This window comes from Homalodisca vitripennis, unplaced genomic scaffold (genome assembly GCF_021130785.1).
Source record: "Homalodisca vitripennis isolate AUS2020 unplaced genomic scaffold, UT_GWSS_2.1 ScUCBcl_1216;HRSCAF=4563, whole genome shotgun sequence".
Taxonomy (NCBI): Eukaryota; Metazoa; Arthropoda; class Insecta; order Hemiptera; family Cicadellidae; genus Homalodisca; species Homalodisca vitripennis.
The window spans coordinates 1-63,561 of NW_025777324.1; the positions used below are offsets into that span (position 1 = coordinate 1).

The following is a 63,561-nucleotide window of genomic DNA, read 5'->3' on the forward strand; positions in this document are numbered from 1 at the left end:
AAAAAACAGCCCTCGTATATAAACCTACCTTGAAAATTTCACCAAGATTGGGTGCCAAATAAGTGAATGAGAATTTTTTTTTCTATCCTAATACACGTTTTACTGGGCACTATCCAAGGCTCGGAAATTGAGAAACGAACCAAACTTTAAAGTGCCATAACTAAAAAAGTATGTGAGATAAAAATTTAAAATTTGGTGGTGTTATTAATCTCTATATATAGAACAAATGTACCAAGTTTCATAAAAATCTGAGGTGTTTGGTGAAAAAATTATTTTTTTCTGGTTGAATTGATGTGGAATGACCCTAATCCTTTTCGTTGGAGGAGGGATTAGGAACAAAATATGTCTTTTTGGTAGTTATTTCTAGCTGTTTCCACAATCCTACATTTCCACCTCCCATGTCACTTACACAAGCTTTTACGGTATAGCCTGTTTCTTTTAATTTCATAATTATTGTCGATAGAATCTCTTTAGTAACTTGTGTGTCGAACTTAACGTAAAGGGGTTGCTTCCAGTTTGCAAAAAGTCCTCGAGCTGAAACAACTTGCATTTGACTGTGCGGACCCACAATTTGGTCGTTCTTGGAGTCGTACTCCATAACTTTTTTGACTTTTATTTCGTCAAATTGCAAAATAATCACACGCTCGTGCTCTTTAAATGAAGAGCTAGCTACTTCGAGATATTTGAACACTGAAACAAACAGCCCCTGATCAATTACAATACGTGAAGCCCAACGTTAAAGCGTTGAAAGTCCTCGGAGGGGAATTTTCATCTTTCTTTTTATAAACTAATAACATCTCTTACTAAGGTACCTTAGAGTAAAAGCCAACGAGATTTCATCACTTGTCCAAGCTACTTGTTTTTTCATACTAAGCAATAAATCAATTTGATTTTATGTTAAAATTGATTTGAGCACCTTATGGGCTTTATTGGTTCCTGCTGTAAGCTTATTGTTTTTTCTTTTTAGATTATGGTTGTCTTTTTTAAATTTTTTTATTTCACGACAATCTAAATCAATTTTACTTTGCAACAAAGCGATTTTTTCTTTAAGTTCCCTGTTTTCTTTTAACAGGGTTTCATTCATATCCGGAGCTTCTAAACTGGCTTCATTTTCAGTAGATTCATTATTTAAAATACATTCTACAATCTGTTTGGAATCCCTGCTCTTAATGCGTTTGTCTCGTTCGCTAGAAATAATTTTATTTTGTTGAATGCTTGCACATGTAGCAGTTTCAGAGCATGAAAACAGTGTAGGTACAGCATTTGGCTTTAATAATTTCTTAGGGGCTAAATTTAAAAGTTCTGCTTTTAAATCACGTTCATAACACTCAATTGTAAAATTATTAAAACAAATAACAGAAGTAAGAGGATTAAAATATTTATCCACCCGTTTACAAAAATGTGCCCACTGTTTTGACAATGACTGATCTTTAGGAAATCTGTGATAAAATACCATATTACTTTCTTCTGACAACTTACGTGTTTTAACGCGGCTGTTGTTACAAACGGCTACTGCACACCGTTCCCCAGGCATCTCACACACTTAAATCATCCAAACTTTTACAAAACATGGTCACTAATAATGATAATAAATACATTAAACTGGTAAATCGTAGAGCGTCTGAGCGAACGCGTGTTAGTGGCACTTGACAGTGGCTAGTGTAGGTGGGGGAGGTCTGAGTGTGACGTGATGCGCCAAGTGTGTGCGCACGCGACTGAGGCAACCTTCTGTATAGTAACCTTGCGCTACAACTACCTCTTGACCATTTCGTTTCTGGTTCAGAGTGGCGCCTAACCCTATCTGAGATGCATATACTCGAACAACAAATTGTTCACTGAAATCGGGACATGCTAGAATAGGGGTGTTGGTTAGACGACGTTTCAGCTCGAGGAAAGACTTCTCGTGTCCCTTGGCCCATTCCCACCTAACCGCTATTCTCAGCAGTTTAGTAAGTGGTGACGTCAGAGTAGCAAAACCCGCTATGAATCTGTGATACCAACTCGCAAAACCTAAAAAATTCGTTGGTTTCTTATATTCTTCGGCGTTGGAAACTCGAATTATTTATTTCATCGTAAACAATTAATTTATCGCGATTTATTTTTCAGATCCACTTTTTTCAGCAGATCGCAAATTTACGAAAACCTATATTTACTTTTGACAGGACCGATTTTCACAGCAGTCCAAGAGCCTAACAATAAAGAAAGGTTTATTTAATCGAAAAACAATTAAATTTATTCGCGATTTATATTTATGATAGAATTAATATTTAAATATTCGGCAAAACGTCACTATTGGTGAAGATGGTTACATTTTTAACAAAATACTGAATATTAAATTCGTGCAAATTTAGTCAAAATACGCATGAGAAATCTTGCACATGCAGTATAAAAAACAAACTAATTACAATTTACCCAAGATTTAGGAAGGTAAGCAAAGCTAACAGGCAAAATTTAATTTCTAATTTTATTCTACTAGCGGTGACATTTTTTTATGTAAACTGGAAAAATGTATTACCTATTGAAAGTCTACTGAGTAGTCGATCGTATTGTAGGGAAGTTTATAGCATGACCGGTGGGATGCGCGTTAGGAGTGGAGGAGGTGAGCGCGTGGGGGCACAACTAGAGTAGGGGAGTGAATACGGTGCTACTACCCCTACTGAGAGTTTTCGGCTCCCGGCTCATAGTGGTGGCGGGAGCCGAATATTGTAGTGTTTGCCAACATTTCTAGACCCTTATTTTCTCTTACCACGGTGGTCTTTTATGATGAGCAATTTAGTATATGAGACCTTGAGAATATTTGAACATTTCTAGACTCTTTTGTAGTTACGGCGACGGACTTTTATGATTGGGAATTCAATACTGGAAATATTGGGACCGGATGTACGTGATCTTAACAATGACTATGTTCTGCCGAAATTGTGTTCATAGCTCACCCTTCTTAATGAGTTCGCAGTAGAGATACCTGGTGGTAAGAAAGGGTTCTCATAAATTGGGAAGGAGTAGGAATTTATATTATTCTTGATCTCCAACGACGACAACAGTTCAGAATTGTAATTGTTACGGTTTGTTAGCCGTTAAAATTCAATTTATCATATACTAACCACGTAAGCTTCAGGATTTACGATAGTAGATACAATTATACACTACAAAATTTACAACTGACATAGCCTACCTGCTAAATTAAAAATTAATATAAAACTGGTTAAACTAATTTGTCAATATACACAGTAGAATAAGATAAAACTCAGTTTTATCTACCAACTTGTATCAAGTTAATTTAATGATGTATACTTAAAATAACAATAACGCCAACGATCCACACGCAATAGTTAACATAACAAAACCCCATTGTCGATGAAAATTATTTATTGTTCTTCGAACTACACCCAAATCAAAATTGTTCAGATCACTTTTAGTATGTTTGAGTTTTCTTACTTTGTAGGGCGTACTAAAAGAATTGCCAATTGGACTTATTTTTTCCTCCTTAAAAATCTCAGCGTACTTTCAGAAATTCCAGTTGCCTCTACGACACGCTGTTGAACTTTCTTCAAATTTATAAGTGTGTTGGTTTCTGCTTCCTGTTTCATAAAATGGTAAACATTTGCAATCACTGCTCTTGTTTGGCCGTGTATAACCTTTCTACCTCCAATTTTACTTTTTACATTACGATCCATCACAAACTCTTTACTTAAAACGTAATGAGCACAACGAAATTAATTCACAAATTGTATACAACTCGTGAATTGGCACAAGCCAATGTTTTTTGGGCGGCACGTATAGAACCGAAGTTCACAAGGCTAAATACGGCAACAGCCTGAGCCGCTCCACCCCCGACCACTTTAGTTCCGTCTTTGCCTATGGCGCATCTCGAAGTCACCGGTCTGATTTTTGGCAATAGCCTATAGATTATGTGGGAAAAATTTCAGTACTGTATCTTGAATACTTCCTGAGAAAAATGTACCTTTATGAGAAAAAGGCTAACTTTCCGGAAATCGCATTTATTGTGAAAACAAGACAAAATGAGGCTCTAGGCCTACCTTAGAAAAGTCCTGGGCCATACTGGGGTCCATCTGCTTCATCATCCTTTTCATTTTGAACCATTCTTCTTTTTCTTCTTTCTTGTCTGGCTTCTTTCGTTATTCCTTCCACAGCTTTCTCACTTTTCCTCTGTCGCAATTCATCAATTCCGCGCAAAGCACTCACTGACCTATCACATAAACTTAGTCCAAGCTTCTGGAAAACTTCAAGTTTGCCACTATTTCCATCATTGAACGAAATAACAGCATCATATACGCCAAGTTTCAACGTATCCAGCCTTACGAAGACCCGTTTTGGAATTTTGGCCCATACCACAATGTTGAAGCTCTCGTTTGGATTCTGCGTATGTCCGTGTAAACATTTTTTTAACAACTCAGAATTTGTTAGTGCCCTGTAGATGTATTTTATTTCTAACATTATCTTTTGAGGTAGGCTATCTTTGTGGTCATAAACTGTACCTTGAGCCTTAGCCTTCTCATAACCACACCACACCGTCCTGGGTATGACGTTAAACTGCCTCTTCCCACCTAACCATTTCCTAATTCCTACCAAATCCCCCTCCAGGGTCTTTTAAGTACCCGTCCTCAGACCGTTCCAGTGCATGGCTCGCTGGGAGTGCTTAAGGGGACCCGGCCGAACGGTTTTCTCCATATAACTCAATAGTAACATAAGGAACATTTTCTCAGTCATCTTTAAAGTTACATTGTTATAATTTTTACCACAGTTTCTATGCTTACTTACACACCTTTTAACATGGGCTTTTTTATTAATTTTAATTTGAAGTGGAATTATAAATTTTTTTGTATATTTTTAAATAAAATTCCATTTTTTTACATTTAAGCTATAACAACTAAAAATATATTGGTCATATTGAAAATTCCCTGTGTCTAAATGTGTATTGGGACCTAATAAACAAGTTCTGAAAGTTTCATAAGGATATCTCAAGTAGATCCTGAGAAAATGTTCCTTATATGTAAAAAAATGCAAGTTTCGGTAAATCGGAAAAAACTATAATAAACTTACATTTGTGATGTTAAGACTTACTTCTAAAACATTCCAGCTTCATATTGCTGCTTATCTTCATACTCGTCTTCTAATTTCTTAGTCTGCAACCTCTTCATCCTCCTAGCTTTCCTTTCATAGTCGGTTATAGCTTTATCAGCCGCATAAACTCTCGCCGCATCCAAGGCCTTCATCGTTGAGATCATATGACAACCAGGTCTTATCTTCATACAGTCCAAAACTTGACACTTTGTTACTAGTCCTAGGTTGAATGAGGCTATGGCATCATAAACCCCAAGTTCCAATGTGTCAATACCTACAAAACTTTTTTTGGAATACGGCTCCAGATCACGTTGTTTAGGCTCTCGTTTACGTTCTGCGTATTTCCGTGAGTACACTTTTTAAACAAATTCTCATCTGAGAGATCTCTAAAAATTTCTGTCATAATTGCAGATGGTAAGCTATTTGTATGATCATATTTTTCATTTGTAATGAGGGATCTATTATATTTGCAGCAGGTTGTCTCTTCTTTTGGACATAGCCCATGCTGAGGCGTCTCATTAGTTGATAGTTTATGGACAAAAATTGCCCATATGGCTTTCTTCATCTCTGTGACAGATGATACATTCTTTCTAATGGCCTGGCCATAATAGGATTGTAACACATCAATAACTGAGTCTGTTAGTCTATTTTTACCACCAATTGGTTTTCCGTCTGATAATTTTTGTTTGCCCAGTTTACTTTTCAGTTTTCGCAGTCTGGACCCTATCCGCTTTTGAATGTGGCCTACACATTCAAGTTTGGTAATCTCTATACCATTGTATGGGTCTAATCTAACCACTGAACCAAAAGCTGCACTATCTCCATCGCCAAGAAATTTAGTGTATTGAATATTGTACTTTTTTTTGGAGCGGCCAAAAAGAGTTTGTACTCCTGCGACTTCCATTCCCCCACTGCTTCCACTGTAGTTAGCCTTACAGTTGACGTTGTGGCTGTTTTTATCTAAGCATAAGCAATGTTTTGACAAAATCGCAACGTCTAACACCTTACCCGTGTTAACAGAAGTGCAAGTGACAACGCCATTGAGTGACTGATGACCTCTCTTCTGCCACGTTCCATCAAATGCTGCGGTCAAATCGCGATTTTCATTTTCCAATTCTGCACTGTTTTCCTCTACAGCTTCTGCTACGGCTAACTTCATGCTTTTTTCAGCTATTTCTTTCACTGCAGTTTTTAGTATTTTTATAGTTTTGCTATTTTTTTACTGAAGGATTGGGTAAGTTCATGACCCCACATAACATACGCGCAGATGCAGGCCCTTTACCAATAGAGCGTAGGCCATAGGCTAACCTCAAGTTTATTTCAAATGCCTGCTCTTGTTCCCCAGCAAAATCAACAGTACACTTATTTGAATTATAAAAAAAGCTTCGTACTCACATCTGTTACACATAAGTGACATTTTAGAAGCGAGGCCAAATTGTCTACCAACTTTCCGTATACTCATAGATCCTTGAGTACAATGTTTACACAATGTATTTTCCAATAATGCTGAAGATAGCAATGATAGATCTACTACTTCATTTCCATAATCAGAACTGTCTTCAAATATAGTAAAATCAGAGTCTGACAGTTTCTTTTTTGATGCACTAATCTTAGGACTAGGCCTAGAACTACAACTTGGGGTTTCACTTACTTTTTTGCTTTTTACCATTCTGAACATCATTACTGTCACTAGCTGAATCAACTGCCTTTCGTTTACCAACAGGCCCTCTCTTTTTAAATACTTTATTAGAAAACCTCGGCATTTTCAATACAAACACTATTTACTAATCACAATTTCACTTCACAAAACTCAAGCAAACATAACCAACAACACTAAACAGTAACATAAACAAAACACAAGTCACAATAAAATGCATTTAGCAGAATGCAGCATCTGTAAAAGCTGCCACAGCCATTACAATAATAAGCTTCAGATCACAATAGGTGTACTATAACAAAGACAATAAGTTTACAATAACAAACTTCAAGCAGTAGCCTGCGAGTCAAAGGAAAATATACTAAAAGTTGCTTGTCGAGAATTTTTTAAAAAATTGTCACAAATAAACTAATAGAGGTATCATATAACATGTATATATTTTTGAAATCAGAATTAACTGAAGATTAATAAAATAATATTATTAAAAAAACCGATTTTTTGATATTTTTTTGGACACTGTCCAACTAATACTTCGCTGTTAATAGCCGTGTGGCACATAATTTTATTCAGAATTAAATTTTCTGCAAGTTTCTTTGTAAAAATGTGGGTCTTCAATGCCTATTTAACAAAATAATTGTCCGTTAAACCTTAAAAAGTGTTTTCAAAATTATTTTATTTCTGTTTTTTGTAGTATAACAAAAAAACTAAATAAGATACAGCTATGAGATGAACTTTATTCAATTTCTCATCTAAAAATTCCGTTAGAAAAAGTTGCATTCGCCTATAAATATCTCTTCATAAACACGCGGCAAATCATCATTTGACCTCCTGCACACAATTTTTGGTGAAATCTTCAATTAGCCATAACCCAGTAAGGAAGCATTTCCTGACCCATGTTTATATGAACTTTTTTCTTTATTTTTTATAGTACAATCAGCTCAGAAAGTACCGGTAACCCTAACCGAATCACCCTGTATATTTCCTAGGAGTTAAGAGGTTTTCCTACAGTTTGCATTGGAGATAGGAGGTTTTCATACTGTAACATATTTTACTAAACTATTGGACTAGAGGATTATATTAGGAAACAAAAGTTACACTTTATACACAAACATTGTTTATTTATATACAATTAACTCCTTTGAACAGGAATTATAGACGTATATATATATATATATATATATACAGCTGATTTTACTTGTCAATGAAAGGAAGGTCATCATAAAATCGATGGTAATCAGAGGGTACGATGGCTTTCAAGTCCTGAACATCGTTGTACTTTCGTTTTTTAATTTTGAGTCTGGTTTTGTGGAGACTTGGTAATTTTTCAAAATCCATCGGCAACACTGCGAGATTTTTTCGCTGCGGAAGCTCAGTCCAATCCTCAGAAAAGTTGAGTTTGATTTTAATAATTCCCTCTGGCAGGTACAGGAACGCTCTTATATCAGTAACACAGGATGATCCTATGCCCACTCCCGGTCGGACACTTTTATAGAACAAATGTTCATCAAAGGACTTGAAAAATCCATGTTCAATGTACTCTACGGAGTACGGTTGAGCTATTCGAGCCTCCTTGACCACTGCAATATACTCCGCTGGCACGTTGATGTTAGTAGAACGGGCGCCACTTTGGCCGTAACATGGGCTCTTATGGAGTTATTCTGGACCAATGAGAAAGCAGCAATGGCGGCTAGGCCACGCCCCCTGCCCCCCTCCCCTCCCCCCTCCCACACCCCCCGCCCCCTCCTAGACCCCCTGCGACGACCCCCCAGCCAATGGGAGAGCAGCAAGCCCCCCACCTTACGAGAGCGATGGCGGACGAGCGATGGCGGACGGTGTCATGGCGGATGAACAAAAATTTGTGTCTCCGGCGGCCGGTATCCGAACCCGGGCCCCTACGAATGCGAGACTGTCGCGCTGACCACTGGACCACGGAGACGAGTTGTGCGTGGCGGCGCGATATGGCTGTACGTGCGGCGCGGGGCGCCCGGCGATCAACGGGTTTTTTCCATATCAGCTGTAGTTTCTTAGCTTTGCGACTGCGGTGCTGCTATCTGGTAGAGACGGCTTACAACATGCTGGTAGCGGCAAGTGAGGACGCAAAAAGTATGCCTACTGTAACACTATTTTTCTTAACGTACGTGTGCGACTGCGGTGCTGCTATCTGGTAGAGACGGCTTACAACATTCTGGTAGCGACAAGTGAGGACGCAAAAAGTATACCAAGCCGCCCAGGATTTGAACCCTGGTCCCGCGGAACGTAAGACGAGCGCTTAGACCACTCGGTTGGCATACCTTTAAGAGCGATGACTGCTCTCTCTCGTGTAGGCGAGCATAATCTCATTACAGCACATGGTGACAGAGCGGATACAGCTGTGCATTCCAATGACTACAACTGCACATGTGTGTACCAGGCCATCTGTACGCCTTACTCTGTCAATTACTGACCCAAAACGCAAGCGTGAAGGTGAATATGGTACTTTACCGTACGGTTATTGTAAAAAAAAATCTAAAACCAGCTAGAGTCGGAATCTTCAGCTATTGGTATTTGGTGAACTAGAGACGGAAACATTATCACGGTGAAATGTAGTGATCTGTTAATGATAACCGGAGACAACAATAAAAATAACTCACCTTTTTTTTTGGAAGTCTAGTAGCCTAGTACTCTCTCCAGCCGTTCCAACCACCACCACGCAAATCGTCTTCTTCTTCTTCTTCTTGTGTTGAATATCCACTCTCGGATTCTGATTCTGAGTCCCAAAAAAACTCCCAACCGCTACTAACACTACCCCAGGAGACTGTTGAAGAGGTGAATGAGGAAGATCTCGAAAGGGGACACGGTGGTGGTGATGGAGACGACAACAGGTCAATAACACGTAAATACAAAGAATAAGCAGCAATAATTACTGATATCATCTTAACCGAGTCGGCGCGAACACAGTACTGAGTGAGAAGACCCACAATTATGAACACCAGCAACTGCATGTGGTCACCACATGTGACGGTACATCTCCTGCATAGATGCACTATCTAAAAATAGCAGGGAGGCGGGGGCGTTGCAGAAATAACACACGTGTTGACGACCGTACTACATTTATTAAAAGCGTTCTGATTACATACATTTCCAAATCTTAACATCTACCAAAAGTCCGTTAACACCCGTACATCTAACTTTATACCTTTTAGACGACGTCATTTCTTGTAGATCACTGTCATCTAAAGTCTTTTCAAATCTCACCGGTAGAAATGTGACGGCTGTTTTGGTGCTGTCCACTTCTACGAGTAACATCACTGCCTTCCGGTCAAATTTAGTGTCCACCTTCTTTGCCTCCAGGATCCTGTAGCCAGCTTTCCGTGTCAACTCTTTTATCGCCATCTTTGGTGTGGGTTCACCATGCTTCTCCAGGGACGAAAGCTTTGTAGAAAGTTCCATTTTTCAATCTGTAAAGGAAAACCGACAATCTGTATAGCGAATAATCTTAACAACGAGTTCATCGTAAAACTGTTAACTTGGCTAGCGGATTGAGAATAACTATGCGTGAGCAACACACCGCAAATAGAGAGCGCAGTCGAATATCTTAAAGAAAACAGTTAAATGTGTAGTGTAGTCACTTACCTGTAATGAGAGCGTCGACACGTAGACGAAGAGTGACTGTGACGATCAGCTCGCCACAGGTAGTATATATACCTTGGAATGAAAGTGGAGGTAGTCGCGGCTGTGGTCGTGGCAAACTGCCAAGCTGAATATAGACAGGAATGCAGCGTAGTTGACCCACGTTTCCATCACCACGGTAGGCTTTGAGCCAGGCCGTAGGGGTCTCGGCGCGTTTTTTATTATAGTGAGTTTCCCCAGGAGGCCTAATCTCACTTAACAAAGAACACTGAACACGTTCAAGTTCTCAACTCAATGCCGAACCTCTCCGTGTCACCTCTCTTTGCGAGTGGGCCCCAACCATCGCCCACTCTGTCGTGATGGCCACTCCATAACAAATTTGCCACCTCCGAAAAAATAAACTTTTTTTTTGTGTCCTTGCGAGACCGTTTAGCGAGTCCGTTAAAGTTCTCAACTAAATGCCGAACCTTTCCGTCTCACTGTCAAGTACTCGCAAAAACTTTTATATTTTGCAAGTGTTTTTTCTGCCCCACGTGAGCTTTGAAGTTTTCAACTTAATGCCAAACTCCTTAGCTCTCGCAAAGACATTTTTTCCAGGAGTAGTTCTCAACTCAATGCCGAACTCCTCCTCCTCCTTCCGAGAAGGACATTTTTGTACTAATCTACATTATACTACTAGGTGGACGCGACAAGTCACTTTACTTGGTGAAGCCTTTCAATATGACTTGCCTCATCCAGGTGAAGCTGAAGCATCTCTCAGTCGGTTTCATACAAGCCACTTTACTTGGAGAAGCCTTTCAATGTGACTCGTTGTAACTTACAGAGGATGAGCGAGATCCGATTCTCAGCAAGATTCCTACAAGTCACTTTACTCAGAGAGGCCTTTCAATGTGACTCGTGAAACACAAGCAGAGAATCGGTTGTTGACCACTTTACTCGGTGAAGCCTTTCAATGTGGCCTATCGTAAAACTGGAGTTTTTCTACGGGACACATTACGCTTCATCACTATAATAATTACAATGGTCCTGAAGAAACTTTCCACTAAGGTTTTGGTACAATAGTATGTAATCCCAGTCCAGCTGTTCAGCAAAATCGTGTATAAACTGCTCCGATAGAACCTGGTGACGACTTATTACTATCCAACAGTAAGTGTCAAAGTTCGGCATCATTTCACGTAAAATGAATTCAGGAAGGCGAGCATTTTCCAAAATCGTGGTCCAAATTACTTTATGCTGAAATATTCTCAACATGTCAAACGAAAAAGTATAATTTGCCGATAAAAGCTTCCAATTCAGAAAGCGACTAAATTTCAAAATGAACGCATCAGTGAGCACACCGACAGGCACTTTGGGCTCTCGAGAAATGAGGTCCCATACAGCAGCGGTAGCAGCAGCAGCTGTACTCGCCATGCTGACACGATGTAATCTCAACAGTGACCGTGAACAGAATGACTACTAAGTGGACTGGTGAGTCTGTTTATTCAGGATTTCAAAACGACATCTAGCAGCGTGCATTGCACACCGTACATCTTCATCACGGCCGCTGTGTTGCGGTAGGGAGCAGGAAAACCGATGCGATCCTTTACAACTGCATAATGTACTACTGTCATAACATGCCAGGTTGTCTAGCTCACAAACGTTAGAGTGAAACCGTCTTAAAAATTTCGCTTTCTCATGACCACGTGTATAAATTATGGTAAACGGCTTGCACAGGTTGCGAATGACACTTCCACTGTAAGGGAAATCGCCTTCTTCCCACAAGATCTTGTGGTAGTTCTTCTCTAACCACAGAGCTGTTGTACGCATTTTCTTGTTTAATCTCTCCCTAGGAAACGGAGGTTTGAAAACAATTTGACATTGAAATGAATTAGCCACAATGGCAAACTCTTTGATTATAAACGGTTTTTTGTTACCTTGAAAAGCTTGAAATTCAACTACTGCCACATTCATCGCCGCTGGAATGTGGCCAACGTTTGTAGCACTGGACGTCATCAAAAAGTCTGTCGCAAAGGTGACGTGGTAAAGCCTCAGGCGGATCAACGTAACCCTCGTCCGGACTTCCGTTGTTAGGCAATGCTAACACATCACCGACGTAAGATCTCAATAGATCCTCCGTTAAAAACAACTCGTTGATTTGACGTGTTACGCAGGGCAGACAGTTGGTGAACTGAGTCCACTCGTCTACGGACAGAGTTAATGTATTCTTTCCGTCGTACAGTACAACGTACTGCTGACCAAATACTCTACGTACCACCATATTCTCTCCACTTTCGCTTTTAGAACTACTGAATCTATGCACGCCTGTCGATTCCAAGAGTCCGGTGATTTGGTTCGCGCACCCTAATAGAATGTTGAACATTTCAGGTTTCCAAAACGCAAACGTTCCCCTTTTACCTTTCATCAAGATACCGACACCATTGTCGTGATCAACAAACAATCCTACAATCAAGTATTTGGAACAATCAGGATTCAAAAAGTAAAGAGACTTTAGAAACACACCGGTAACTAGATTCGGGAGATTTCGTTTTGAGCTTTTACGGACTGATTTAACCTTGTCTATTTCCATTGGTTGACTCACCAGCTGGTCCTCCTCCTCCTCCTTGAACACAGCATCAGCGACTGTAGCCAGTATGTCTTCACTCTTTCGCTCCATGATCACGAATGACTCTGTACACCTTGAGCAAACCATTAAGTACCTGACGTATTAGTCACTGGCTTATACAATTACATACCTCCTCCTCCTCCTCCTCCTCCCCTTCTTCCATAGAGGATATCGTATAGTCACTATCATCTTCTATGACATCGTCGTCGTCGTTTTGCACAGTGTTATCGTAAATTTCATTTAACAGTCTGAATATTTCATCTTTCCGCCTGTCAATCATTACACATACACAAGTGTCTGGTACATCTTGACAATCCGGTGCGGTATACGCACATTCGCAATAATGCATGTAGCCATCACTCGTCCGTTTCATTGTTGTTAACTGGTGATTGCGGATTAATCTACGGATTTCACCGACCAAATCAAGGACAATATTTATCTTCCGTGAACCTTCCATCGTGGCGTCCAATTTGAAACTGAAAGATTCTGTCATTTGCATCGTGTTTTATTCACGTTACATCATCTTCTTTACCGTGCCCTTGAGCATTGTGTAAACGAAATACGAGTCATGAAGCAGTAGACAGTAGGCTGTGGTGTTGGCCTTGAACGCTTCTGTAGCCTCAAATTCTAGCCGCACATCGACAGGTCCAGACTTGACCGAATCATTTTGGCGTGAACAATCAATCACATACAGAGGTGTTTTATTTTTAAACGTGTCCAGACTGACGTCAGGCCACCGACGACCGCCTAAATCGCCATAATAGGAGTTTTGAAATCTTACAAACATTTCATAGAATATAGCGGTGTCTCCGTGAATGTTGTCATAAGGGAAATATTGTGTATTTAAATACAGGCGGATGTTCGATAACTTACAACTGTCAAAACATGACATGTCTTTCTTTAAGTTGTTTTTCCTTTCTGTCTGGAAAGCTACAATCACGTATCGTGGTTTCTCCAATTGAGAAGAAGTTTTTATAGTCCATGATTGACGTTCAGTTTGCGGCAGTACAGGGTATTCGTGCAACTCCCACGATCTAAACGGTATATGTATTGGAGTATCTTTTTCAACTAGACGTAGGATTTTAGCACGAAACAAGTCGGATACAGAGATGTGAGGCACCCGCCAGTACAGATTGGTGATCTTCAACGTGTGGGTCGCTGCGTCATCGCTAATAATAGCGTTGGCATCTGTCGCCGACCGCAGCAGTATCAACTCTTGTTTTACATTCACAATTATTCGCTTGTAATCCTCTGCGAATCCCAACAACAACCTTAAAGGCACAGAAAATGAGAATTTGTTCATTTCTTTCTTTCCACCGGGGCCGAACCAGCATGCATTTTCCAGATTATTTTCGTCTTCCGCACGAGCTGATAATATATTTTTTAACGAACTGGCTATACCTACATTCTTTGTGCGATCAATTTCCACACCGCCAATCTCGTATCGGATATCATCAAAGAGAAAAGCAATCGCGTTGTTAACCAGAGACACTTTAGCATCTGTTGTACCGTCAGCTTTCTTACCGCTTACTGTACCCACAACGTGTAGTGTGCTTTCAAAAGGAGCTGTTATTAAATCCTGATAACTGATTGGTATCCGTATTTCATCGTTATTATTAAACGTGGTTGAAGCATACGGATTATGTGTGTGATATTCCAGTCCGGTAATGATTTCATTGTACTCAGCGGGACTCTCTATATCGAGCATTTTCACGAATTGCGCCGGTGTTAACTTTAAAGCCAAGAGAGCGCAAGAAATTTGCGTTAGCAGAAGTTACCACTATCAGGCGCGACGGTCTAATGACCTGAATTATGTTCACACCCTCCTTAAATACTAGACCCATGAGCACCCACTTTCTTTATATGCAACCTCAAAGATAACGTTTCACCTCTGAGATTCACAGGATTGTTGTCTTGATCTTTAAGCTCGACAGTTATGGTGTGCACCTTCTGAACGTTGAGCGGTAAATAAATCACTGTACCAGGTGTCTCGACTATTTTATACCCCGGCTCTACTTGTGGAAAGAACTCGTGAATAACGTGACTCTCTACACCGTTATCAAACGAGCCGCGAACAACGTTGCACTCAACTCTTATGCTGTTCACCTTGAGAATATTCACAGGCAGGTCTGAAGTGTGTACTTTATTAGCTTGCAGCACCTTTTTGCTGAAGCCCAATATCGATGCAATTGTGCCTTTCTTGCTGAAATCAATCTGCACGTTGCTTTTAATCTCGGTCTTAAGAGTATTGTTATTTGCATTCAAGCGGACTGTGATCCCCTCCGGTAGTCTCCCCTGTATATAATTCGCAATATCTTCTACTTCGTAAGAACCTTCCTCAAACGTTATCACTTCATCATGGTTTCCGTAATAAAATTTATCGTTTACATTCTTTTCAATATTGGGAATAGAATTGAACGTGCTCAGATCTATCAATCCAATTACGTAATCGCCATCACTGGTGTCGTATGGAGGAAATACGTCACAAGTTATTCTTGAACCTTTCCCGCTCAGGCAAAACATTCTTTCCGCTGAGAAACTCTAAGCACAGATGTCCACATACAACTGAATCAAACCCCTGACGACTTTGATAATTATACTGTATGTCAGCGGTGGGTCCGAAATAGTATATGAGTTCCCAAGGAGGGCGAAGATTTCCGAAACTGTCAAAATAGCTCACATTATGCCGGCGTTTTCTGTAGCAAACCCAATGAGTACCGTCACCGTAACTTGAGTCCAGATTAACTATAGCTGACTCGTATTTTCTGGGCCCTGTTTGAGGTAACGTGTCACGCATAAACACCCCTCTAAAATTGGGAATGCTTAGTTGTTTAGCGTAGTGGATCAACTCGAAATTTGTCAACGGTCTTATCGGGATCGAGATTTTTTTTTACAACAACTCCTCTTCTTCTTTCTAACACCAGCTCCCCTCTTTGGATAAGGTTTTAGGTAAAGGCCCCTACCTTTCGTCTTTCCGGTCTTCTTCTTAACAACTTTCCTTCGTCTCTTCCCACCACCACCACCACCGAAAGCCGTTTTAGCTTTCATCGCACCAGTTACCGCTAAAGCAGCTGCTCTTTCACCTATAGTCGCGTCTGACGCTTTTACTCTATCCCAAGCCCGCTTTGCCAACTCTTTGTCTGCTTGTTTGCGATGCTCCGAGTCACTGTATTTATCGTAAGCTATATCGTGAATACGGCAGGCTTCATCCAATAAATTCACCCCCTTCTCACCCCTAGCGATTCTTTTTTTCAAAAATGTGCCAGGTCCGCAGAAAGAATAGCCGGGGATGTGTGCTTCAAAAGGTAGAAGGTCAATCGCCTTGTTAATAACACTAGAGATAATACCTCCTGCTCCTCCGATGGTTCGCTTTCGTCTGACGGACGACCCTTTGCGCTTTGCCATTTTATCCGCGCCGTGGCCAAAACCAGACTGCAGTGTATGGCTTGCAATCACAGTTTATATAATTAGTCTTCCGATCTCATTATTTTCGTTTTGGCGTTTAAGAAAAACGGATCAACAACGTTTGAACGAATCCACTGGTCTTTAGCGACCGATCTAACACTATCACCAGGAGGAGCGAGACGTATATAGAAACTGTAAAACACTTCACTTAAGACACGAACGAGATAGTTCATTGTCACAGCATCCTGCATTTCGGTAGGGTCTGCAACTAACCCTAACTTTTTGTTTGCAAACTCCCAACCGTCTTGCTTCTTTGTAACTGTGTTTGCGTTGAAATAGTTGAGCGTCACAGCGTCACGAAGCTCGACAGGATCGGCCACTAGCTTTAGCCTTTTGTTTCCAAGCTCCCAACCATCCTGCCTTTTTTTGATAGTGTTATTTTTGAAGTAACCGAGTGTTAACGCGTCATCGTTTTGTTTAGGCTCCCCAATTTGATGTAATCTAAAGCGCTGGAACTTGTAAGATTTATCCTTTAAATCTTTTGACGGTATGTGTTCGGCCAGTTGAGCGAGTGGTAGAGCATCGTATGGTCTTGTAGCTTTACTTATATTGCTCAATCTCTGTTTCCGACAGTCAATTCCATCTTTCCCGATTATCACCGATTTACTGGTCAGCGTTTGTAGATTTACGGCGTCGAGATCATCTTCTGGACTTTTTACATGTCTTAGACGCTTCCCGTTAATGTCGTAGTCACCTTCGGCCGTCAGCTTGAATCCATCTCCTTTCGGTCCCCTTAACCCGCCTTTTCCAAACTGCCTGGATCGCCGTCCAAACTTGTCAACACTCATTGTGCAAGTGATGGCGAGTCACGAACTTTACTCTTTATAAATATCTTATCCCAGTCGATATATGTATGTGCATCAACGTTAAAGTGTGCTTGAAACCTACCAACAGCTACGGTACTGTGTACTCTATTGATCCAATGGAACAATTGAACCGCTAAAAGCTTCATAGAATTTTCTTGTGAATCTTTCAAGCTGTTTAACTTGTCGGTTAAAGTAATCATTTCGGTCTGCAGATCTCCTAACTTACTGATCAACGTCTGTAGATTAACAGCGTCTAGTTCATCTTCAGGGTTCCCTAGATTTCTCAGACGTTTTCTCTGCACGTCATAGTCACCTTCGGCAGTCACATTGAATCCCTCGCCTTTCGGACCTTGTTTAGCCTTTGTACGCTTGAAGCGTCGTCCAAACTTGTCCACACTCATTTTACAAGTGATGAAGACTCCTCCTGTACATTGCTCTTTATAAATATCTTATCCCAGTCAATATATGAGTTTTCATCAGCATCTAAGACGGCGTGGAAGCGAGCTGGAGGTACGGTAGTGTGTATCTTGTTGATCCAGTGAAATAGTTGAACTGCTAGACGTCTTATAGCTTCTTCATTTGTATTTTGTAAGCTGTTTATTTGATCCTGCTGAATAAGCGCTTGATTCTGAAGGATTGCAATTTGAGAGTACAATCTTCTTACATCTTTCTTTAGCTTTTTGTTTACAGTATTCATAACTCTCTGGATGTCTTGCTTCTTCAGAGATTGTGGCCTCTGACCAAACTTATTGACGGTCATCTCATCAATGATCTGAATCTCGCGTTACCATCACCTGATATAGTCTTTGATTCTTTCAATTCTTCAATGATATTTATAATCTCGTTCTTGTGGTTCGTGTTTCCAGCTTCAGCGGATGCCACCAACAGCCTAAGACGGTCGCACAACTCATTTGGATCGTTCCAGTAAACCGTATCGGGATCTGATAGTGATTTAGTCACACTATGAGCTTTCCTGTCAGCTCCAGAACCCTTAACTACTTTTGGAAATAAGTCTGAAATTACATACTTATACTTGAGCGACGTGTTGCGATTGATAACTCCATTTGGGTTATAGTTTCTTTTATGAGCGCTAGTTTTCTTCAGTATATCTTTGTAAGCGATTTTGTCTTCGTCATTGTAGATTTCATCATCCGGTATTCGCTTGAAAATCAACTCGTACAGACCCTCTTGTGGCTTATACGCCACATCATCTATTCGAATACTACCGTCCTCATCAAACTGCAATTCCTTATTGCCAACCATTAAAGTATTTTTTTCGTAACGAGGACCGTAAAGATGGTCAATTTTAGATGAACGCCCACCCAAATCCTTCATAAGCTCTTGCATGTACTTTCTGGTCAACGGATGAGCAAAGCTGTCGGCGATATATTGGGACGCCGTCTGTAGACCCGTAGGTGTTGAGAGCATTTTTGTAATTTCGTTGTTTCCACCATCACCTTGGTCGTCTGTCTCAAACACTTCTTCTGCTCCAGAATCAAGTCTAGTGGAGACCGATGGTTTTAAATGGGGAAGATTAGGCGAAGAAAATACATTTGGTAGAAACTCTGAGTTTTCATCATCGTCATCATCTGCATCATCTTCCTCTTTCTTGATTTCCTTCTTGACATCGGTGTGTAAAGTGCGGGTCTCCTTGGTGTCACGCAATTCCTTGATCAACGGCTGGTATTGCTTTTCAAACATCTCCTCGGACTCCAATTCACCCCGCTTAAACCGATTATACTTTTGTTTTATAGCTTTCTTTAATTTTGATATCTCCGTCATAAGCTGCTTCTTGTTTCGCGCCATGATTGACACTGAACCCACAGCCTGCTATCTGTTTATTTATATAGGATTTCCTCATCTGTTCGAAAAATGATGAAGTATCGAATAATCTGCACTCGTCATACCGCGAAACTAGCCTTACCTCCACTCTATCGTCAAACCTTACCCTCTTCATGGCAGTTCTACTTGTCTAAAAAACAATGCCCGCTTCTTGTGTTTTCTAATGTAACGAATCACTTCTTTAAGTGAAACACCAGAGGTCAATGGTAGGCCGTAGTAATATCTGTCTGTCTCAGGATTGAATCTGGGTATGCGTTCTCGTAGCGTCATATCTCTAAAAATAAATGTTCTTTTAATACCGTGCCGCCACTGAGGGATCTCAGCGACCGTATACTGATCGTTTGACACTGTTCTGTCCATATATTCCTTCAAACGTTGAATAGGTCGATCAACGTTAGTGTTGTGCAACAGATATGAGTTTAGAAGAAGAAACTCATCCGAGTTTGCGCCGGTAAATTCATGCCAGCTTCTAAACAGGTTTGGTTGTGTTATTTTATACTCACCGGTTTTCGTTACCAAAGAGATGCCAAATTTTTCGCACTGCAGTGGTACTGTGGGTAATGCAAGTTTCAAGAAATCTGCTGTGTACAGTCCTTGACATATGTTGTTCACTGCAGCAAACGGTTTACCCCGCCTTCCCATTACACTACTAGGCATTGGGCCGTAACTTACATTGTAACTTATGTTTAAGTAACACCGCGACCGCAGTGCACGTCTATAGAGTGTAACGGGGGATCTAACTGGTATACTGCGCTCAGTCAACACTATACACTTAGTGGCATAAGGTATATCACAAGCATACTTCAACATCCTTAAGTATATCTGAGTAAAGTTCAAACTACCGTGACTGTTACTGAGTTTCAATATCGGCTTGCCAAAGAGGTCGGGGAACGGTCTAAACCGAGACAGTAGGTTCATGGGTTCACGCACCGTACCGTTTAGCATGTCCTCATGGTAAATTACCAATTCAATAGGTACATTCTTCTCCTGACACTCGGCTATAAACGCTATCCACCTATCTCTGTTGTATATACGCTGGCTAGATGAAATCATCAACAGCACTATTGGCGGTAAGCTCCTGCTGTAGCAACCTGGTCTTCTATGACGCCAACAAAGTCTATTATACGCATGACCGTGTGCACCACGTCTACTGCAATAGTTACCGCAAAACCTTTTCTTATCTGCGTAATACCACGTGCAAAGATTAGAGCTTACCTTTGTAAGTCTCTTGATACCACCGCAACCGGCATCTGCATACCTTCTAACGTCGTTGTAGTAATAGATCCGCGTACTCATAGTGACTCAAGGAAAGTGTCAACCCCAACGCGGTATCTGCCCTTATAAAGGTCGCGATCCTTGTCTATGACAAGAAATCCATGCTTGTCATTCCACGCTAGAGTGCATAGTTTTTTCAAAGAGTCATACGGCATGTCTGTATTGATGTGATCAGCGTACACGTGTTTAAGATTCATGTCATCCTGTTTAAAGAGTATTAAAAAATTTGCATTGTCTCGTATCAGTTGTTTGGGGATCCTGCTGTACGTTTGGCCAAGATAGAAAACATCGATATTGTTGTGACGGCCCATAGTGAAATAAGCGCGGATGTTGTCATGCTTTTCACACGCTATGTCGTCGAAAACCATAATGGAATGCGGTTTGGCTTCGCTAGGACTTATAACGGTGTTATTGTCATCTGAAGGAAAGTAACCAATCTCTTTAGGCAATACCTTTGCAAGAAATTGGTATTTGGGTTGATAAAGTGATTTAGAAAAAACGTACACGTTCTCGTAAACAAGGCCGTTTGGATCAAACAAGAGGTTGAACAGCACGTTGGTTTTACCGCAATTAGAAGGCCCTGCAATAATACAGCGTATAGAGTTTGGTAGGAGAAGACCGTGCTTGCTTTTTTCCAAATCTCCCCCTCCACCCACATACCGGTCAAAATTAGACACGGGTAGCTCCAGAGACTGCTTCACGACACGCATTCCAGCTGTTACTGACTGCGCATCGTAAATATCTATGTTTAAATATAGCTTGCACCAGCAGTCGCTCTCTCTCTCTCTCTCTTGGACGGAACATTAAGTCCTCAGATAATATGCTTCTTGTCTATCCACGTATCACTTGTTTTATCGAAACCTGTCCATCTAACAAGTACTTTATCTTTTTTTCTTTTTAATACTTTTTCAATTAGATAAACGTCACCAGTTTTTGCTTTGGCTAGTTCCTCTTTGTAAAAACCACCTTTTAACACAGTCCCGCTAGAGTCCATCAGAATGTATGTCTTTGGATTGCTCGGTTTCACGGCGAACACTGTGAATATTTCATTCGTCCAGTTCGGCATGTAACCTTTTTTAAAAACACGCTTGTACTTGCTAATTCTTACTTTATCGTTCACGTTGAACTTTGACTCGATCTGTTTTTTCCCTTTATTTCTTCTCGATTTTTCGATACGCGTCAGAATAAGCTTTACGTGTTTTTCCCTCACATCCTTCGGTTTCATACCGATGCTCCTGTGAACGGACGCGTTGTACTCCTTAACTATTCTCGGTAACATGGAGAGCCACTCGTAATTACCTCTAGCAGTAAACAGTTTCCACATTTTTTCTTTTAGCGTCCGATTGAGCCGTTCTACTATACTTGCTTTAAGCTCTGAGTAAGTGTTATAGTGATTTATTTCGTACGCCGTCATCAGTTTGTTAACATGAATGTTGAACCATTCTTTACCCTGATCGGTCTGAAAGTTCTTCATCTTATGCTTCTTCAAAATTGGTTCTAACGCTCTCGCTACCTCTAATCCGGTTTTACTCTTTAGCGGTACAGCAAAAGCAAACTTTGTTAAGCAATTTATCATCGTAAGTATGTATTTCATACCTTTGTTTTCACCAGCGTACGGTAGCATCTCTACAAGATCCGCTTGGTACAAATCGTCTTTACCTTTCAAGGTGACGCCACGCCTCTTGAAATTGCGACGAGCCGGTCTGTGTAGCTCGTTAGCTATTGCTTGACGCTTGTCCATTACGCAAATGATGAATATCTAAGTAATCTTTTATATTTAACCCCCTAAATTCTACAGCCCCTCCACCGCTGTAGACCGTGGCATGCTCCAAAAGACGCTAGTTCATGCCTCCGTTATCCCCCTGGCATTACCGATGGTTGTCAACACTCTGATCGACTGTCAACACGCCGACCGGGAATACCCATACAGCCCCAACCAACGCTGTATGCTGTGATGGGACAACGAGTTCCCACCTCCCTTCCTTGTCCGTTGAACAAGGGTATTCTCTCGAGCAGCGATAAAGACCGAGAGTATGATACTATATTCCCTTTAGTAGTGGTAGTAGGATTGTGGAAAGAGTTTATATAATCTAGAGTCTGCAGAGGCATAAATCGGATTAGTGGCTGAAATTAGCCTTATTGCATACTTCATATCATTATACACCTGCTGACGTAAACACGGGTTTCCGAGCGCTTTAACAGGGTGGTGGACGCTAGAGGTGCCCGTCCAGTGAAGGTTTCACCCATCTACATGCGTGAGTCCTCGCACCTTACATGGTCACACCTCGTAACGACCGAAGGAAAAGTTTGTTTCTACGGTGTTTAGACCAACCTCCTCGTCACCCCGGCTCTGGAACCGCGAATACAACAGCGCAGGAAGTGCGTCACAACATGTGTTGACCACATGTGCTAGTAGAGGCGCCGTTCTGCCACGTATTCCGCTCTCAGTACTGAGTTCGGCTCCGTGCAGAGTGCTACCAATTATTCTTGGTGCGTATCACCTATACTCGTTTCTCGTTGATACGTTTTTAATAATACCACTATCACGATCATCCTCTGCGTCATCCGTGGTCTCCAGTGCTAGTGATTAGTAGTTTTTTGCGGAATTCGCAATCAGGATATTCGGGTGAGGAAGATGAAGAACCAGAATATTTCCGGTGTCGTGGTGATGGTGGATGGAGTACGACTAAAGGGAATACAGTACAGAGGTAAATTTATTCATTATTTTCTCATTTTCGCTCCAAACTCAATTCGACTGTGACAATAGACTCATTACTTGTTAACATAATTCTGTATTGTCAGCATAAGGTACCATCTAACTGGTTTTTGACATTTTACAATAACCATAAGGCAGGGTTCCATACTCACCTTCGCGTCTGCGTTTTGGACCTGTAATTTTGAAAACCTTTGTCTCTTTGACAGTAACTATTTGCCTGGACTTTGTTCTCCTAATTCTGTTTTCTTCAATATCGAGTGTTACCCAGGTTTCACTAAGAACCATTTCTTTAAGTTTTTCAAAATTTAGATTTTTTGAAGTTTTTAGGTTAAGAGTGAGACCCTTGATTTTGCAGACAGATACAAAATCGTTTTTGTTTGTGGAAAAAACGCGATAAGCATACGTCTTTGGACCACCGGAAACAAATTCTACAATATGAGATCCGGGACCGTAGTCTTTAGCCAGCTCGTCTGTCATCTGCCCTAGGTAGTCGCCGGTATTTACTCTGTACAAGCCATTTTTGTATACGTACACAACACTGTCTGTATCGTAGTACAATACTTGTTTACCCAGTGCCTCCAGATGATCATAAAGCTTTAAACGGGCTTGACTTGTAGTGTAGGCAGCTAGGACAACGTTTACAGTGGCTAATGACTCGCCCACTTCTTCTAAATGTTGCCAGCTTACCAGGACAACGTCATCGTTGATTTCCTGTATTCTGTTTACGGCAACGCTAGAATCCATACACAGCTTAAACAGTTCCTCAGGGTCTCTGGTGATGAGCGTTTTTGTCTGGTTTTCTCTCTGCCCAAACTTACCCCAGAACGAGTTAAGCATTAACTTTGCTAGAGAGCGGAGGCCTTCGTTTTTCTCTATCTTTGACGGATCAAGCTTTACTCCCTCGTGGTCGTAATAATCCTGCACATATTTTTCCTTTTCTTCGTCTGTCTGACACCATGATGGATAGCCGGACGCCTCTTGTTTTATCTTTAGAAATTTGTCGATAAAGTCTGTAAACAATCCGCCCGTTTCGAAAGTGGCTACGTTGTACTCCCACAGCTCGTACATTTCAACAACTCTATAGCCTTTTTCAACTGCCTTCCGTACTTCATCCATCGTCCATGTGCCAATCAACGCCCTTTCCTCGTCACTGTGTTGACAGTCATCGTTGTTGAGCTCTTCGCCACAGACATTGCACAGTACAAACATTAATTTGTCATTCATTCTAGCTGGAAGCACTGGATGATAAAGATCTTTTGGAGGTAGCATTTTGCACTTTAGCAAGCCCTCAACCTGCATTCCCCTCTCTCTGCACTCTTTGTCACCAATATAGATGGTAGGATGGGATATCGGATATTTACCGTGTTTACAAACGTAGGGATATAGGGAGCATACGTCCACATACTGTATTGTCTCATCTTCCGTACACTTGTAATACGTCATGGCATTTCCGGTTCTTCCTCCGAAAAATGCGTCTCGTGGATTGAGCGGTAAGGTGTTCAACACGGGATGGTTTTCCAAATATGTTAGCTCCTTTTCTGATTTTAGTTTATTAAAGTCACACTGCCACATCTCTACCACCTCATAAGGTGTACGTGACAGCTTCTCGATTTTGGCTCTTGTCCTCTCGTATCTGAGTTCGAGGGTGTCAGAAGGATCTTCCTTCAACGGTTCACCTCTTTTGTACGGGAAACACTTTGGACATCCGTGATAGTAACAACCTTGAAATTCATATATTCTGTCTCCATCAAATCCATCCACCTTCATTCCCTCAATGTTGACCTCTCGCTCTCTTCCTGCGTGCTGTATTCTAACACCTCGCCGCTCTTCTTCCCACGTCAACCATTGTAAAGAAATGCCAGAATGATTGTCCACTAATCTGTATCCTTTCTTTGGCAATATTCCGATTGTTTCAGGCTTTAAGAAATTACGCCTAAACGCTAGGTTACATGCGCTAGCTATGGTGACAGCTTCCAGAAACGGGTCGACATTGCATTCGGCTAAAAATAGGGATCTAAATTTAATACACGCCTTTGCCAGTATGTCAACGTCAGAGATGCAATATTCTATCAATTCCTTCTGAAAGTCAAACACATAGTTATTGCATACCTGTTCATTGTGCCATTTCTCGAAGTCTTTGTAGTTCTTTTCAAACATTGACTCTGGGCAATAGAATACTTTTGCTGGTATCGGTCCCACGTAGTTTTGGTTTGCGATCGTGTTGAACAGATGAGGGAAGTAGCCTTTCTTCATTTCGGGACCAAGATCAAAGGCTTTAGGAAGAGCGGACAGTGACATGGGAAAGTAGTTGAGAGAGTCAATGAAACGTACGTTGTCAAACTCCAGCAAAATTACTTTTGTCCCACGAGTAATGACTTCCGGTGTGAATTTGGTCTCTTCCAGAATATATCTCAAGATGAATTGGAAGTCGAATCCTTGTCCGTTATGAGCTATGACGCACACGTCTTTGTATGGTTTGCGAATTTCCATTACATAGTTCATAAAACTGGATATTGGGTCTTCCTGAAAGATTTTTCTGCGTTGGAGGCAGTTTTCACAAAACTCGTTATTATTTATACATTGGCTACAGAACTGTTCTGAGACGCACAAGTTAGCTTTGTGAACCTTGATGTCAGGCTCGTTCTCTAAACATTCGTCCTGACGAGTCTCCAGGTCAAAGAATATGTACAGAAAGTTATCATTCTTAGTGGGTACTTTGTTTTGGCGCATGTAACATTGATGATTAGCGGGTTTAAATTCTGCGCAAGTGCTACAATATACTTCACCGCATTCATGTTGTGTTTTTCTATGTTTCTTGTATATGTTTTTCTCACAGTCGAGACACTTCTGTACGTTTTTGCAGAGATCACCTTGGTGAGCAGCAAAGCAGCGCTGGTTTTTAAAGTGACGATTACACTCAGGGCAAGTTATTCCTGAATGCTCGAGCTTGCAGGGAGGTGAGATTGTGCTACAAGCAGAGCAGACATTAGAACATCGGTGATCACCTCTGTGGTCATACGGCACATGACAAGCTTCACAATAGAAATGGCAAGCGAAAGCTGCTGTCAAATTAGTTATCACGTTGAAGTGACCTTTGTGAAACAACAAGTTTATTTTGTATGAGGCTTCCGTATTGTTACCACTGAAGTATACGTCCCGCCCTTTTGCATTATAGCTGAATACTGTTATGTTATATTTCTTCAAGTGGTCTTGAAACTTTTCAAGTTCAGCTATACCAGCCCCCTCTTCTGAAATATTAACTCTTGCCTTTGCCATTAGTTTCTGTGCTCTAAATGTTTGTCTCTTAGCCATGTCCTGCCTTATTGCTTTAAGTTGAGGATCTTTTTTGGCATAGGCTTTTGCTACCACTATAGCTCGGGGCAGACACAGATTATCGCTATTCTTAATGACTACGATACCTTTTCGTCCTTTGCACTCTTCGCTGAAGCTATTGTATTTACCGGGCCTATTTCTACCTCTACCTACGGGCAGATTGACAACCGTACAAGACACTTGAAACGTATCACTAGAAGTGACAGATTCAGCGTTACTCTGTACAATACCTCCAAAGATTTTCCATAACACGTCAAGGTTAACTTCATCAGCTGGTCTAAAGGCTACGTATCCCGGATCTTTATTCTTGAAATTTAAACTGTTCAAAGTGAAACCTAGGTAATCTGTATCTGAAGCTTTAGCTTTCATTTGCTCTACAACTTCTCCGAACCCCCGCTTAATCCAATCCAGTTCAGATATTCCTTCAGGAGGACTGTTGAATTTAAACGTTGTCCTCATACCGTAAAGTCTAAACTTTTTGACATACGTTTCACTGGTGTTTACTAAATATACAGGCTCTAGCATATTTACCGACATGATATATGGCTTATTGAGAAATGTAGTTGAGGTTTATGTTAAACAAATATGACAATGTTATTTTAAATTTGTTTAAATGAACGGCTATCGTTGAGATGGTACAATGTAGCTATACACAATGACAATGACAGAATAGTGTTAAGTGAACAAGTAAGAAGCAGGCTTACCACAGTGAAGAGCAGCACGGTTAATGACTGGCCATCGGTCGGCCGCTCTATTTATATAGCGCTCCGGTAATGTTCGGTAACCTGAGCACCTATAAATAGCTGACTCACCGGTATGGACTGAAGACTAATGATCTGCACGTGGCTCACGTAGCTCCCAGGCTGACGCAATATGATTTAATGTTTCATGTTGGTTACTGTGGAATGCACATCTGTGTAGTTATTATTGGAGTCGTTGGAATGTGCACCTGCATCCGTCACCGAGAGAGGGAGAAGAGCCGTTGGAATGCACATCTGTGTAGTTATTATTGGACTCGTTGATCGCCGGGCGCCCCGCGCCGCACGTACAGCCATATCGCGCCGCCACGCACAACTCGTCTCCGTGGTCCAGTGGTCAGCGCGACAGTCTCGCATTCGTAGGGGCCCGGGTTCGGATACCGGCCGCCGGAGACACAAATTTTTGTTCATCCGCCATGACACCGTCCGCCATCGCTCGTCCGCCATCGCTCTCGTAAGGTGGGGGGCTTGCTGCTCTCCCATTGGCTGGGGGGTCGTCGCAGGGGGTCTAGGAGGGGGCGGGGGGTGTGGGAGGGGGGAGGGGAGGGGGGCAGGGGGCGTGGCCTAGCCGCCATTGCTGCTTTCTCATTGGTCCAGAATAACTCCATAAGAGCCCATGTTACGGCCAAAGTGGCGCCCGTTCTACTGATGTTTTTATGTCGTAGCCTTCGCTCGATCGTAGAGTGGATGGAGTCAGCCTCCATTTGCGTATTTGTAACTTCGAGGTACTTTTGTTCTATGACAATTTGCTTCTTAACTGCAATGTGGAGCAAGGCATTTGATATATTAGTGCTCCGGTTCTGATATGAGCAGCCGTCACTGTATAGAATTATCTTCTCCTTACCTTCTGGCAAAGGAAGGAGCGAGAGAACAAAGCTTGATGTAATACTTGCAAATTCATTTGATGATAAGCTTCCTTCTGATTCATTCCAAAGGAAGCAGAAGCCATCCTTTGTCTCTAAATTAAAAAAGGTTAGGTTGTGAATGGGTAGTTTCATTTTGTAGTATAAAGATGAAACATTTGATTTGGGACTCATCAATAGTGATTGTAAGTCCATGGTAAAAGTAAGATATTTACTGTTCTTTTTGTCTTCTTCCTTTTCCATTCTACTCTCTTCTTTTCTTATAATGTGAGCTTCGTATTTTGTCACCTCTAAGTTTCCTGTTTTAAAAGACTCACATCTGTCACATAAATCTTTTTTTGGTCGAAATAATCCCAGATTATTATCATCAAATTTATTGGAAAAGGTACAAATAGAAACTGGGCCTACATTTTTCTTTTGGCACCAATCACTCTTGTAGAACATATACAATTCCCTCTTTGATGTCCAATTAGGCTCGACATATAATTTTTTAGATGACTGTCTGCAGTAATGCGACTCAACTTTTGGCAATGTTGAGAAGAAGTCTTCCAGATTTTCAATTTCTTTCGATTTTCTTGTTTTCTTTGGCCTTGAAACTTTTACATTGTCATTCTCTTGATCCCTGCCGTAAAAGATTCCATCTTCTGGCTCATCAATGTTACCATCTTCTGAGTCTTCATTAGGCGCCTTTTGCCAATTTTGTGCTGTCCAAGATCCAATAGCTAAAGTGTTTAAAAAAAGTGTTTTACAAACACGAACTGTAGAATTTCCTTTTTTTAGAAAATACATACTTGAAAACTTTCTTTTGCTCTCGTCAACTTCTTTTCTATTTCTTGGTCGCACAGTTGCTGTCTTTTTTGTTAAGAACTGAACAAAAATCTTTTTCGCTTGCCAATGTAGGCTCCAAAACTCATCAAAATTTCGTTTTCTGTCATTTTCGGTAATTGAAGAGCACTGTATTTGCCCGTTTTTCTTACTTTTGCATAAACATCTGGACTTCATTTCTCTTGGTGTTTTTTTTTATGTCATACTTTCACTTTCCATCATTAAGCTTCTTTTTTCCTAAATATTCTTGTCCTAATTTTCTTCCTGTTTTAGATATATTGATTTTCCAATCTTCTGGTTTTACTTGGTGCCGCTTCTTGCGTGTTTTTAATTGCGGATCATTCTCTAATATTCTGTCATCCCTATCTTCTTCTAGATCACTCTCATTTGGTTGGTAATCATCGGTCTGTGTATCTTCGATTTCCATTTGATCATCAGAATCACCAAGCTTATTTGTCAAATCCTCTAAATATCCATCAACTCCAGACATAGGTTTTTTTTTGTATTTTTTCAACAATTTTTTCTTCACAATTATTTCTGCATATTTTTGATTCATCATTGACATTATATTGCTCCTCATCTTCATTTTCAATGTGATCCAACAAACCACTGATATTTTGTATCGTATTAGGGTCAATAGAGATATTACCAGTAGTAGCAATGTCCATTAAAAAAATCATCGGGTTCATTTGGGAGAGAAGGAACCGATATTAATATATTACTACTTAGTAAGTTCAAATGAATGTCATTATTACTTAGGCCTAAGTTGGTTTCAGCATCATCTACATTTGAAGTTACATCTAAAATCAACTGTTTATTATCGTGTTCAAAATTTGAAAGTGATCCATCACTATTAACCACGAAAGTCCTTCACAATGTTTCACGTTTGTAGCTAATTTCACTAGTCTTTCCCCTCTTGACAAAGTAGATAGGTCAATAATCGAGGATGACGAAGAAGTTTCACCGTCTTCTTGATGTTCTGTAATATAAATACAGTTGTTGAAGATAATGTTTTTTAATTTTTAAACCTATCTCCAATGCAAAAAGTAGTTATTGACCTTTGCTTTTGTATTTAGTCCTGGGAATAATATAGTAGGCCTACCTAGTCGAGGTTAACGATTAGCTAAATATAATTTAGATTATTCATCACTAATAATGAATTATACAAGAATTATTTTGGGGAGTAATAATTATTAGCCAAATAATAAGGTTCAACAACATACAGATGTCAAACAGAAAACCTCTTAACTCCATAAAGTCAACTGGCATAACCTAAATTCTGAATATTAGCAAACCTCCTAAGTCCCAGACAAAAGTTTACACCATTTAAGTAAGTAATGTAAAAAATAACTACTATACTACAGTAAATAAATAAAATTTAATACTTACTTTTTGTAAATCTCTCCATGTGAGTAGTGAATTAACACAGGAACACATTAACAATTAATGTTAAACACAGCACCACGTTTCCTGGGTCACCAACAATGGATCAACTGGGAGTTAGCAGGTGTGCCAATTCACAAAATGGAATCATGGACTTAGGAGGTTTTCTGTATTCACTTTTATTATTTAACACATTCACTGCTGCCAGAAAATACGTAAAATACAAGCCCATGCTGAAAATATTTTTTTTAGGTTTTACTTACCATTATTATGTGGAGACTTCATATGCACCATCAATGATGTGTATATGTCCATATATACATATATACAGCAACAATATAGTAGCGGCACCGGAAGGTGCCGGCCGCACTCGGCAGGTCAGATGCCATTGGACACCCGACGGTGTCAGTCGCGTCCGTCACTTTCCACGCACAACACTTTTCACTGTTCAAATTGTTTACAGTATTCATTCATTTGTAACCGTCATACACACAATTATATACAATATTTACAATATTTCCACTTTTTCCTGCCTCATTTTCTTTCCTACTCATGATACTTGTCGAAGCATCTCAGTGCACATAGGCCAGGTTCGCCAGGGCACTGGGCACAAAAGAAAAGGGTCATGGTTCTTTTCTTTGTCTTTGAGCATTCTCTGCATCGTTTTCTCTTCATCCTTTCTCCTGTGTTGTCAGGTGTGTCCATTTTTGACAATACGTGTCTGACAGTTGTTTGTTGTCTAGGCCGGAGTGGAGGTGTGATTGCGTTTGCTGCAGGCAAAAGCATGTTGATGATGGACAATCTAAAGTGGTACAGCGATCTTTTCCTTGGGTTGGTTTGTAAATAAAGTTTGAAGGAGTTCACCAACAACGTCTGAAGGAAATGGACGAAGATCTTTTTGTACCAGCGAATTGATTTGTGTTCGAAGGCATAATAGCTCATAAGCTGATCATTTCGGTCCACACCCTTCATATGGGCGTTGTACTGTATTATGGGCAGAGGCTTTTGGCGAGGTTGGTTATACCTATTCATTGAGATTGCCCAATCATTCTCAAACTCTGTGGATAGGTACAACACCTGACGCTTGTCGCACCATTTTGCTATCAAAACACCATTGGCGTACCGTTCTGCCTTTTCTCCTCTGGCAAGACGAGCTGTCTTGAGATCTAGCGGAACATGCTTTCGGTCTGAGCGCATTGTGCCGGTGCAGTAGGTTTTCTCACTCAGTAACTCGGTTGCAAGGGGGTAACTGATATAATAATTATCCATATACAATGAATGGCCCACCCCAAGCATTCCCCTCATCAAATACTTGACTACTTTGCTAGCATGACCTTTTCCTCCAAGTTCACCTCCCTTCCCAGAATACACAGTGAAACTTACACAAAGTCCATCCGGTTCACATAACGAGTAAATCTTGATACCATATTTATGGCGCTTTCCTTGAATGTATTGTCGAAAGTGCAGACGTCCTCTCCATAGCACCATTCCTTCATCAATCGACAACTCTCGACTTGGGTAGTAGATGGTTTTCATCTTTTGATTGAAATAGTCAATCAAAAGCCTGACTTTGTAGAGGCGATCATCAGGTACAGTCTCTTCGTCACTTTCATAAAAATTTAAACATCTTAGGATCAGGAGAAATCTGTCTCTGCTCATTTGGGATCTCACGAATCCAAAATTAAACATACGATCAGTTTTCCAGTAATCGTTTAGACGATTGATTTTTACAGTTCCCATGTGAAAGATTAGCCCGATAAATTTTTTCAGTTCAGCCACTGTCAGTTCCTGTCAATTATTTATTCTTGATTTTATTTTGAGGTTAGGGGAAAATAATATTTCCCAGGCATTTTTGTTAGTGGCAGACACAATTTTTTTCCAACAAGGTATCATCAAGTAGTAAAAAAAACCAATCGATAGGATCGTTTGTTCCGGGGGCAGGTACAAGCAATTTGTTTTCTTTTGTGAAGGGAATTCTTCGCATACCTGCAGTACGAAGTGACCATATTGGGTCAGAAATCACTTGATCAGCTTCCTGGTCATCCGTGTCCTCATCCTCGATGTCCACAGGCGCCACCACATTGACAATAGGCGGCGCGTCAAGCTGGGCTTGGTCAATGTCACTCTCCGGGCCGGCAGACGCCACAGAATCGTCAGAACTACTTTCCACATCACTCTCACTCAAATAGTGTCTTATTTGGCTAGAACTAGGACCATCCATTGTTCACAACGAAGTTCACAGCCCCTACAACTATAACAATACACCAAACACACAGATTAGCCGATGAACTCAACCCGAACCACGTGGAACAACAAACAAGGGTACTCTACACGCGGCGCGAAATATACCTTCCTCACGCAGAAGCTGAAACAGCACTGACGTTGTGAAATCTAGAAGGTGGCGTGACACCGTCCGGTGCCGAACGCACCCGAGGACACCCGAAGCGCGGCACCGTGCGGTGCCAGCCGCATTCAATGTGTTAAAGGGATTTTTCTCACATAGGAGGTTTGCATTACAGAAAAGATATTTTTTTTTCTTGAAATGTTGGTATTAAAAGTCAAAATAACAAAAAAGTGGACTTAGGAGGTTTGCTAATTAGTACGACGATATAATATAATATAAAATGCTGATACAATGGAATATTAATGGTTTGAAAAGCCACTTTGAAGACTTGAAATTGATTATAAATACAACAAACCCCAAATTTATTTGCCTACAAGAGACAAAATTGTCTCCTCATACTCATTTCAAACAAAATGATTATGACATCTTTCGCCTAGATCATCACCAACAAATTGCCTGTGGAGGTGTGGCTATTCTAGCAGATTCTTCTGTTAATGCTAGAGCCTTGAACATCGTCACAAACCTCCAGGCAGTAGCAGTATCAATCGATGTTCCTTTTAAATTAACCATCTGCTCCATATATATTCCACCTTCCCCGTTTGATTTATCTCTTGATGATCTACGTGATCTGTACAGCCAACTCCCTTCTCCTTTCTTGATGGTTGGTGATTTCAATGCACACCATCGCTCTTGGGGTTCCATCTATTCTGATCGGAGGGGTAACATGGTTGCGGGATTGTAGGATGAAGTGGCAGCGGTCGTTCTCAATGACGAGTCGGCCACTTACATGTGCCCTAGGACTGTGATATGGTCGGCAATTGACCTGTCAATCTGCAGTCCGGTCGTGGCAACTCGAGTGCATTGGTCCGTACTTCCCGACCTGTCAGGGAGTGACCATGCGCCCATTGCCGTGGCTTTTGAATCCTTTCCGTCTTCGACAGGCAGGTGTCCCAGGTGAAAAATTAAGAGAGCTGACTGGAACGAGTACAAAAAGAACATAGTTTCTCAAACTATTAATATCGTATTAGACGACATAAATACAGCCACTGAGTTATTTACAATTAATATTATAACATCCGCAGAGCGGATCATTCCAAAATCCTCGGGTTCACCAAACAAACGCCAGGTTTCTTGGTGGTCTGAAGAATGTTCGGCGGCTCTAAAGGAACGTCGAAAATGCTTAAGACAGTTCAACAGATCACCGAATGAAGAAAATTTAAGTAGGTACAGAAGAGCACGGGCAAAAGCAAGACAGGTTTTTAGACAGAGACGGCGGCAGTCCTGGCTGGACTACACAGATCTAATAAAACGAACTACTCCTGCATCTGATGTTTGGAGGAAGCTTCGATCTGTTTGCTGTAAGACCTCCCCACCTTCTCTTATTGCTCTGAAAAATGATACCGATGTGGTAACTGATCCCTTGACAGTTTCCAATTTACTCGGCTCACATTTTGCGGAAATTTCAAAAACGTCATCTTACAATAGGGAGTTTCAAAATTTCAAAATAAATACAGAAAGACATCCTATAAATTTAAATATTAATAACAACTCTCCTCTAAACCTTCCCTTTACCATTGATGAACTCGATTCATCACTAAAGGCGACATCAAATTCTGCTCCAGGTCCCGATAGCATACATTATGCCATGTTGCGGAACCTGACGGAGGATGGAAAACAAGACCTTCTAAATTTATATAACAGAATCTATTTAGAAAACACATTCCCTAATTCTTGGCGTCGTTCACACATTATCGCTCTCCAAAAACTGGGCCAAGATAGAACTTCTCCAGGAAGCTATAGACCAATTTCGCTTACTAGCAGTCTCTGCAAAGTACTCGAAAGGATGGTCAACAGACGCCTTGTTTGGTTTCTGGAGAAAAATAACCTTCTTTCACCCTCCCAGTGCGGATTCCGACAAGGCCGGTCTACAAGTGACCATCTACTTGCCTTGGAATCGGTAATCCTGAATTCCTTTATTGAAAGAAAACAGTTGATCGCGGTATTCTTCGACATTTCCAAGGCTTATGACAAAGCTTGGAGAAGGGGGATATTAAATGCTTTAAATATCTTGGGGTGTAGGGGGCCACATGGTTTCTTTCATACAGGGCGTCTTGTCGAAGAACCATACAGGTCAAACTTGGGACAACCATTTCCGATTCATTCACGCTGGAAAATGGTATTCCACAAGGTAGCGTTCTAAGCTTTACTCTGTTTGCCATTGCAATCAATAACATATCGTCCTGCGTTACCCCTCCTGTGCGCTGTTCTTTGTTTGTAGATGATTTCTCTATTTACATCTCTACAAAGAAGCTAGCGGTGGGGGAGAGAGCTTTACAGCTTACCATCAACAGGCTTGAGCAGTGGTGCGGAGTTACGGATTTTTCTTTTTCGCCACCTAAAACAAAAGCCATCGTTTTCTCCATAATGCGTACTGTTGAGCAGACAACTCTCTCTTTGCTGGGTCAGAGAATCTCTACTTGTGCCACTATCAGATTTCTGGGTCTCACGTTTGATACCCGTCTAACTTGCGTGCCTCACCTGAGAGACCTAAAAGACCGATGCATGAAGCGCTTGAACATACTGAGAGCTCTAAGTGGAACAAAATGGGGGGCTGACAGGACATGTATGCTCAGATTCTACAAAGCACCATCCGTTCCTGTCTTGATTATGGATGTCAAGCATATGGGTCCGCAAGACCCAGTGCTCTAAAAATGCTTGACTCTGTCCATAATTCTGCTTTAAGACTGGCCACTGGAGCATTCCGATCTTCTCCTATAAACAGCCTTCTTGCAGAAACGGGAGAACCTCCTCTTTCGCATAGACGACAACAACTGTCCCTAAACTATGTTCAAGCTCTTTCAGGTAAGCCAGACAACCCTGCATTTGAACCTGTCCTGCGAAATCCACTCCAAAATTCTTTCCTAGCGAGACCAAATCATCCTTCACCCTTAGGCGTTAGGGCCAAATCCTACGCCTATGAAATAGGCCTAAATGATTACGAGTTTAAAGTCGTTCATCAATGTGATATCCCACCCTGGAGCGTCTCAATGCCAAAAATTATTTTAAATCTCTCTAGGTTTAAAAAAGTCTCCACTCCAGAAACAGTCTACCAACAAGAATTCCGTCAAATACTAGGCAGCCTTGCACCTTGCGATGTTTTCTATACTGACGGGTCAAAGGAACGTTGTAGAACTGGATGTGCTTTCGTCACTGGGGTTAGACGATACGGGTTTCGTCTCCCCAACGACTCTTCCATTTTCACGGCCGAATTAACAGCCATCCAAAAGGCCTTAAATATAACGTTTCCTATGACAAATAAATTGGTTATCTGCAGCGACCCCCTTAGTGGTATACAAGCCATCAGCGACATGTTTTCAAAACACATAATCATCCACGAAATATGGAACTCTTTGTTTTCCCTTCAGTCCAAGGGTGTTGCTGTCTTTCTTGTCTGGTACCTGGACACATTGGAGTATCCGGAAACGAGCTGGCAGATAGAGGAGCTAAGGAAGCATTGAAACTCCAGCCTTACACCGCACGTATGATTTCTTCCGACATTACCCCGGTAGTGAAGGGCAAACTGAAAGCCAAATGGAATACCGTGGCAGGCAGTCGTTAACAACAAGTTACGACGTATTAAAGATTGCGTAGGACTCTGGGAGACAGCGAACCGCCTGAGTCGTCGTGAGGAGGTTGTGTTGTGTCGCCTGCGGCTAGGCCACACGCTTCTCACACATGGCTTCCTCATGAGTAGAGATGATCCTTCGGTCTGCGACACCACCAAATACGAGCAGGTGCCAATTCTTTCTTGAGGGCAATGATAACCTCAGCGTTTTTGCCCCTTAGAAAAAAAAACTACACCACGAGTCTGCGCCTTTCGGACACAAATCGTGTTGAGGATTTTCAGTAGTGGAGAGTTATGAAAGTAGGTGGTCCAAATATTTATCTTCATTTCTTCTATATTCTTTACACCTCTTCTTATTGCAAGGCCATAATATGTTTGTAATTTTTCTATTTGGGCGTCTGTTAGTCTTTTCTTTTCCCCAAGCACCTTACCGTCACCTAATTTTTTCCCTTTTGTCTTTCTCTTCAACTTTCCCAGCCTTGATCCCATCCTCTTCTGTATATGGCCTATACATACAAGCTTTTCTATTGTAACATCTTCCCCATATGGCTTAGTCTCATTCACTATTTGACATCCCTTACTGTTACCGTCCCCGAGATATTTAGTGTACCGTACATTTTGAGCAACGGAGTTCCTAAAAATTTCAAGCGCACCGGCACCTTACATGCCTCCTGAGCTTCCGTCATAGTTTTTTGAACACTTATGTTCCTTCTTTGTTTTCAAACTACACTCATGGCAGAACTTAGAAAGTATAGACATATTGACAACTTTACCCGTATCAAAACTAGTGACACTTACAAGGCCGTTCAATGATTGGAACCCCCTCCTTTGCCACGACCCATCTACAGCAACCACAATATCCCTACATCCATTATTTTCTTGAATTGCTTCTTCAGTCGCCTTCATCATACTGTCTTCTGCAACTGATTTGACAGCTGTCTGTAATGCATTAGTATACTTCTCAAACTTTTGGGGAGGCTTAGGGAAGTCTAACAATATACAAAGTTCATTACCTGCTGTAGGCCCTTTTCCGATGGTTCGCAGTGCATAGACAAACTTCATATTTATATCATAAAGTCGTCCATCAGCTAAGGTTTTGGAGTTCAGGAACTTTTCTCCCTTCAGAGAGAATGTACATTTCAACATTGATTTCACAACAAGTCCATTGTTCTCTTTATCAACAAAATCCATTTGATAAACCATATTAATAACTAAATTATATATTATCCAAAAACAAATATCTATTGATTTTTAAGTGACAGAAGGTATTCCCTCTGTTTAATGACACTATCATAGGCATAGGTTAACATTGATAAAATATATGTAGTTAACTGATATAAAAGAAAGTGAGTTTATAGACACTATTGAGCTACCACACATGGGATCTCCCCATCCATCTTTTATCAGTAATCACAGTCAAATCACTAGAATACTAATAATACTGATACATTTAAATAGAACTGCTTTACATATTCCATACCTACTTATTAAATAATGTCAATCAGTCATTTATTTATCCAGTGTGAATTTTTTGCACGTTAACAGATATCTAAAACCAATAACCTAATAAAATTAATAACAGTTTTAATATTTCGGTAGGAAGGTTGAGTTTGAAGTTAAATTCTTTTCAAAATTTAAAGTTTGAATTTTCAAGTAATCGATCAATAACAGTTATTTTGGTTTGTGAAGTCTTCTGGAAATGTGTGAGGTACTGTGAAAAGTTAGAATTTAACATTTTAATAGAAAATTGCTTAATGGTATTTTCCTGTTCAAGTTGGTTAATTCAGGAATAGCCTACTGATAAAGAAATTGTATTTTATTTTCTGAGATTCTATATATATATATATATATATATATATATATATATATATATATATATATATTACAAGCTCCTACATTTAATATTCAAAGGCAACCAGATTATTATGGGTAATTCGATAATCTTGAAAATTGGAAAATTACAGCAAATAAGAATTTAGTGATTGATAAAACTTTGAGTTTAGCTGGTTGGACGTTGTCTTTGTTCCTACTTAATTATTAATATTACCTTAATTTGTTTGATTTTTATTTTGAGAACAAGTCTTATTTTACTATAAAAATGAAACTGTTCGTGTGTAACAGCATCACTCACAAACGGCTGGACGGATTCGCCTAATTTTTTTTTAAAATTTGTTCGTCTTGATCTGTAGAAGGTTATAGGATACTTTTTATCCCTTTCCCGATTCAGGATTCCGCCCCACTGGTTACAGAAATACCCGTAAGAAATGCATTGCAGCAAACATATGTTATTAAGTGAAAGAGTCTTTTCAAATTTTTAATCAGCTGTTCTTTGTAAACATATATAATGCGACAAAAAATATATTTATATATAATTTAATTACTATTTTAAATTTCTTTACACTTATAGTTTTAAAGCATAGAGTAAGCTTAAGAGAAACGACAAATTTTGTTTAAACTGTTTCTGCAATCACTGTTAAACATAGACTTTACTATCCAGATAATACAATTCAAATTTGACGTAAAAATTCACCTTTAACTGCAATATTTATTTAATATAAACCATGCTCATGCTTGATCAGAAGAGCAATGCAGATATCATAATTACTATCTTACGTTGTCTACAAATATAAAGAATGTTATAAAATCAACCTTAGTTGTTTTTTTTTGACAGAAGTATGGTTCTCAAAACTCCGTGTGTACATATTCTCTCGATCGAGACAACAAAGCAAGCTCAATCGTGGCATCGGAGATATAACTAATTTAATCTAAAATTTATTATAGTAAAAAAAAATTTACTAAGTAATATAAGGACTTCGGTTCTTAAGATTTGCGTGCGAAGCCGTGGGTAACATCAAAAATTTACATCCAAATATCATTGAAGCGACGATTTTGACGGGAATATCTGCCGGTGAAGATGTCTTCATACCTCGCATCCCTTTAATTCCATCTGACTTGCCTTTCGAATTCAAAAGACTTCAGTTCCCCGTGCGACTTGCATTTGCCATGAAGATTAATAAGGCACAAGGACAATCGCTTGAAGTTGAGGGAATTAATTAAGAACCTTCATGTTTTTCGCATGGTCAATTATATGTCGCTTGCTCAAGAGTCGGAAACCCAAAGAATCTGCATATATATGCTCCTAATAATACAACTAATAATGTTGTTTACCAGAACGCATTAAAATGAATGAGAAGAAACTATAAACTGTTACAATTGATTTTAAGATATGCTACGATGTAATAATAGAGCAATCAATTAATTAGAAAAAAGTTTAATAAAATTAGTATTTATTTTCTAAACTTATTTGCTGGAAGTAACATAGGCATATTTTTAGGGAGGTGGCTGCTTCACTGTTGCTGCCTACTCCATTTCCTCCACACACGCACGCACGCTCGCACGCACACACACACACACACACACACACACACACACACACACAAAATTATTAAAATCTGTCATTGTTACATAGTTCCACGACTTGATCCATTGTAAAGATGAAAGGTATAGAATACATAATTATAACTATGAAATTGATAAAAATTTATTTTCAAATTATCAAGCAGTAAAGATATTAATTTTGCAAAAAGTTATTGAAATGCGCAGCGAAGCGCTCTATATATATAAAAATGAAACTGTTCGTGTGTAACAGCATCACTCACAAACGGCTGGACGGATTCGCCTAATTTTTTTTTAAATTTGTTCGTCTTGATCTGTAGAAGGTTATAGGATACTTTTTATCCCTTTCCCGATTCAGGATTCCGCCCCACTGGTTACAGAAATACCCGTAAGAAATGCATTGCAGCAAACATATGTTATTAAGTGAAAGAGTCTTTTCAAATTTTTAATCAGCTGTTCTTTGTAAACATATATAATGCGACAAAAAATATATTTATATATAATTTAATTACTATTTTAAATTTCTTTACACTTATAGTTTTAAAGCATAGAGTAAGCTTAAGAGAAACGACAAATTTTGTTTAAACTGTTTCTGCAATCACTGTTAAACATAGACTTTACTATCCAGATAATACAATTCAAATTTGACGTAAAAATTCACCTTTAACTGCAATATTTATTTAATATAAACCATGCTCATGCTTGATCAGAAGAGCAATGCAGATATCATAATTACTATCTTACGTTGGCTACAAATATAAAGAATGTTATAAAATCAACCTTAGTTGTTTTTTTTTTGACAGAAGTATGGTTCTCAAAACTCCGTGTGTACATATTCTCTCGATCGAGACAACAAAGCAAGCTCAATCGTGGCATCGGAGATATAACTAATTTAATCTAAAATTTATTATAGTAAAAAAAAAAATTTACTAAGTAATATAAGGACTTCGATTCTTAAGATTTGCGTGCGAAGCCGTGGGTAACACGTAAACATATGATACATAGATCTTGCGGAGTTTTCAATAACAACTCCCCCTGTATAGTCGACGGCAAGTGTTCTAAGCGATACCCTAGAGCATTGATTGCTGAAACCATCTCGGGAAATGATGGGTTACCCGTTGTATCGTCGGCAATCAGTTGAGGACGGTGGGCGATCTGTAATTGTAAAGATAAAAGAACAAAATTTTGATGTAGATAACCGTTGATTGTGCCGTACTCGCCAATATTGTCCGAATATTGGAATTTTGTAACTCTGTCAAATTGATAAAGTACATATGTAAATATGTTAACAAAGGTAGCGACATGGCCAAGAGGTAAGTGAAACGAAGTTCACCGGGTCACAACTTAATCACGGTTGTATTTTTGTATGATTATAGCTCTGACTATATTTTAATGCTTGATTCAAACTAATTACAATCTCAATGTCGGCGAGTAAACATGTAATTGGCAATGTAATATCCGTTTCCAAAACTTTAGTAATGTTGAACCCATTTGAATCTGAGTAATTTTGAACCGTCTTTAATGTATCTGCGTGGTAATAATTTACATACGCAAACTTCTGTATATTTTTCATTGCTTAGTAAACTGAAATTTGGTATGCAAATTATTTCTCTTGGTACCCGAAACAATTTGTCCTACTAGTAGGTTGTTTATAAGCAAACACAAAATATAATTTTTTTAAATATAAAACATATTAGTTAACATAAATGTTCTCATATACATTTCCTAACTTGAAGTAAAAATATTGAGCTTTGTATTCTTCTTTTGTATTCCAAACTAGCTGCTCAGTGCAGACTTTTCTCCCAAGCTCCATATCGAGAACCAGAAATCATAGCTAAAATCCGAGGCCAGAATCGAAATATAAAATTAAATTTCCGACAAGAAATGTCCAGTCACTCTTTCTCGTATCTCTAATGGTTAGGCTACAAAACGCCCTCAAAGTCCAAAGTTTGGTTTAATCCGGCATGAATCAATGAAATAGGTCTACTTTAAACTTCCAGATCCCTAATCTGATGCTCGGACTTAACCTGTCTCAGAATTCTGCTTATCCCCGTATTTAGCCAACTTCACAATTAGGGGCCTGGGGGCGTAGCCCCCAGCGAGCCGAAGGCGAGTAGTTTAATATATAACTGGAGTGCATAAAAGTAATTTACGTTTTGTAAATTCAGAATGTTATTTATTATATCTAGTATAATATCTTATCCATAAAAATATGTATTAACTTTATTCTTTCACATTTGTTACAATAAAACTGAAATTTATAAGAAGTCAGGTTGAATGATTTATTTATATATGTATATATATAAAAAAATATATAATATACATATTAACATATTTATATATATATAAATATAATATACGTATTAACATATTGATATATATATATATATATATATATATATATATATATATATATATATATATATATATATATATATAAATATGGAAAAAACTTAATTGAACATTAAAATAGTCTTAGTATGAAATGTTGTTCACTCCTCCATCTCCGTGACAACGAGTTTCCTAGTAGCTGAGTTCCATCTCACTGTTTTATAATTTTATATTCTTGTATTACTTCAAACTTTTATTCACGCATATTATATTCAGGTATATATGAATACTTTACTTTAGAATGAAATAATTTGTTAAGAAATGTAAAAATTAAGTAATACAAATTCTAAAATATGTGTCATGTTAAAACATATATTTTTTTTCTTTGGGATATTGGGGTGGATTCATAGATCCTCACACGTCAACCTGAGCTTATTGTGTGCCCCTTTGATGTTAGAGGGGTAAGCCTATCTACGTGCCCTTAATTAGGCTAAGAAGCTTTTCCCCGATACTAGCATCTGGTTCGTCGCCTGGTTGTTTATCACCGAAAAGAGCCCTTCTCCTTGCTCCCAGTCTCTCACAGTCCAGTATTATGTGTTTTGCAGTCTCTTCAGACTTATTGCAGAGTCTACACTCCGAGTCCTCATTTCGTAAACCTAGAGTGTTTAGGTGTTTCCTGAAGTGGCCGTGTCCAGTGATCAAGGCAATCACTTGCTTAACCCGATCCCTGCCCAGCCCCATCAGCCATCTGGTGAATCCGGAGCTAGAATCGGCAAGCAGTCTTTTGCCGAGTGCTTGTCCTTGGTGACTCTGCCACCGCAAGCGGTGTGTCTTCCTGGACCATTTGTTTATACTTTGGTAAGCGGCTGACTTGCTTATACCACAACTCGGTTCTGGACCGGTGTATGGCATGCTTGCTCCGCTTTTGGCAAGCCTGTCTGCACATTCGTTGCCACCTATGCCTGTGTGGCCCGGTACCCAACCAAGACGCACACAGTTGCGTGATCCAAGCTTGCAGAGAGTGTTAAAGCACTCCCACACAAGCCTGGATGAAATGCTGTTGGAGTCAAGAGCTTTAAGAGCTGCCTGACCTGACTGTCTGACATTATACAGATGTTGAGAGAGAGAGAGAGAGAGAGAGAGAGAGAGAGAGAGAGAGAGAGAGAGAGAGAGAGAGAGAGAGAGAGAGAGAGAGAGAGAAGAGAGAGAGAGAGAGAGAGAGAGAGAGAGAGAGAGGGAGGGAGAGGGAGGGAGGGAGGGAGAGGGAGAGAGAGAGAGAGAGAGAGAGAGAGAGAGAGAGAGAGAGAGAGAGAGAGAGAGAGAGAGAGAGAGAGAGAGAGAGAGAGAGAGAGATAATTTGATAATTTGTTTATTTCCCCTGCCATGGTTTAGACCAATGGTCCAATCCACCACCATGACAGGCATAAAATACACATTTACAACAAATACATGAGTTATGGCCCTTTTACATTAATATACATTTTATTTTGTCTTATCATACTATTTACTTACTATTAACACTAATTTATATTTCGAAAAAGAAAACATCCGTTTTACACACAAAACGATACTACTATCATTATATTTTATTCTACATTTTATTACTAAAAACACAATTATATACATACACATACACATAAATATATATACATATACATATTTTTCCATATCATTATTCTGATTCACAGCGACATGAATTACGGTTATAAGTTCTGAATTAAATTCCTCTCAATTTATATTCTACATTTGCATTACAACTACTGTATGTTGACATGTTAAATATGCTTGTACATACACATTTGTTTCTCTCTAACAGTTACAAATACCTTTCTAATAGTTGACTTTTAACTCCTCTCAAAAAAGCCTTAGGGTTTTCTGCACTTTTAGTTTCAATATCAACAGCATTTAATAATCTGACTGACTGCACATGAAAAGATTTACTATATGTCACGGTTCTGTGAATTGGAAACTGCAAGGTTTCACTACCAAAACGTGTCTCTCTAAGGTGTACATTGTTCATAAACGTATACTTTTCATACAAATATTGAGGTTCTTTATATGTCAAGGCCTTAAAAGCCAAAGCGAGAATATTATACTCAATTCGTTCTTTAACCTTTAACCAACCTAAATCTCTAAAATACTGAGTAACATGATCGTCCAACCGTAAATTGAAAATAAATCTAATACACGCATTCTGTGCCCTTTGTAACTTTGCTATCAACTCACTATTCAAATCACAGAAGGCTACACTAGCATAGTCAAACAACGGTTGAACAAGAGTTGATATCAATAATTTCTTAATATTCACTGAAGGACTAAAGCACAATCCTCTAAATTGATGCAAACACTGAAATACTCGCTTATGTATGTAGTTAACTTGCTCTGTCCAAGATAAAGTGTTATCAATTCTTAAACCTAAATTCTGAACCATACTTTGATACTCTAACACATTACCATCTATAATTACAGGTTCCACTAAATTAAAATCTACTGTATTTAACAACCTTCTACTTCCTAAGATAATTGGTTTGCATTTACTGATGTTTAAACTCAATCCATGATTGTGGCACCATTTAAAAAGTGTATCTAAATCTGCATTTATATAGTTAATTGAGTTATTTAAATCTTTTACATTAGTATGGATATATAATTGCAGATCATCCGCGTACAACATGGATTTACTAAAAACAAGTGACTCACAAATTCTATTTATATACAAGCTAAACAACAAAGCAGACAAAGTCGATCCCTGTGGTACTCCTAACGGATTATGCTTCCAATCCGACAATAATCCACTACCTGTTTTCACTCTTTGCATTCTATCCGTTAAATAAGAATTAAACCACATAATAGCACTTTCACTAAAACTATAAGATTTAAGAATAGACAGTAATAGCCTATGTTGAACACAATCAAAAGCACGTGTGAAATCTAGCAGTACCATTACAGTTAATTGGCGAGTGTCTATTGCACGCCTCACATCATCAGTTATACGAACTAGAGCCGTTTGTGTACTGAAGTTAGTCCTATACCCTGATTGATACTTATATAAAATATTATTATTACTAACAAAGTTACATATTTGTTGATAGGCTATTTTATCAGTTACTTTACCCAAAACACATAAAATATTTATCGCTCTATAGTGTTTGCACTCACTCGGGTTCGCAACTTTAGGGAGTGGTAATATCAAGGCCTTTTTCCATTGCTTAGGGTAAACACTATTTAACAGAGAAAAATTAACAATGTGACACAAAACACACTTTATATCATCAAAAATCAATAATAAAAACTTTAAATGAATTCCATCATCTCCCACTGCGTTAGACGAAATTTGTAAAATAACCTTATAAATTAAGTCACAGTTTACTTCCTTAAAACTAAAACTAAAACGATCATTAAATCTATTAACAAAAGCTAAATTTTCATAATACTCATATAATTCCTCATTAATATTATTATTAACACCACAGAAGAAAGAATTCAAGTCATTTAGAGGAACAACAGGATCAGAACGTTTTTTTGACTCTTTTCCCACTCCTTGATCTTTAACTACCTTCCACAGTGCTTTGTTAGACAAATCAGAGTTGAAATGTCTTTCAAAATATCTATTTCTTGAATCCCTGACTAATCTTTTTATTCTATTACGTAAACTTTTATATCTAACAAATAAATCATGGTCTCTTATTCTAATATAACGTTTATACAATCTATCTCTTTGTTTCATTAGTTCTTTAATTTCGCCGTCAACCCATGGGCATGGGTTTTTCTTTGTATACATTTGCCTCTCAGTAACATTATTATTAAACAACTCTAACAATTTACTACACATTATATCCACCTTATCATCAATATTATCTCTATTATATACATCTTCCCAGCTAACAGAAGTACATTCGGTTTTGAGTTTAATTCTATCAACATGTTTAAAATCTCTAATAGTAATATATTCCTTATTCTTTCTTAATCTTAACCTTAAATCTAATTCTAAGTAAATCAAGTCATGATATGAAATTCCGGACACTGAGACTTGCCCATAACTTCTAACTCTAATAATATCCTTACATATAATTAAATCCAAGAGAGTGTCAGAATTAGGCAAGTGATAGGTTGGCTCCAATGGTAATAGACTTAAACCCAAATTATTAATGATATTTAAAAATTCTGTTTTATCATGAAACACTCTATTAGCACTTAAATCTATATTAAAGTCTCCTAAAATAACAACATTACTATACACGGGCAAGAGGTTAGATAGAACATTAAAGAACTCAACAATATGGCCCGCTTTCGGCGGTCTATAAACTATACACAAAAGCAATTTCCAGCCAGAACAAACTTCTAATATTAAAAATTCCGGTTTCTTACAGTATAAAGGAGGCGACTTTGCTAGGACTGAAAACTTTAGGCCTAACTTTAAATACACCGCTACACCGCCACCTTCCTTACCCTCTCTATCATGCCTAATCAGTGAATAGTCACTCAACTGAAAAGGAAGTGAAGAAATTTCAGGCTTCAAAAAAGTTTCCGTTACTGCAATAACATCACAGGAATTTTCCTGAAATATTCTTATAAAACTCTCTCCGTGGACTTTTATATTTTCAACATTTACATGAGCAATTTTCATAAACTTATTAGAGCTCCTTTCAATATTGTTATGTCTTTCCAATCTGCCAGATTCATTATTTGCTAACATTTAATAATATACAAAAAAAAGATACAATACCCAAAACCCCTTGAAAGGTTAAACATTATATCAACATTTTCCATTTGAAAGTATACGAACAGCAAACATTTTATAAACAAATACAATAATACAATTACATAACGAATAAAAAACACACAAAGACAGATAACTCTCACATCGCTGAAACACAAATTTCACAGTAGTCTGTCGAGATCTTCATGATTGTTTATCAGCACTGCACGATCTCCCTGGTTCTTTCTCATGAAGATGCGCCCCTCGTCGACCCATATGTAGGTGTACTGCTTGTCTCGGCGCAGCTTGCGGGCATCGTTCAGAAGTTTACGTTTTTCCATAGTCAGGCTGTAGTTGACATATATGACTGAAGCTTCTCCACCCATAAAACCAAGGTCCCTTGAATTTAGGTTCCTTTTCTCCCTTCTTTTCAACATAAACTGCTTCATATCTCGTTTCCGGACAAACTTGACAAATATCCCACCTGGCTTCGTTTCATCGTTTCTTGACGTTTTATATCTATAACAATTATCAATTTGATTAGCATCAAAATCAAATCCTATCTTCTCTGCAACCTTTCCGATAATCTCCAGAACATTTTCATTTTTCTCTGATGGCACTCCGTGAATCTCTAAAACTTTCTCTCGACTAGTTTGTTCAAGTTCATTCAACTTAGTAGTCAATTCTCTCACTGTCTTGCGCAAGTATAATACTGTCTATCTAGTATAATATCTTATCCATAAAAATATGTATTAACTTTATTCTTTCACATTTGTTACAATAAAACTGAAATTTATAAGAAGTCAGGTTGAATGATTTATTTATATATGTATATATATAAAAAAATATATAATATACATATTAACATATTTATATATATATAAATATAATATACGTATTAACATATTGATATATATATATATATATATATATATATATATATATAAATATGGAAAAAACTTAATTGAACATTAAAATAGTCTTAGTATGAAATGTTGTTCACACTCCTCCATCTCCGTGACAACGAGTTTCCTAGTAGCTGAGTTCCATCTCACTGTTTTATAATTTTATATTCTTGTATTACTTCAAACTTTTATTCACGCATATTATATTCAGGTATATATGAATACTTTACTTTAGAATGAAATAATTTGTTAAGAAATGTAAAAATTAAGTAATACAAATTCTAAAATATGTGTCATGTTAAAACATATATTTTTTTTCTTTGGGATATTGGGGTGGATTCATAGATCCTCACACGTCAACCTGAGCTTATTGTGTGCCCCTTTGATGTTAGAGGGGTAAGCCTATCTACGTGCCCTTAATTAGGCTAAGAAGCTTTTCCCCGATACTAGCATCTGGTTCGTCGCCTGGTTGTTTATCACCGAAAAGAGCCCTTCTCCTTGCTCCCAGTCTCTCACAGTCCAGTATTATGTGTTTTGCAGTCTCTTCAGACTTATTGCAGAGTCTACACTCCGAGTCCTCATTTCGTAAACCTAGAGTGTTTAGGTGTTTCCTGAAGTGGCCGTGTCCAGTGATCAAGGCAATCACTTGCTTAACCCGATCCCTGCCCAGCCCCATCAGCCATCTGGTGAATCCGGAGCTAGAATCGGCAAGCAGTCTTTTGCCGAGTGCTTGTCCTTGGTGACTCTGCCACCGCAAGCGGTGTGTCTTCCTGGACCATTTGTTTATACTTTGGTAAGCGGCTGACTTGCTTATACCACAACTCGGTTCTGGACCGGTGTATGGCATGCTTGCTCCGCTTTTGGCAAGCCTGTCTGCACATTCGTTGCCACCTATGCCTGTGTGGCCCGGTACCCAACCAAGACGCACACAGTTGCGTGATCCAAGCTTGCAGAGAGTGTTAAAGCACTCCCACACAAGCCTGGATGAAATGCTGTTGGAGTCAAGAGCTTTAAGAGCTGCCTGACCTGACTGTCTGACATTATACAGATGTTGAGAGAGAGAGAGAGAGAGAGAGAGAGAGAGAGAGAGAGAGAGAGAGAGAGAGAGAGAGAGAGGGAGGGAGGGAGGGAGGGAGGGAGGGAGGGAGGGAGAGAGGGAGAGAGAGAGAGAGAGAGAGAGAGAGAGAGAGAGAGAGAGAGAGAGAGAGAGACAATTTGACAATTTGACAATTTCTTTATTTACCCTGCCCTGATTCGGTCCATTGTTCCGCTCTTCCATCAGGACAGGCACAACATTTACAACTCATTTACAAATTGAGCAGTGGCTAAGGCTAACAGAGTTCAAACAAAACACTGCACCAAAAAAAAACTAATACTAATAAAAATACCACACAACTAAAATTTTACAATATAGTAATAAAAGAATAATATTCAATATATCAATTATATAAAACATGTTAAATACTAAATATAACACTGCACACAAAAAAATACTAATATAAATAAAAATAAAACACAACTAAAATTTTACAATATAGTAATAAAAAATTTATATTAATTACACTAAATATAAATGTGTTAAATACAAAATATAACAATGCACACAAAACTCCACAAAAAAACTAAAACTAATAAAAATACCACACAACTAAAATTTTTCAATATAGTTTTAAAAGAATTGTATTTAATATATTAATGATATAAATTTATGATTCACTTATAAATGATATATTATCAACTATAATAATATTATAAGATCTTGGTTCAGGCTGTTTTAATTATACCTTAATAAAATTTTTTGTTTAAGTCTTTTGTGAAAGATACCTTCACCAGATGCTTGTTTAATATAATTATCTAGGGTATTTATTAATCTAATTGACTTAACATGAAAAGAATTCGTATAAAACACAGTTCTATGTATAGGATATTGTAAAGTTATATTTCCAAGTCTAGTCTGCCTAGAATGTACATTTTGCATGGTTATGTATTTATCAAACAGATATTCAGGTTTTCTTTTAGCTAACAATTTATACATTAAAGACAAGACACTGTATTCTAACCTTTCATTTATTTTTAACCATCCTAACAATTTATAATATGGTGTAACATGTTCATCTATTTTTAAATTAAAAATATACCGTATGCACGCATTTTGTGCTCTTTGAAGTTCGTTTATTTCATTATTCTTTAAATCGCACATGGCTGCACAAACATAATCTATAAATGGAAAAACCAATGTAGAAATCAGCCGCTTTTTTATTTCAATTGACGGCTTGAAACACATCTTTTTAAATTGGTATATACATTGGAAAACTTTTTTAACTATATAATTAACTTGATCAGACCACTTAAAATTATTACTTAATCTTAAACCTAAATTAACAACACATTTCTCATAATTTAATGATTCCTCATTAATTTTTACTGACACTATATTATTAAAATCAATGTTATTTAAAATTCGTGAATATCCAATAATTATAGGTTTACATTTTGATACATTAAGATGTAAACCATGATTCATACACCATCTATACAAAACTTTTAAATCTTCATTAATTAATTCAACAGCATTATTAATATTGTCACAATTACTATGAATATAAAGCTGCATATCATCAGCGTACAACATGGTTTTACTAAACACTACTGAATCTCCTATTCTATTAATATAAATGGAAAACAACATTGCTGATAAAGTAGACCCTTGGGGTACACCGACACTATTCAATTTCCAATCCGAAAAATTGCCTTCAGCTGTTTTGACCCTTTGGTATCTGTCACAAAGATAAGCACCAAACCACTTTATTGCATCAAAACTAAAATTATATGACTCTAATATTGACAGTAAAAGTTTATGATTTACAGTATCAAAGGCTCTAGAAAAATCAAGTAACATTAACACAGTCAATTGCCTTTGATCCATTGCTCTTCTTATGTCATCGGTTACTCTAATCAAAGCTGTTTGTGTGCTAAATGAGGCTCTATATCCAGACTGATATTTATATAAAATATTATTATCATTTAAAAACTTATATACTTGTTGATACACTAACTTATCTAATACTTTACCTAAAACACATAATAAGTTTATTGGTCTATAATGCTTACACTCTACTGGATTTTTTTATTTTAAGAAGTGGTAGGACTAAGGAATATTTCCACTGACTAGGATATACACATTTCTCCAATGAATAATTAAAAATATGACACAATACAAGTTTTATCTCTTCAAAAATTAATTTAATAAACCTTACTTGAATACCATCATTACCAACGGCATTAGAGGATATATCCATTAAAGCTTTGTGTATAACTTCACTATTAACTTGGTCAAACTTAAAACTACCATAATTAGCACTATTTCTTTCTGATTTGTAATAATCTATTAGATCAATATCAATGTCATTGTTTATACCACAGAAATACTCATTAAGGCTATTTAAATCAACTACAGGACTTGGATTACTTTTTGGTTCTTTGCTACTTCCAAAGTTTTTTAAGGCACCCCACACTTTTTTACTACTCTTATCTGGCCCCAACACACTTGAGAAATATTGATTTCTAGCATCTCTCATTACAGTCTTTACTCTATTTCTAATAATTTTATAATTTTCCCATATTTGATAATCTTTAGTTTGTACATATCTTTTATAAATTACATTCCTTTCTTTCATCAAATTTTTTAGTCTATCATTTAGCCATGGGCATGGATTCCTTTTATTTGACACATTTCTAACACATATATGTTTATTAAATAAGTTATTGAGATTATTTTCCAAATATAGTACTTTATCATCTATGAATTCACTCGTAAAAACATCATTCCACTCTAGAGAATTACAATCTTGTTTCAACTGTTCCAAATTTACATTTTTAAAATCTCTTATAGCAATACTACCCTTACTAGCTAACAGTTTGTTCTTTAAATTTATCTCAACATATATGACATCGTGATAAGACATTCCAGATACATGTAACTGACCAAATTTCATTATTCTAGATTCATTATTTGTTATTATCAAGTCTAATAAAGAATCAGTATCAGGTCTATGATAAGTCGAATTCAATGGCAAAATATACAAACTTAAATTATTTACAAAGTTTAACATTTGTTCTTTTTCTGAAAAAGATCTATCAGTCTTCAAATCAATATTGAAATCTCCTATCAAAATAACATTATCATAAGAGGGTAACAAATTTCCTACTAATTGATAAAATTCACACATATAACCTGCTTTAGGTGGCCGGTACATAACACACAATAACAACCTCCAATTACAACACAATTCAATTAGTATAAACTCAGGTTTCTTACTATATTTTTTCTCAGATGAGGCAACAACTTTATAACTAATATGATTTTTTATATAAACAGCTACACCTCCTCCTTCCTTATCCTCCCTATCATGACGTATTAATGTGTAGTCATCCATCAAATAAGACACAGATGGAATATTTGGTTTTAAGAAAGTCTCGGATACTGCTATAACATCAAACAGTTTATCATTAAAGGTACTTAAAAAAGTATCTCTATGAGCGATAATACTTTCAACGTTTACATGAACTAACTTTAGAAACTTTGTTTTACTATTAAAAATATCCTTTAAATTACTTAAAGACAAAGGCTCTTGATCAAATTCTAAACTACTTGTCATTGATACAACAAATGAAAGTTTTACACCCCATTACTAAAATCACTTTACATAATAAACGTAACCCGAAATAATACATTAGACAAACAAACAAAAATATATAAACACCCATTTTAACACTACACACATAAAAATTAACACCCTGAAACCAGATATGACATCACCCTAATTTTTCTACGTCATCCAAACTGTCGACAACTACCACCCTGTCTCCTTGATTTTTCCGAAGAAAAATACGTCCATTTTTCACCCAAATAAATGTATATTGTTTTTCTCGTTGGGCTATTCTAGCAGCATTCAACAGCTTGCGCTTATCTTGAGTCAGACTTTCATTTATGTACACAGGTGAGGCCTCCCCTCCCATGAACCCAAGGTCACGAGTATTTACATTCCGCTTCTTCCGCCGCATCAAAATAAACCGTTCCTTATCCAGTTTTCTCAGGAATTTTACAACAATAGATCCTGGTTTAGCGGGGCCCGCTGCAGAACTTTTTATTCTATAACAATTGTCAATCATTTCAGACCCAAAATCAAATCCAATTACCTTAGAAATATTGCTTACAATTGTTATTATGTCCCTCGTCTTTGTTGTACGGTACACCATATATTTCCACAGTATTGTCCCTTAATGACTGTTCCAACTCAACTACTTTTTTAGACAGCTGCTCATTGTTCTTTTTTAAGGTACAATTTTCCTGACGTATAATTTCAATTTCCTTTGTAATGTTGCTTAAATTCATGTCTATTGACTTAATTCTTTCAGAGTTTTCCTGCACCCACTCAGAGTAACTGTTTAAGTTGTCAGTAAAATTTTTATTACTTTTAGCAACTTCTAATCTGAACGCTTTCATTTCTGTTAGAATCTCTAGCAAAGTTACTCCTGCCTGTTCTGTTTGTGTATGCGACATTTCTATCTCATGAATATCCTGTCTCTGTACACAGTTTTCACACACCCATTTATTTTGCAACTTGCCATATTTGTCTTTATTTATTGAACACTTAAAATGATAAGAAAAGTTACACTTTACACACCTCGCTCTGTGTGAGTTATGTGAGAAACCCTTTCTACATTTACGGCAAATATCTTTTCGTTTCGTTCCACCTTCCGAATTTGTGGCTTCCGAATCAGAATTACCAGTGGAATAGATAGGTTTATTTTTTTCCATAATTGGAGTGACTGGTGTTTCATCATTACGAACAGATTTAGTTTTAAAAACATTTAGAACATTTCCATAAATTTTTAGATGTAATAATAAACTTGTAGTCCTCATCAGTAACTTCATTTAAACAAGAAACATGGAAGCAATACTCACATTGAACACATTTCAAGTATTTTTCCTCATCACCTATACCTTTTAAACAACTGTTACACTGCATTATGAATAATAATGTTCACTGCACTAATTCTTCATTCACTTCCTGTAACTTGGCAAAAGTACTAGTCCTATGATCACCCACAACCGATATAACGACAAAATCGCATAACCTCAAAATCGGAGCGCGCCCAATCAGACCTGCGTTCCGCTCGGCTGCCAAGCCACTACTGAGAGAGAGAGCGAGAGAGAGAGAGAGAGAGAGAGAGAGAGAGAGAGAAGAGAGAGAGAGAGAGAGAGAGAGAGAGAGAGAGAGAGAGAGAGAGAGAGAGAGAGAGAGAGAGAGAGAGAGAGAGAGAGAGAGAGAGAGAGAGAGAGAGAGAGAGAGAGAAGAGAGAGAGAGAGAGAGAGAGAGAGAGAGAGAGAGAGAGAGAGAGAGAGAGAGGAGAGAGAGAGAGAGAGAGAGAGAGAGAGAGAGAGAGAGAGAGAGAGAGAGAGAGAGAGAGAGAGAGAGAGAGAGAGAGAGAGAGAGAGAGAGAGAGAGAGAGAGAGAGAGAGAGAGAGAGAGAGAGAGAGAGAGAGAGAGAGAGAGAGAGAGAGAGAGAGAGAGAGAGAGAGAGAGAGAGAGGAGAGAGAGAGAGAGAGAGAGAGAGAGAGAGAGAGAGAGAGAGAGAGAGGAGAGAGAGAGAGAGAGAGAGAGAGAGAGGAGAGAGAGAGAGAGAGAGAGGAGAGAGAGAGAGAGAGAGAGAGAGAGGAGGAGAGAGAGAGGAGAGAGAGAGAGAGAGAGAGAGAGAGAGAGAGAGAGAGAGAGAGAGAGAGAGAGGAGAGAGAGAGAGAGAGAGAGAGAGAGAGAGAGAGAGAGAGAGAGAGAGAGAGAGAGAGAGAGAGAGAGAGAGAGAGAGAGGCTGTTCAGAGGCTGTATAAATTATTTGGCCGATTGAAGTGTTCTGTTACATTTTTATGAACTCCCTGACTTTCCAGATCAAATAATTTACGATGTGTAAACAGGAATGCAACACAATAAAATACTTATTATTTAATAACACACACATTTATTAAATATATTTACAACTGGTTGCATGTAAAAGTATTACAAATACGAATTCACAAAGCAGCTCTATACTTATTGAATTATAAAAAAATAGCTTTGTACAAACGTATACGGTTTATATTAAATAAATATTGCAGTTAAAGGTGAATTTTTACGTCAAATTTGAATTGTATTATCTGGATAGTAAAGTCTATGTTTAACAGTGATTGCAGAAACAGTTTAAACAAAATTTGTCGTTTCTCTTAAGCTTACTCTATGCTTTAAAAACTATAAGTGTAAAGAAATTTAAAATAGTAATTAAATTATATATAAATATATTTTTTGTCGCATTATATATGTTTACAAAGAACAGCTGATTAAAAATTTGAAAAGACTCTTTCACTTAATAACATATGTTTGCTGCAATGCATTTCTTACGGGTATTTCTGTAACCAGTGGGGCGGAATCCTGAATCGGAATCCTGAATCGGGAAAGGGATAAAAAGTATCCTATAACCCTTCTACAGATCAAGACGAACAAATTTAAAAAAAAATTAGGCGAATCCGTCCAGCCGTTTGTGAGTGATGCTGTTACACACGAACAGTTTCATTTATATATATATAGACTACACAACACAAGTTCGATTGAGTCAGTTTGGTTACAAAACTTACATTTTACAAATTTTCTAATTGCTTCGGATAATAATGATATGTTAAAAATCAAAGTGCCAGATCCAGATGAAACAAATTGGTCAAACATGTCAAAAGACAGCCTTTTACTTTTACTAGAAACGTCTGGCTCAGTATGTGATCTGTTTGGTGGCGTCCCATTAGGTGAAACATCTACTGACGTCTTAGGCCTAGGCCTAGTGAATTGGTTTCCTAAATGATGTCTCTTCTTAGTTTTGTAGCTAACCTTTTGCCTAGGCATTGCTAAAACAACTCTAACAACACTAATATAATACAATAAATACGATAATAATAAACTATAAAACGTTACTGAAAAACTAAAACACAATTATTACACTATCACTTCTCTAAAACACTGAAAGCAAAATGTAAACAAGTTGGATTTATTTCACAACAAACATAGGCTAATAGGAAAATCAGATGTCAAGTAACATCAGAGGTAACACAGAGTAAGAATCAAGTCATAGAGGTTAAAACTTCTCTGTGTATAGAGAAGTGTGCACTATACAATGTGCTGAAAGAAGTGGTCAGCTTTTTCAACGCGTTTTCCGACCAAAAACAGCTGACATACCTCTAGGTTTTATTTAATTTTGAAACTTAGGAATAAGATACAACTGTGAGAGTTAAATTTTTTTATAGGGAATAAACTAACAAATCAAAATAAAATATTAAAAAAATTGTACAATTTTTTTGCGTTCCGACTCCCTTAAGTCACTTTAATCAAATTTTACAGGAGAGAAGTTTTAAGGTTAGATTTTCATATAAGGTGTACATAAGACACTTATTTTAAATTTCAAGTATGGAATAAGTTACCCTTATTATCTAGAAAGCATATTTTTGTAATATATTTTAATCATATTATCTCTTTAGAGTAAAAAATTTGAATATTTGAACATTCTAACAATATAAAAGAGGGAAAAAAGGGGTATAATACACAGACTTGGCCCCTTCTTCCCTCTAATGCTATGAGTAACGACAAGGAATAGGCCTACATAAAAATGCACATTACAATAAAGCAAAACTTTTTATTTAAATCTCTAAAAAGGATTAGTGGTGTAGCTACAAAAATATTGGTTATCTTTTAAGGGGGTTCGGTAGGCCCTATCCTTACAATGCTATATTCCTATATTTTATGTACCTTCTTCTCAGGAACAACTGGTTCGATTACAGTAAAATTTTTATGTGTTATTTTTTAGGTCCTTATCATGAAATAGAGCGCAAAACATTTTGGTTTTTAAGAAAATTTCATTAAAAAAGAATTTTTTTAAAAATACATGTTTTTTTGAAAAAATTTTATGTTATTTATTTTTTTGGCGTAATTATTAAAGATTTTTTTTACAATGTTACGCGCTTAAAATGTGTATATTGGTGGCATGTACAAGTGGTTTTTTTTTTCATAATGATCCATCTAATACTTCCTGAGATAAAGGTACATAAGTAAAGAAAAAAATTAAATTCCGGGAAATCAACGTTAAAGTTAAAATATACATTTGGTCTTACTTGGTAATATGTAACTGAAGTTAATGGCATCCTGCTCCATAACTGGGATCATCAGGATCCTCCAAATCTTCCCATTCATCTTCCAACTTCCTTTTAGCACTTTCACAGGATTGTCTGCTTCTTTTTGCAACTTCCGAGATCATGCGCTGAGCCTTTTTTTTTAGCCTGGATATATCTTTATTTTTCATAGCATCACAAAAATTCTGCCCAACAATCAATCCCAGTTTCTTAAATACCATACACCTTGCTATGTTTCCTTTATTAAAAGTATTGATGGCATCATATACACCTAAGTGAAGTGTGTGAATGCTTACAAACACGGTTTTCGGTAGGCGAGTCCAAATTATTTGGTTCACAGATTCATTGGGATTCTGTGATTTACCATGTAAGCCACTTTTTTAGAAGGTCAGGAGCACTAAGATCTTTGAAAATAGGTTTTAGCCTCTCCATTATGGCAAGTGGTAGGTGAAAATGTTTTTCATGATCATATTTTTCATTTTGGACCAATGATTTTTTATATTTACACCAACTATCACTTCCTTTCGGGCAAAGTCCATGTTGAGGATTAGAGTTACTTGATAGTAAATGGTAGTATTCTGCCCATATAGCTTGCTTTATGTCATTCAAATTACCGATATTTCTGCGTATGGCTAATCCGTAGTATTTCTGAATTGATAATATAGCAGCATTCTGTTAGTCGGTTTGCGACCGCCTAAGGTTTTTCCATCAATTTGTTTTGCCTTACCTTCTTTTAGTTTTAATGTCCTTAGGCGTGTGCCCATACGCTTTTGGACATGTCCAATGCATTCTAATTTTGTAACTGGACAGTCATTACCATAAGGCATGCTTTCTAATACACTAGCAAACCCTTTAGAGTCGCCGTCTCCAAGATATTCAATATAGCGAACATCATAAGTTGGAACGGACCGTTGAAATATTTTACAGGCTCCTACCACTTCCATACCCCCACTTACTCCTTGGTAATTAGCACTGCAATTATCATCATGATGGCCAGTAAACTTGCCTCTACAAACGACAGTACTTAGACAGTATGACGGCATCTACAACTTTACCAGTATCAACACTTGTAGCAGTTACAACGCCATTTTGAGATGTATGTCCACCGCTTTTGCCAAGTGCCGTCGATGGCAACACACAAATCCCTATTTCCATCATTTATTTTCACTGCTTCTTCTTCTACAGTCTCTTTCATAAATGAAAAAACATATATCCTCAGCTGTAGACCCTAGAACTCTAATGTATTCACTAAACTTTGTAGGAGGTTTAGGCAAGTTTAGCACGCCGCAAAAGAGTTTCACAAGCGACCTGGCCCCTTCCAATAGTACGCATACTAACACTAACCTAACATTATTAGGTCATACATTTTATTGTGTGATGGGTTATCAGGTAAAGTACAGCAATTTTCATATGAAGCTAATGTCTTTGTACTACAACCTGAACATGTAAAATCACCTGAAAAGAAAAGTCCAACACGCCTACCGACTTTGAAATCAATTGCTTCATGGCAATGTTTACAAAGTGCTATATTAGAAATTATTTTCAACAAACTATTCAAATCAACTATTTCATAGGCTAGACTAGGCTCACCATCAACAATAGATTGGTAGTTATTGGAAATATTTCCTAGTTTTGCTTTTGAAGCACTAACTGGTTCATCTAGACTAGTCATATCTTCTAAAAACATCAGCATTAGGACTATGCCTAATTTCAGTTTCTACTGTCTTCTTACAAAATACTCGTTTCCTTTTCTTGAAAACACTAGTACTCCTAGGCATTTTGAATAATATATTCTTCTAAAACACTAGACACACTTTAGAAAAATAATTGTAATGTGTATTTACTTTTGAGTTTTCACAATAAAGAATAAACTCATGAATGTAAACAAACAATGTTTTCTTACTTCTCTTGTCTGCTGTTTATTGGCACAATACTTCAGGTTAGCCAACCATTGAAAGAAAAACGACTGTTTCTGGATGCTAGTTATTATAACAAATAAATAATAGTATTGTCGTTACCATAGATACAATTCTGGTAAAAATTGCAGCTGTGCAGACAATATGTTGTATATTTTTTTTAAATACTTCCCATTGTCAGAATTAAATAATTTTTATGTCAAAATGTTCAGAAAACAACACAGAAAAATAAATTGAAATAAAAAAAATGTATAATTTTTTCATTTTTAACCTACCGAACCCCCTTTTTTAAAAGGGGAGATAGGCAGTTTTCTCGCTCCCATGCTATTTAAATTGGGAAACATACACATAGTTAGGTACACTTCCCTAACCACTAATCCTACAAACCTGAAACTTTAGCACTGGTAGGGGAAGGCGGGGCGAAACGGGGCACTTAATGTCAAATCTAACCTAATTCAAAAAGTTGAAGGAATAAAAAAAAAAATCAACAAGAAATATATAATATATGTTTATTGGTTATAAACACTGGCTATTTACATGATGTATTATATAAAAATTTTAATAATAAAAATATAATAATAAAATTAATACAAACTTCCCCGTTTCGCCCCATGGGTGGGGCGGAACGGTGTTGGAAATTTAGCCTGGGCCTACTGAAAACTAGTCAGGAGTGACAATCTTTGCAAATTGAGAAACTACTTTGTCATCTTCACTGTCTACATTAGCACAAGAGTTTATGTGCCCAGTTCTTACATTGTACACAGCTTATCCATCCCTCATTTGACTTGGAATAAAAGTACCCACAATACAAAACATTGGGCATCATTTTTATCATCGCTTGGAGTCATCAGTCTCTGGTTGTATTTTCTTCTTCAATTTTTTACCTTTACTTTCATGTCAATTTTCATGGGAGTTTCCTTTTCTTCGGTTTTTTTCTGTGCTTTGTCCTTTTTCTCTTTATTTTTTTCTTCTTTGAATAATTCATTCTTGCTCTTTCTGCTTTTTGCTTTGATTTTTTTCCTCCCGTTTCTATCGGCATGAAGCTCGTTTTTGTAAGGGGATTCTGTAATAATAGCAGTTTTTCCTTTTTTACGGTTTGACCTTTTCATTGAATTGCTCTTAGGAAACGGTAGCAACATTTTTCTGGAGATGCCTACTTGAAAAGATGATCTTTTCCCTGCCACAGCATCTGACATCCAGGAGCAACCCGGGTATTGGAATCAATGTGTGGGTCTGATGATGCTGCTTCAGTAATGAGGTCAAGATTCAAATCTTCAGTATTCTGGGGAAGAAATAAAAGGCTCGGTTGGCTGTGTTTCTTTGTTTTGCGTACCGGTAGTGATAGGTTGTTTCTCTCACATCTGTTGTGTCTCTCCCGCAGGCAGGAAGTCTGCTTCACTAAATATATTTTTGTTTGGTTGCCATATTCCGGTTTTTTCAAAGCCTTTTAAGGGGAGCACTTCGCCCTATCTTCGTAATGTTAACATAGGTACACTTATCTCAAGAAACTACTTGAGGTATCTTCATAATTCTTTTTTTCATTTAAAGAGGGCTTCTAGGGGAACACGTTGGAACCAAAAAAAAAATTTTTTTTTTTTGGCATATACCCTAAAAGTTATATATTTTTGTTTTATTAACGCTTGTCAAAAAACCTATATAAATATGTGTATATGTATGTATATAAAATATTGAACTCAGTGAAATGTGATGTTTTTTAGTGGTTCCACATATGTAAAACAGTGCTACAAACATACAAAAAAAAATTTCATATTCCTACCATTTGTAGTTTTTGAGAAAAATGTACTTTTGTATTGAAAAACCGCAACTTTCGGAAAAACACAAAAAAACGGAAAAAAAAAAATACTGCTTTATTACCTTTTTCAGTTACATTTCCAGGTGCATAGGCTGGCCTTGATCTCCTTCCTGCTTCCTCATATTCATCCTCCAGACTTCTTTTTAGTAAGTTTTTTTCTTCTGTCTAATTTTTTTCTCTATATCTTCTTGAGCTTTCTCTGCCTTCCAAATTCGCCGCCGGTCAAGCTTTTTCATTGCTGTAATAAAATGCTGCTGCCCTGGTGACACTCCTATTTCTTGAAATACTTTGCATTTGCCAATGTAGCCATCATTAAAAGCTGTAAACAGCTTCATATATGCCAAATTTCAAAGTTTTAAATCTCCACAAATGTTCTTTTAGGTATGTAGGTCCAAATGACATTGTTGAGGGACTCATTGGGGATTTTGAGTTTTTCCCTTAGTACATTTGCCCAGTAGAGTTGGATTGGCTAGATCTTGAAAAATAGGTTTAATAAAATGTCATTAGGTTTTTCCAGGCAAGTGAAAATGGCTGCCCATGATCATAGTTTTCATTGGATTTTACGGCTTTGCGGTACTTACACCAGGTTTCTTCATCATCTGGGACATAGTCCATGTTGAGGCCTTTCATTTAGAAGACATCACATGGAAAAACCTCTGCCCAAAATGGCTTTTTTCCATGTCTTCAACAGAGTTTGTGTTTTGCGTCTAATTGCCAATCCGTAGTTATTTTTGGAGCTGAATAATGGCAGAATCTGTTAGCTTGTTCTTGCCGCCAAGTCGTGAGCCGTCAGGGAGTGTTTTAGTCTAGCTTGCTTTTAGATTTTTTAATCTCGATCCCATCCGTTTCTGGACATGGCCTATGCATTCTATCTTTGTTATGGCAGTATCACCATAGGGGGCTTGGCTTCGCATACACTGGAGTACGCCTTGCTGTCTCCATCACCAAGGGTATTCAAGGTAACGAGCCCTCATACAATGCCTGCGAGCGCTGAAAATTGCGATTGCGACTGCTCCAGCAACTTCCATGGCTCCACTAGAACCTTCAAAGTTTGCGATACAGCCATCACCATGCGTGTTGTTTTAGTCTATTAGTGCATCTTCTGCAATATTTAGATAAAAATCTCGATGTCTAGGACCTTACCGGTTGATAAAAGATGTCACTGATACCACTCCATTTAGGTGAAAGGTGACCCGCTTCTGCCATGAGCCATCAGCAGCTATAGCGAAGGTCTCTGCAACCATCATTTATCCGATTACAGCTTCTTGCACAGCACTTTGCATTGACTTCTTACACACTAATCTCAGCAATTGAACCCAAGTAAGTAATGCTCATGTTCATGGATATCTCAAAGGCGGAGGTGTTAAGATTCATAAAAGCGCAAATTTTCTCCGCAGCCACTCTACCTTTGGGCCTATGTTACGCATAGCATAAACCAAACGAAGATTTAGGTCATAAAATGTGTTAGGCCTATCAGACTTTGCTTCATTCTGATTAGTGTTAGGCCTGACTAATTCAGAGTTTGTCACAGTAATAGTGTTTTCACAATCAGAAACAGCTGACTATAATTTTTGATGCTAGGCCTACAATGTGTTTTTACTTTTGTAAACAAGTTGGCCATGGCAATTTTTTTTTAACACACTGAAACGTTACTAAGAGCCTCATTCAAACAATCCTATATTAAACTATACAGTTTTCAGACTCATCATTTTCATTCAATTGGTACTGTTTCAAAAAAGGACTGACCTTCTTAGAAGATGCACTTTGAGGTTCTTGGCCTATCCACATTTGGGAGTATTGGTACCTCGATTGTTTACTTGATCCTGAGAGAAACTAGGCCTAGGACTAGTTGGAGGGTTATGTTGATTTCCTTTGAAAACGCGTTTCTTGAAAGCAGGCTTTGAACGTGGCATTATTAAAATTCACTACACTTATAACAAAAAAATACTCAGAACTCTCCACATTAAACTCACAAAAAACCATAATCATTTACGTAATTTTTTCACTCTCCTAAAACAGAAAATGTCAGTAACCAAAACATGTATGCTACCTAGGTTATAAGCAATGGTTATAAAACAGATGTTTTGTTGGTTAGTGTAAGTTGTTGACATAACAAACTGTCACTTGCCAACCAAATCATGAACATGACTGCAACGAAGTAAGTACTATAACAGCACCATTCAAAGTGTGACTGCTACAGGCCCGAAACTGCCTGCAGGCCTATTTAAAAAAAAATATATTTCGGGAACACTTCTAGTCATCATAAAAAAAATTTAATACCACCATTGTTATCGGGAAATTCCAAACTTTAATAAAAAAAAAAAAAAAAAAAATTTGTAATTTTTGAGATTTTTTACGAAGTGCTCCCCTTAAAGCGGTTGACATTGTGGCCGCTTGAACAAAAGCAGACCCAAAAAATGCTGGATAGACGCTTGCCAAAGCGTCACAACTTTTCCAGGATTTGCAAACGTAACCATTTACGGAGCTCGTCCCCGTAATAAACACTCAGGGGTTTGAAAAATGTCAGATCAAGCGGCTGAAGCCGATGAGAGGTATGGGGACGGCATGCATAAGGAGAACAACTCCGTTTTCCCTAGCTAAATCAATTACTTCTAGGCTTTTGGTGTGGGTTGAGTGCCCATCCAAAATAAGCAAACACTGGCCTTTGTTTGCTTGCCTTAGAAAATGCTATAAACTTTTGAAGCCAGGCTAAAAACAATTCTGAAGTTATCCAACCACTATCAGATACCTCTGCCCATCCTCCAGGCGGAAGGCCTAGTTCAAATTCTTTTTGTTTTCTTTTTCTGGGAAAAATTAACATTGGAGGCATGTAAGCCGCTCCAGCAGACATGCACACTAGAGCTGTCACAGTTTCGCCGCGCTCACTGGAAGTAAGAGTTCCTACTTGGCGCTTTCCCCTTAATGCTATAATTTTAGAGTGGGCTTTTGGGGTTAACCGTGATCCCTGTTTCATCGCAGTTGTATATTCTTTTCACCTTTCAAACTTGTGTTTGTCAATGCTGGCCTCTAGCAGTGTAAAAAACTGATCTACAGCTACTTTATTAAAGCCCATAGCTCTTGCTCCCGAAGTGGCTTCAGGCTCTCGAATGG

General features: G+C 38.1%; 1 protein-coding gene across 1 annotated transcript; it reads right to left on the bottom strand.

Moving 5' to 3' along the window:
* Nucleotides 1-30,762: 30,762 nt before the first annotated feature.
* On the bottom strand, nt 30,763-32,437 carry LOC124371274 (piggyBac transposable element-derived protein 4-like). The gene is made up of 2 exons (XM_046829614.1): nt 32,240-32,437; nt 30,763-31,572 (listed from the first exon to the last, which is right to left on the bottom strand). Exons 1-2 carry the CDS (start codon nt 32,435-32,437, stop codon nt 30,763-30,765), a joined length of 1,008 nt encoding a protein of 335 aa, XP_046685570.1.
* Nucleotides 32,438-63,561: the final 31,124 nt, after the last annotated feature.

Coding starts and splice junctions, on each gene's coding strand:
- LOC124371274 (XM_046829614.1), bottom strand. CDS start 32,437: ATGGATGGTCCTAGTTCTAGCCAAATAAGACACTATTTGAGTGAGAGT. Junction 31,573..32,239: donor ATGACCAGGAAGCTGATCAA/GTGATTTCTGAC, acceptor TATTCTGGGAAG/GGAGGTGAACTTGGAGGAAA.